Source organism: Salmo trutta, chromosome 23, assembly GCF_901001165.1.
Source record: "Salmo trutta chromosome 23, fSalTru1.1, whole genome shotgun sequence".
Classification (NCBI taxonomy): Eukaryota; Metazoa; Chordata; class Actinopteri; order Salmoniformes; family Salmonidae; genus Salmo; species Salmo trutta.
Genome location: NC_042979.1, coordinates 28211303 through 28265286, shown reverse-complemented (window position 1 = coordinate 28265286; position 53984 = coordinate 28211303). Strand labels below are relative to the sequence as shown.

Genomic DNA, 53984 nt, shown 5'->3' with positions numbered 1-53984 from the left:
TTTTTTTTCTCCTTCTCGGACTGGCCCCCCGTGGGAATCGAACCCACAACCCTGGCGTTGCAAACACCATGCTCTACCAACTGAGCAACAGGGATTCTATGTTCTCATAGAATAGATGTTTCGTCAGTTATTGGTATTCACAATCCCAGGTTTACATTTCTGGCTGCAGACTAGTAATTAGGATCTAAGATTTGCTCTTATTCTGTCGGGATCGATAGTCTCAGAGTTTAACCATTTCCACCCGTGTAGCCAATGCTCCACCTGGTATGGTTAGGAATTCAACATCCATTGCAACGTTAACTGACACTGAGGTTTTTGTGGTGTGAAGAGGATTTCGTCAGGAGGGGGTTTTATTCGTAACAAAAGAAAAGGTGGTTCTATGATGCCAGATCATGTCTGTGCTCACGGGGGCGTGGCCAATGACTTAGTTCAACTTTAAAGAGAATACAATTCTCTCACATTAAAGGTTTAACATCACATTACATCATTTCACAAATAGTTTCATCTTTACTCATTCATACACAATCAGAGATATAGTTATGTGTGTTTCCTGTCCTCTCTGAGGTCACCAAAGGAAACGCACTCGTCATACCCGTCACTTAAGTGTCCACGGACCATTCCCACAAGTGGACATTTTGTTTCAATTTCCCATTTTGGGGATTTAGGAGTTTGCCATGTGAAATCCTTTGTTCTCTCTGTGTCTCTGTTTCTGCATGGCAAGGGGGAGAGAAACTCCACCAGGAATTTAGGGCCTGAGATAACAGAACCTGGGTGTAGGAGAGCGTGAGAGAGAGGGGGGATGCCACAACCTATACCAAGAAAGGGCCACGTCATGGCACTATACAAGGGGTGTATAGACTTTCACTAGGCACTGTACAGTAGGTCATGTATGGCTTACTTGATAAAGAACAATACCCGTTGCCAGAAGTGAAGGGTCAGTGCGGGGCACTAAGAACTAAGTTAACAGTTTCAGAGAGCTCAGAGCTGGAACAAACATAAAATAGACATCTTTGACTGTCTAAATGTGGAGGATGGATCAGTAACACACTCTCCGATTTTGTTTTCTAGATAAAACCAACAAAATCTGCATTATATGAGGGGCAAGGAGGCAATATAACAAGCACATAATATGAAGTAGTCTGGGGTTGCATCTCAGTTTAAAATAGCTTCTCTCCATTGATGATGATGAAAACAAAATGTTAGGTGAAAGACACATAGTAGATTAAGACCAACCTGGTATTCCCTTTAACCTGTCCAGTTCTTTAAAAACATCAGTACAGCCAACTTTGATCTCCACATGAGAGCCCCCCTAAACGTAGCTGATCTGTGTGTTCCCTGAGTCTAAGGTGCAGGTACCAAGGTTGGGGTCAATTCCATTTTAATGCCAGACAATTCAGAAAGTAAACCAAATCAACCAATCCAATTCCACATTTTCCTAATCAGTACTTAATGAATTGACCCCAAACCTGGATGGTGTTACTCATCTTGAAGTACTTCAGAGCAGTGAACGAGACCCTCATCCTAATCATGCCCTCTGGCTGCGGCATCTCAGCGTGTTCTTTACTTGCTCCCTGAACTCCTCTGAGATGAAGTAGTAGATGAATGGGTCCACACAGCTGTTGAGGCTGGCCAGACACAGGGTGGTGATGTAGAAGCCGTAGTCATTGTGTGCTACTTGAGCCAGCAGGAGAGAGTAGGTCACCAGCATCATGATGTTACTGGGGGTGAAACAGACCAGGAAGATGATCAGTACAGTAATGATGAGCACCACAGCCTTGCGCCGATTCTTGGTGATGCTGGCGTTCGTCATTGAGTTCCTCAGGGACTTGAGCATCAGAACGTTAACCACCACGCACAACACGGTGGGAACTACAAATCCCAGGGTTCCCATGGTCAGGAAGAAGCCGGCGGCCATGCTATTCTGGCTTGGCCGAGTGACGTCGTGGCAGGTGATGATGTTGAGGTTGGTCACCTTGACTGTCTGGTCGTAGAGGTAGAGAGGAGTGGTCAGCAGCCAGACCCCCACCCAGACTGCGACCGAGACACCGATGGCTACATGGTTGTTCCTACAATCCTGGGAGAGGGGGTAAACGATGGCCCAGTAGCGCTGGACACTGATACAGGTGATGAAGAGGATGGAGCAGTACATGTTCCCATAGAAAAAGCCCACCAAGACTTTACACAGCCTCTCTCCATAGATCCAGTCATTACCGTTGAAGTGGTAGGCGATCTTCAGAGGCGTCCAGATGACAAAGAGCAGGTCAGACAGAGCCAAGTTGGCCATGTAGATGGCGGCAGGGTGCTTCTTCTTGGTCCTGAACAGGAAGACCCAGATGGCCATGGCGTTGGTGGGCAGCCCCACAGCAAACACCACTATGTAGACGATGGGGAAGAACACAGTGGTCAGATGACTGTCCAGAACCATGCAGGCCTCCAGGGAGACCTGCACCCCCGCCGCTGTCTCATCCCCCGTGAAGCCTCGGTCTTCAACGCCAGCATTACACCGCTCTGAGAAAAAAGAGAAACAAGATGAAAATAAATAGGGGTGTTTAAGGAATTCCAAAAATGGGGTTAGAATGTATGGCGTTTGAATACAATAGCCATTTGTGATTTATTGCATACTTAAATTATTACTTTTCTAATTGTTCTTATGCAGTGTTGTGAAGTACATTTTGGGGGGGGGTTATCTGTACTTTACTACTTTTATTTTTGACAACTTTTACTCCACTACGTTCCTAAAGAAAATATGTACTTTATACTCCCATTAATTTTCCCTGACACCAAAAAGTAGTCATTACATTATTTATGCTGAGGCAGGACAGCATCATGGTTCAATTCATTGGTTCAATCTAATACTTTGTCATTAGGGTTGCAAAGGGTCGGAAACTTTTCGAAAACTTTCCGGAATATTTCCCGGAAATTTTCCATTGTAAGTTAAGCCCTGGAATTTGGAGAATTTTGCTTAAAATTCATCAAAAAAAGTTAGCTTATAACAGTGAAACTTTTTTGCAGGATACACATAAGGCAATTCTAGGTCTTGTGGCATATTTTGGTTAAACTATCCCCAATTCAATGGAATTGCAACCCTTTGCACACACAGTGCACTCTTCCATCACACATACAGCTGATTCCAAGATCTTGCACACCAATGAGATGCTATTGAGCCCACGCTACTACATTGTCTGAGCCAAAGACGATATGCTTTCTGGGAAGTTTTGATTACAATACTGGGTGGGGTGAATATATTTTATATGACATAGATGATTTTCTGTTAACTAGTAAATAGTAGCCTACAGCAAAGTGTGTTTAAATAATTTCTAACTTCTTAACAACTTAAGCTAGTTAGTATTTGCTACCATGTGGGTTTTAGCTTGCTTGAGCCTGCTAACTGAGGAGTGTTAATTCACCTGTTTCCATACATGTTTCATTTTGTAAAAAGTCTTACAAATGAGTTGTTTAATCTAACTGCTTAACTATTTATCTGTACATGGAATTGTATTTGGGGTTTTTTTACTCTTTTTTCCTAATCTTTACAGGAATTCTATCTGATGTGTGAAGACATTTCACTGCAGCTAATGTGGAAGGAACATCTGTGTACATTTGCAAATACTGTGCCAAGTCATATGTGAAGAATGCAACAAAGATGCAGAATCATCTGGCCAAGTGCATAAAGTTCCCTCAGCGCTCACAACAAGCAACCTCTGACAAAAGTCCGTCTACTTTTATTTGAGGTGAAAATGATGAATCAAACACCTTATCAATAGCAACAGCTCATGGTCCTCCTGGAATCAGAAGTTTTTTGACTCAGCAAAGGAACGTAGTCAGAGAAATGCTGATGAATGTCTTGCTTGAGCTGTGTATGCAACTGGTTCACCTCTGATGCGCAAAGGCAATGTGTATTGGAAGAGAATTCTGAATGTTCTTCGCCCAGCAGACACCCCTCCAACCAATTAGCTGGATGTAGAGTTCAACAGAGTTCAAGTGAAGGTCAAGCAAATCATAGAGAAAGCAGACTGTATTGCAATCATCTCTGGTGACTGGTCGAATGTTCGTGGACAAGGGATAATTAACTAGATCATCTCAACCCGTATTCTACAAGAGCACAGACACAAGGAACAACAGACACACCGGTCTGTTGCAGATGAGCTGATGCAGTCATCAATAACCTTGGACCACAGAAGGTATTTGCACTGGTGACAGACAATGCTGCGAACATGAAGGCTTCTTGGTCTAAAGTGGAGGAGTCAAACCCTCACATCACACTCATTGTCTGTGCTGCTCATGCATTGAATCAGCTCCTCAAGGACATCATGGCACTGAAAACAATGGATACACTCTACAAGAGAGCCAAAGAAATGGCTAGGTATGTGAAGGGTCATCAAGTTATAGCAGCAATCTACCTCACCAAGCAAAGTGAGAAGAATAAGAGCACCACATTGATGCTGTCCAGCAACACCCATTGGGGTGGTGTTGTCATCATGATTGACAGTCTCCTGGAGGGGAAGGAGTCCCCATACCACAGTCTGCCAATATGGACAGCCCCATCAAGAGGATCCTCCTGGATGATGTATTTTGGGAAGCAGCCTGAAACTCCTGAAACCTATAGCAGTAGCCATTGCACGGTTTGAGGGAGACAATGTGGCAGGTAGCCTAGAGGTTAGGGCATTGGACTAGTAACCGAAAGGTTGCTAGATCGAATCCCCGAGCTGACAAGGTAAAAATCTGTTGTTCTGCCCCTGAACAAGGCAGTTAACCCATTGTTCCTAGGCCGTCATTGTAAATAAGAATTTGTTCTTAACTGACTTGCCTAGTTAAATAAAGATAAAATAAAAAATAAATATGCAATCCTGTCTAATGTTCAGACTGCTTGCAGATGTAAGAGAAGAAATCCGTTCTGCCCTGCCCACTTCACTGTTGCTCCAAGCAGAGGAAACTGCAGTTCTGAAATACATTAAAAAGTGTGAAGACTTCTGCCTGAAGCCCATACACGCCGCAGCGTACATGTTGGACCCCAAGTATGCTGGCAATAGCATCCTGTCTGGTGCAGAGATCAGCAAGGTGTATGGTGTCATCACTACCGTGTCTCATCACCTTGGTCTGGATGAGGGCAAGGTTCTTGCCAGTCTGGCGAAGTACAGTTCCAAGCAAGGGCTTTGGGATGGAGATGCAATATAGCAGTCGTGCCAACATATCTCATCAGCCACCTGGTGGAAGGGACTTTGTGGATCTGAGGCTCTTTCCCCTGTTGCCTCCATCATCCTCCAAATCCCACCAACATCAGCCGCCTCAGAGCGCAACTGGTCCTTGTTTGGGAACACACACACACCAAAGCACGCAACAGGCTGACCAATACAAGGGTTGAAAAATTGGTGGACAACCGGGCAAAACGAGCCATCCTCAACAAGGTTGGAAAGTGACAGTGAAGATGAGGCCTCAGACTCTGATGTTCAAGAGGTGGACATTAAGGAGGTCCAAGGAGAAGACATGGAAACCTGAGAGGAAGACAACCAAAGCTTTAGTTTCTAGACTATCATTTTACAGATGTATGTTGAAAACGTTTTTGGGAGATGCGATGGATCATTGTTAATCATTCAATATTCCCTTTCTTTTGTTGTTCAGTGAAATCATCCCATGTGAAGATTCAACTCATTTAATTAAAAGTTAAATTCGTAACTAAATCGTTTGTTTTTATATCTACTGGAAAAATTTAACCATTTGCAATTATGTCTACTTATGATAAGGTAAAAGGTTTATGTTTCTGTCTCCAGATGATATGGTAAATATATCCAATGCAAAAAAAATCTACATTTAAATGGTATTAATATTAATTTGCATATATTTCCATTAATTCCCATCAATTCCCATCAATTTCCACTTAAAGTTTCCATCTCTGAATATTCCACAAAATGTGCAACCCTAGTTGTCATCCCTACTCTCTCTGATCTGGCAGACTCACTTAACTCAAATACTGTGTTCGTAAATGATGTGTGAGTTCCAGTTGTGTTTTTATTGTGCTGTCTGGTTTGCTTAGTATAAGGAATTTGATAGGATTTGCTTTTACTTTGCACTTCAACTCAATTATGAACATTTTGTAAGTTTTCCACGACTGTACTTAAGTATATTTAGAACCATATACTTTTAGACTTTTACTCTAGTAGCATTTTACTTTGTGAATATTGGTAATTTTTTATTAAGGTATCCTAACTTTTACTCAAGTATGACAATTGAGAACGTTTACCACCACTGTTCTTATGCAAACTACAGTTGAAGTCGGAAGTTTACATATACCTTAGCCAAATACATTTAAACTCAGTTTCACAAATCCTGACATTTAGTCCTAGTAAAAAGTAATTGTCTTAGGTCAGTTAGGATCACCACTTTATTTTAAGAATGTGAAATGTCAGAATAATAGTAGAGAATTAAGGTTTTACTGCTAACCTACAAAGCATTACATGGGCTTGCTCCTACCTATCTTTCCGATTTGGTCCTGCCGTACATACCTACACGTACGCTACGGTCACAAGACGCAGGCCTCCTAATTGTCCCTAGAATTTCTAAGCAAACGGCTGGAGGTAGGGCTTTCTCCTATAGAGCTCCATTTTTATGGAATGGTCTGCCTACCCATGTGAGAGACGCAGACTCAGTCTCAACCTTTAAGTATTTACTGAAGACTCATGTCTTCAGTAGGTCCTATGATTAAGTGTAGTCTGGCCCAGGAGTGTGAAGGTGAACGGAAAGGCTGGAGCAACGAACCGCCCTTGCTGTCTCTGCCTTGCCGGTTCCCCTCTTTCCACTGGGATTCTCTGCCTCTAACCCTATTACAGGGGCTGAGTCACTGACTTACTGGTGTTCTTCCATGCCGTCCATGGGAGGGGTGCGTCACTTGAGTGGGTTGAGTCACTGACGTGGTCTTCCTGTCTGGGTTGGCGCCCCCCCCTTGGGTTGTGCCATGGCAGAGATTTTTGTGGGCTATACTCGGCCTTGTCTTCGGACGGTAAGTTGGTGGTTGTAGACATCCCTCTAGTGGTGTGGGGGCTGTGCTTTGGCAAAGTGGGTGGGGTTATATCCTGCCTGTTTGGCCCTGTCCCTCCTCATCATCATCGGATGGGGCCACAGTGTCTTCTGATCCCTCCTGTCTCAGCCTCCAGTATTTATGCTGCAGTAGTTTATGTGTCGGGGGGCTAGGGTCAGTCTGTTTCATCTGGAGTATTCTCTTGTCTTATCCGGTGTCCTGTGTGAATTTAAATATGCTCTCTCTAATTCTCTCTTTCTCTCGGAGGACCTGAGCCCTAGGACCATGCCTCGGGACTACCTGGCATGATGACTCCTTGCTGTCCCCAGTCCACCTGGCCATGCTGCTGCTCCAGTTTCAACTGTTCTGCCTGCGGCTACGGAACCCTGACCTGTTCACCGGACGTGCTTGTTGCACCCTCGACAACTACAACGATTATTATTATTTGACCATGCTGGTCATTTATGAACATTTTAACATCTTGACCATGTTCTGTTATAATATCCACCCGGCACAGCCAAAAGAGGACTGGCCACCCCTCATAGCCTGGTTCCTCTCTAGGTTTCTTCCTAGGTTTTTGGCCTTTCTAGGGAGTTTTTCCTAGGCAGTTTTTCCTAGCCACCGTGCCTCTTTCACATGCATTGCTTGCTGTTTGGGGTTTTAGGCTGGGTTTCTGTACAGCACTTTGAGATTTCAGCTGATATACGAAGGGCTATATAAATAAATTTGATTTGAATTATTTATTTCAGCTTTTATTTCATTCACCATATTCCCTGTGGGTCAGAAGTTTACATACACTCAATTAGTTTTTGGTAGCATTGCCTTTAAATTGTTTAACTTCTATGGGCTACGTGGGACGCTGCGGGACACAGCCAGTGAAATATCAGGGCGGCAAATTCAAAAACAACAAAATGTCATAATTCAACTTTCTCAAACATACAATTATTTTACACCATTTTAAAGATACACTTCTCCTTGATGTAACCACATTGTCCGATTTCAAAAAGGCTTTACAGCGAAAGCAAAACATTAGATTATGTTAGGAGAGTACATAGACAAAAATCATCACACAGCCATTTTCCAAGCAAGGACGTGTCAATAAAACCCAAAACACAGCTAAATGAAGCACTAACCTTTGACAATCTTCATCAGATGACACTCCTAGGACATTATGTTACACAATACATGTATGTTTTGTTCGATAAAGTTCATATTTATATCCAAAAACAGCATTTTACATTGGCGCGTGATGTTCAGAAAATGTATTCCCACCAAAACTTCCAGTGAATGTGCACATCAATTTACAAAAATACTCATCATAAACATTGACAAAATATATAACAATTATTTAAAGAATTATAGATAGACTACTCCTGGATGCAACCTGGATGCAACCGCTTTGTCAGATTTTAAAATAGCTTTACGGAGAAAGCACATTTTTCAATATTCTGAGTACATAGCTCAGCCATCACAGCGAGCTATACAGACACCCGTCAAGTTCGGGGCAACCTAAACTCAGAAATAGTATTAGAAATATTCTCTTACCTTTGCTGATCTTCGTCAGAATGCACTCCCAGGACTGCTACTTCCACAAGAAATGTTGTTTTTGTTCAAAATAATACATATTTATGTCCAAATACCTCCGTTTTGTTCATGCGTTCAGAGCACTATCCAAAGGCCAGAGACGAAAAGTCAAAATGTTACATTACCGTACTTAGAAGCATGTCAAACGCTGTTTAAAATCAATCTTTATGGTATTTTTAACGTAAAATTGAGATAATATTCCAACCGGACAATAGCGTATTCATTCAAGGAGAAAAAGAAGGAACGGCGTGCTCGCGGGACTGAGCATATCCAATCCCTTTGTTTCCAGGCAGTCCACTCAATAACTGAGCTCCTATTATCTGCCCAGTAACAGGAGAAGGCTGAAACAACTTTCTCAAGGCTTTTGACAGCCAATGGAAGCCTTAGGAAGTGTAACGTAACCCCACAGATACTCTAGTTTCGAAAGGGACAAGAACGAAGAACTACAATTCTCAGATCCTCCACTTCGTGGTTGACTTTGTCTCAGGTTTTTGCCTGCCATATGAGTTCTGTTATACTCACAGACACCATTCAAACAGTTTTAGAAACTTCAGAGTGTTTTCTATCCAAATCTACTAATAATATGCATATTCTAGTTTCTGGGCCAGAGTAGTAACCTGTTTAAATTGGGTACGTTTTTCATCCGGCCGTGAAAATACTGCCCCCTAGCCCAGACAGGTTAACTTGGGTCAAACGTTTTGGGTAGCCTTCCACAAGCTTCCCACATTAAGTTGGGTGAATTTTGGCACGTTCCTCCTGACAGAGCTGGTGTAACTCAGGCAGGTTTTTAGGCCTCCTTGCTCGCACACGCTTTTTCAGTTCTGCCCACAAATGTTCTATAGATTTGAGGTCAGGGCTTTGTGATGGCCCCTCCAATACCTTGACTTTGTTGTCCTTAAGCCATTTTGCTACAACTTTGGAAGTATGCTTGGGGTCATTGTCCATTTGGAAGACCCATTTGCGACCAAGCTTTAACTTCCTGACTGATGTCTTGAGATGTTGCTTCAATATATCCAAATAATTGTCCTTCCTCATGCCTCATGATGCCATGTATTTTGTGAAGTGCACCAGTCCCTCCTGCAGCAAAGCACCCCCCAACATGATGCTGCCACCCCCATGCTTCACGGTTGGGATGGTGTTCTTCGGCTTGCAAGCATCCCCCTTTTCCCTCAAAACATAACGATGGTCATTATGGAAAAACAATTATATTTTTGTTTCATCAGACCAGAAGACATTTCTCCAAAAAGTATGATCTTTGTCCCCAAACCGTAGTCTGGCTTTTTGGAGCAGTGGCTTCTTCCTTGATGAGCGGCCTTTCATGTTATGTCGATATAGGACTTGTTTTACTGTGAATATAGATACTTTTGTACCTGTTTCCTCCAGCATCTTCACAAGGTCCTTTGCTGTTGTTCTGGGATTGATTTGAACTTTTCGCACCAAAGTACGTTCATCTCTAGGAGAGAGAACACGTCTCCTTCCTGAGCGGTATGACAGCTGCGTGATCCCATGGTGTTTATACTTGCGTACTATTGTTTGTACAGATGAACGTGGTACCTTCAGGCGTTTGGAAATTGCGTCAAAGGATGAACCAGACTTGTGGAGGTCTACAATTTTCTTCCTGAGGTCTTGGCTGGATTCTTTTGATTTTCCCATGATGTCAAGCAAAGAGGCACTGAGTTTGAAGGTAGTCCTTGAAATACATCCACAGGTACACCTCCAATTGACTCAAATTATGTCAATTATTCTTTCAGAAGCTTCTAAAGTAGAGGTCGACCGATTAATCGGAAAGGCCGATTAATTAGGGACGATTTCAAATTTTCATAACAATTGGTAATCTGTATTTTTGGCCACCGATTTACCGTTTTTTTTTTTTGTTTTTTTTTACACCTTTATTTAACTAGGCAAGTCAGATTAAGATTGAACAAATTGAACATGTTTCATTATTTATTTGAGGCTAAATTGATTTTATTGATGTATTATATTAAGTTAAAATAAGTGTTCATTCAGTATTGTTGTAATTGTCATTAGAAAACAAAAATAGAAAATAATCGGCCGATTAATCGGCATCGTCTTTCCCGGCCCTCCAATAATTGGTATCGGCGGTGAAAAATCATAATCGGCCGACCTCTATTCTAAAGCCATGACATAAAGCCATTACATCATTTTCTGGAATTGTCCAAGCTGTTTAAAGGCACAGTCAACTTAGTGTATGTAAACTTCTGACCCACTGGAATTGTGATGCAGTGAATTATAAGTGAAATAATCTGTCTGTAAACAATTGTTGGAAAAATGACTTGTGTCCTAACCGACTTGCCAAAACTATAGTTTGTTAACAAGATTAACAAGAAATCTGTGGAGTGGTTGAAAAATGAGCTTTAATGACTCCAACCTAAGTGTATGTAAACTTCCGACTTCAACTGTATATCAAAAGTAAACACACTTTTTTTTATCAACTAATAAGACTCCAGAGGGGTATACTACAAAGCAGGTTCAAGGAGTTACACGGAACCCAAACCGGCTGCGTGCGTGCGCCATCGTCAATAAAGTTATTTTGTCCCCCCACACCAAACGTGATCACGACACGCAGGTTAAAATATCAAAACAAACTCTGAACTAATTATATTAATTTGGGGACAGGTCGAAAAGCATTAAACATTTATGGGAACTTTGCTAGTTAGCTTGCACTTGCTAGCTAATTTGTCCTATTTAGCTAGCTTTCGGTTGCAAGCTAATTTGTCCAGGGATATAAACATTGAGTTGTTATTTTACCTGAAATGCACAAGGTCCTCTACTCCGCCAATTAATCCACACATAAAACGGTCAACCGAATCGTTTCTAGTCATCTTTCTTCCTTCCAGGCCTTTTCTTCTCTTGACTTGATATTGCGATTGGCAACTTTCATAAATTAGGTGCATTACTGCCACCGACCTCGTTCGTCTTTCAGTCACCCACGTGGGTATAACCAATGAGGAGTTGGCACGTGGGTACCTGCTTCTATAAACCAATGAGGAGATGGGAGAGGCAGGACTTGCAGCACGTTCTGTGTCAGAAATATGATATATTTCATATATATATAATATATATGATTTCTATTTTAGCCCTTGGCAACGCAGACGCTCGTTGGCGCTCGCGAGCAGTGTGGGTGCAATAATTGAATAACATAGATTTCTAAATGTATTTTGCGACGCGAGCGGTGTGGTCAGCCTGTTAGCCTAAACTTTACATTTCTAGGAAGGATAAGCTTAAAATGGGCATGGTCTATTTAAGGCCATGCACCACAGGCTAAAATAAAATGTTTGCATCTACCTGTTGTTAGTATTTTGGTCCATTAATATTAATATTTTCAAATGTAAATAAACATTTCAAAAACTTCTAAAACGTATATTTATCATACTACTATCATCAACATTTTAATGAAGTTGAACCACTATAAAATGGACCTACATCAATAATTTCAAAGCTCACTACATTAAATTACACACAATTTAAACGCCCATTTCATAGTGTTACAAATACGACCATATTTAGTACCTTACTTTGAAGAGATGGTGATTGGGTCTAAATAGGTATTTCTTGTTTGGTAATCTAAATTCAGTGTACTTGTCTGTAGCTTCCATTTCCTGAAAGTCAGGCTCTTTCCACACCCCAACTAATTTTTCTCTACTTCAGAAGCATTTGCTTTAACCACATTTTGTGTGCTTAACCTTAGATATATTCTCCAGACTTGCCCATTGAGAAGAGTTGATATGTTGTCCATTTTCTATTCTAGATAACATTTTCTTAGAAATAAATGCGGCAAAAATTCATTTTATCTACGTCTTTAGTATTTTACAGACAGAACGATTAATAAAGTATTCATCCACAATCTGCTCTGCACAAGTCCTGGAGTGTCTTAACAAAATGAAACCAAATTATTTAGGCTGACTGATAAACGTTGATTGTGATATGATTAGGGGGAAACAATTACCTTTTGATGGTGTGGTCCCTGACCTTAACTCAGCAACCAAAAACGCATATTTAATTTTTGCTTTCTTTATGAATCAGACAAATAGTTATTTATGGTTGTTTACCAAATTTAGCTGGCTAACTCATTGCTCCTGCTTTTCAATATACCCTTCAGGCTGTCATTTCCCCTTAAAATCATCTCGATTTTGCGAAGAACAGCGTGTCATTGACATGTGGGATGGTGACATCATCGCTCATTGTCGTCTTTTGGTTTATAACCACACCAGACATAGCAAATACCATCACAACATAACAAGCAAGTGTATTTTACAGTATCTGTATTCATTTAGGAATCAGATAGAGGGGATCCGACTCAACAAGTTGTCCATCAAGGCATTAAAGAATATCACAATGTCGTTTATCTGATCGAAGAAAAAAAACAAATAATGAGAGAAATAGAGGGAAAAGGCTTTCTCTTACCATTTTTCTGAGACAGACATAGCTCGGCGCAGGCCAATAAAAACATAAGATTCAACCAATGCAACTTGAAATTCATGTTAACTTCCACAAAACTTTCCAACAATAATCTAGCTGCGATGTACAAAGAGTGTTGAATGCTGATTCAAGCGTTTGTGTATTCCTTTTGTCTGTGCAACTTTGAAGTCAACTGTAGCCAGCAGATCCGACGCGCTTGCTTATAGCTGCACTAGGGTCAGACAGGCTTCCTGTATAGATTAAGACCCAGCAGTGCCACCGCGAGATATGTCTCAGAAAATGTACATCAATCCAGGGATGACAAATGCGTTGCACGCTGAATTGTCCCTATATCCCAGTTTTTCTATATCTTAATCTACACAGTAAACCTGTCTGACCCTAGTGCATCTGTAAGCAAATTGGTCAATCTGCTGGTTACAGTCAACTGAAGAGGTAGGGTACCTCACACAACAGGTGGGAAGAAAAAAACCTGTGTGACGTCATAAATCACGTGACCATACATGCCTGTGTTGTTCAGGCTGACTGGCTTAGTGGATTTGTAGGCAGTGGCGCCGCCAACTGGTGGACATAGGGGGCCCCGGCCAACCCTGATACAATTGCTGGCCCCCCCCTCGCTAGTCGCAAATGCATAAATGCTTCTGAGTATGCGTAATATGCTTCTATCTGATATGTTACATTAGTACTATTCATTTAAATCAATGATGTAAATTTTTCATAATAGTTAATGTGAAAGAAAATAAATGTATAGCCAGCCAACCACTTTTGACCATCGTCACTGCGTGACACTCCGACCCCTTTCACCCCTCACCCGGCCTGCTGCTGCACAGTGCACTGCCAGATGACAGTCTGCCTCATGGTCAGCAGCAGCTGAGCTCAGCCTCGTGTCTCTGGTGGCATCATCGGAAGCTAGCCTAGCTGGCAGCTGCCTGCAGAGTTCAGATGAGACCACCAGACTGCTAACGGGTAAGTAAGTCATACAATACTACTTATAGTAAAAAGAAAAATGTATTTAGGAAACTGTTTGCTTTTGGACGGTGTCGAATTACCTAGCTAGCTAGCTAGCTTACGTTAGTTAGCTATCTAGCTAAGTTAGCTAGTTAAATTCGTTATTGGGGGGCTTAGTTAGCTAGCTTATGCCTTAAGGTTACTCTACAGCAGAGAGCGCTGGCTAACTATAGTTAGAGTTATCGTAGCTTTCTAGAAAGATTTTCAAACCACTTGATGAACTTAGGACTGCCAGAGCATCTAGCTAGCTGACGTTATGGGCTGGTATAGCGTTAGCTTACTAGCTACGATTAGTCGCTGTAACTATGTCAATTTGCAGACAATGAAGAGAAAGTCCAAGGATCTCTCTTCTTTCTTTAAGAAGAAAAGTAGTACAGGGGAGACGCAGCCGACAGGGGAACAGCAGTAGAGGGTTAACGTTAGTGAGGATGCAGTCGAAGATGATGATAACGTCATTGAGCAAGCCAATGAACAGGCAGAGGCAGCGAGAGAGCATGACAGAACAGAGGCAGAACATAACAGCGACGAACAAGCACAGGTAGCATCAGTGACAGAGCACAGTGAAGAACAACATACAGCAGCATGGCACGAAAGTGCGGAACGGGCAGCAACAACAGTCACAGAGGTTGACAACTAAGCGAGGCAGGACTCAGCTAGAGCTATTCAACCCATTCCTGGACCAACAGGTGAAGTTGACGGTGTGACAGTGCCCCTGATAATGAAATAGATGGCAAGAGAGTAACGTTATCTGAATAAATGTATGGTTATCTTGTTATGGATAGGGGGCAGTATTTTCACGGCCGGATAAAAAACGTACCCGATTTAATCTGATTATTACTCCTGCCCAGAAACTAGAATATGCATATAATTATTAGCTTTGGATAGAAAACACTCCAAAGTTTCTAAAACTGTTTGAATGGTGTCTGTGAGTATAACAGAACTCATTTGGCAGGCCAAAACCTGAGAAGATTCCAAACAGGAAGCGCCCTCTCTGACCATTTCTTGGCCTTCTTGATCATCTCTATCCAAAACAGGGGATCTCTGCTGTAACGTGACATTTTCTAACGCTCCCATAGGCTCTCAGAAGGCGCCAGAACGTTGAATGATGACTTTGCAGGCCATGGCTGAAAAACAGTAGCGCATTTGGTAAGTGGTCGATCTGAGAACAATGAGACTGGCGCACAGGTGCACGAGACGACTCCATGTTTTTATTTTCAGTCTTTGAACGAAAACAGGGTTTCCCGGTCGGAATATTATCGCTTTTCTACGAGAAAAATCGCATAAAAATTTATTTTAAACAGCGTTTGACATGCTTCGAAGTACGGTAATGGAATATTTTGATTTTTTTGTCACGAAACGCGCCGGGCGCGTCACCCTTCTTTACCCTTCGGATAGTGTCTTGAATGCACGAACAAAACGCCGCTATTTGGATATAACTATGGATTATTTGGAACCAAACCAACATTTGTTATTAAAGTAGAAGTCCTGGGAGTGCATTCTGACGAAGAACAGCAAAGGTAATCCAATTTTTGTTATAGTAAATCTGAGTTTGGTGAGTACCAAACTTGGTGGGTGTCAAAATAGCTAGCCATGATGGCCGGGCTATCTACTCAGAATATTGCAAAATGTGCTTTCACCGAAAAGCTATTTTAAAATCGGACACCGCGATTGCATAAAGGAGTTCTGTATCTATAATTCTTAAAATAATTGTTATGTTTTTTGTGAACGTTTATCGTGAGTAATTTAGTAAATTCACCGGAAGTGTTCGGTGGGAATGCTAGTTCTGAACGTCACATGCTAATGTAAAAAGCTGGTTTTTGATATAAATATGAACTTGATTGAACAAAACATGCATGTATTGTATAACATAATGTCCTAGGAGTGTCATCTGATGAAGATCATCAAAGGTTAGTGCTGCATTTAGCTGTGGTTTTGTTTTTTGTGACATTATATGCTAGCTTGAAAAATGGGTGTGTGATTATTTCTGGCTGGGTACTCTCCTGACATAATCTAATGTTTTGCTTTCGCTGTAAAGCCTTTTTGAAATCAGACAGTGTGGTTAGATAAAGGAGAGTCTTGTCTTTAAAATGGTGTAAAAGAGTCATATGTTTGAAAAATGGAAGTTTTCGGATTTTCGAGGAGTTTGTATTTCGCGCCACGCCTATCATTGGATATTGGAGCAGGTGTTCCGCTAGCGGAACGTCTAGATGTAAGAGGTTATAGCGTGTCTACATTGAGTTGAGTCATGACATAATCACATAAAGCCTTCTGATTCATGTTTATTGGTAGCTGCGTTTGAATAGTGAATAGAATTGTATATAGGCCGATATTACAAAGGTAATCGGTAATTGCTGTGGAGAGTTGTTAGTTACTCATGGTATTATTATTATTTTAAAATCTGAATCACTGATTTTGCCTCTTGTTTCATCCTAGATATATCCCAGTCATGAGCAGAGGGGCCCAAACAGCCACATCTGAAGTTTTTCCCTCTGACCCTTCAGGGGGATAGACGACGGGGCTTCACGAAAGAGTGGTAGAGTATGCATAAATGGCTGGAATACTCTCCGAGTAAAGACCCTGCTTACTGCTATGCCTGCCGGCACTTCAGTCTCACCTCCTCAGATGATTCAGTGTTTACATCTGAAGAGGGGTTCAGAAATTGGATAAAAGCAACTTACAAAGATGGGGGATTTGTAGGTCATGCCAAATCAGAATCACATACTAATGCTATGTTAGCATGGGCAGAATATGAAAAGTTGACTGCAAGCAAATGCTCTCTCTCAGCCTCCATAAGTTCCTCACAGCTATGCAAAACATTGCACAGAAAGCACAAAGAAACAGGTCAGAATAAAGGAAATTTCCTCTCCATTATGGAAGTGCTAGCCAAGCATGATCACACAGTCAAAAGAAAAATGACAAGTCAAAGAAATGCAACATACCTGGGGCATAGTACACAAAACAAAATAATTGATTGACTGGCTGAAATGGTCCACACCTCAATAATTAGTGAAGTTGCACAAAGTGAGGCTTTCAGCATTATGGTCAATGAGACCAAAGACATTAGCAAGAAGGAACAGATGTCCTCTGTAATTCGATACTATGGCAATGGGTCAATATGTAAACATTTCCTCACCTTTGAAGAAGCAGAGCGCCTGGATGCTGCAGCACTTCACAGAAGATTTGACAAATACTGCAGAAGTATGGCCTTGGCTACAGAAACCACCTAGTAGGGCAAGCATATGATGGTGCCTTTGTCATGAGTGGAAAGAACACAGGTGTGCAAGCACGCATTAAATCAGAGGCCTCATTAGCTTTTTATGTTCACTGCAATGCACATTGCTTAAATTTAGTATTAGTTGACCGTGTGAAATGCATCCCTGAAGCCTATTGTTTCTTTACTCTTTTGCAAAAACTGTATGCCTTTGTGTCAGGGTCATATGTGCACCAAAGGTGGCTAGAGATAGAGGGCGATGTTTCAAATCAAATCAAAGTTTATTTGTCACGTGCGCCGAATACAACTGGTGTAGACTTTACAGTGAAATGCTTACTTACAGGCTCTAACCAATAGTGCAAAAAAGGTATTAGGTGAATAATAGGTAGGTAAAGAAATAAAACAACAGTAAAAAGACAGGCTATATACAGTAGCAAGGCTATATACAGACACCGGTTAGTCAGGCTGATTGAGGTAGTATGTACATGTAGATATGGTTAAAGTGACTATGCATATATGATTAACAGAGAGTAGCAGTAGCGTAAAAGAGGGGTTGGCGGGTGGCGGGACACAATGCAGATAGCCCGGTTAGCCAATGTGCGGGAGCACTGGTTGATCGGCCCAATTGAGGTAGTATGTACATGAATGTATAGTTAAAGTGACTATGCATACATGATAAACAGAGAGTAGCAGCAGCGTGAAAAAGAGGGGTTGGGGGGCACACAATGCAAATAGTCCGGGTAGCCATTTGATTACCTGTTCAGGAGTCTTATGGGTTGGGGGTAAAAACTATTGAGAAGCCTTTTTGTCCTAGACTTGGCACTCCGGTACTGCTTGCCATGCAACTCTCTCAGGGGGCCCCGAGAGAGTTACAAAGACTGATAGAGACACGGTGGGCATGGAGGTACAATGCTTGCAAGACAGTGAGGGACAGACTGCCAGCCATCATACGTCTACTGAAAGAAATATCTGAAGAGAGAAATGGTGACAGAGCTGTAGAGGCAAGAGGTCTATTAGCCCAAATAGATCTCCAGTTTGTTGGCCTCCTTGTAACATTCACCAATGTTTTTGGTGAGATAAAACATCTGTCAGATTTTTACAGTCCCTACAACTCAATTTGGGAACGGCTGTTACCCTTGTTGATTCTCTTGTTGACACATTGAACAGTTATAGAGAGGGATCTCTCTTTAATGAGATTTGGGACAATACTGTGACCTTTGCCGAGCAATGCATCATCGGTGTTGCACCTCCAGGCCGTCCAGGGTGTCAGATCACACCAAGCTCTAAGCTTGAAGGGTATTACATTTCCACTCCAATAGTTCAAAGACAGGTCAACACAGGTCATTTCGGGCAGGTTCATTCATTCCAATTGGTGATGTGCTTCTCTCTGAGGTGAAGAGAAGATTTTCTAAAGAAAATGTTGTCATAATGCAAGGGATACAAGCCTTGAATCCCTACAGTCACACATTTTGTGAGGAAAAAAATGTAGTGTTTCCATTTGCCCCACAATACAACTGCAGCACTGAGGATCTAGAATATGAGATCCCTCAGCTTAAGCGAATTCTTGATAGTAAGCAAACTAGTGGCTTGGAAACACCAACCAGTTTAATAGAGCTCACAGTCTTCCTTGAGCCATGTAGGGAGGTGTTCCACAAGATCTTTAAACTTTCCTAAATTGCACTTGCGTTACCTGTGAGCACTGCAGCATGTGAGCAAAGATTTTCTGTGCTAAAGTTAATCCAGACTGTCTTAAGAAATACAATGAGTGATGAGCAATTGAGTAATTTGGGGTTGTTAAGTGTAGAGTCAAGAAGGGCTAGGGCCATAAATCTTGATGACTTTGTGGATTTGTTTGCCAAAAGACACAGCAACATGCGGATAAAGCTGTATTGAAAATAGTGTATCCTAATAAAGCAGGGATATGAATAGGTTGTGAGTAGGCTATAGTAAAATATACATTGTCCATGATGATGCTTTTTTTGTTTTGTTTTTCATTTTTGGACATTTAATATCTTTGTTTACAAAAAGACACATCAACAGCCGAATAAAGCTGTATAAAATAGTTGGAGGCCTCTGTGTGGTGTTTTTAAACTTGAGTAGGCTTGTTCCCAGTAAATGTTTTGTTCCTTACAATCAATGTACTCCTTCAAATTAAAGCTGTATATTTGTCTTTTTAAGGAAAAGGACAACTAGCCTATTTGAAGAACAATGAATCCCCTAACACATGTATATTCAGATACATAACACATTAAAACAGGATTGTTGTGGAACTCCAGATGTTAACTGTAGTGGTATTAGTCTATGCACATCAGATAATTAGTAACATTAACTGTAAAATAAGAAACCAAAGTATATCAGTATGCGATTCCTTAACTGTCATATTGACATAGTTTTCAACTAGCCTATATACTACAACAGCCTAATAGAATTCCTGAAATTCAGTTATGGCTTTTGGTTTTGGTGTGCCACCCCAAGATTTCAGTGGCCCCATCTGGCCACCCCTATGAAAAATGTCTAGTGGCGCCACTGGCTGTAGGTCTGGATGTTGCCCTCAGACACTGATCTAAGGTCAGTTTTGTATATTTCCACTAAGGCTTCAAGTTAGAATTTGGGGAAGATATAAGCTGATCCTAGAGCTGTGCCTATAGGGGCAACTACACTACCACTTGCAGAAAAACGGATGTGCAAGTGTGTCTCCTTGACAAGCACAGGCCTAAGGAAATGTACAGCTCAGCACTGCAGTAGAGTAGGCCTACCAGCATGTGTAGTGGGTAGGCTAGTAAATAGTGGGATAACCTTTTAGTGGAATAGAGTGTATCAAGAACATTTCCCCACAAACCACATTTCCATCCACAGTTTTTTTTACGTGTAAAGTCATACCATATAAAAACGTCACAACAGCTTTAACAGGACGTTTCTGTACATTTTCTAAATGCCCACAGATAATTCCTTTAATCGACATGTTGGAATCTTTTAGTGTAAGTAAAATGAATTATGCGAGATGGCAGTGGACAAGCCTTTATGCACAAATAATGATATAATAACCATCATATGGAAGTTAACTTGGAGTCACACGATGATATGGTGTGTGGTCCTCCCACTACGACTAGGGAAACCATGCAGTTTATTAGACTACAAGTGAAATAATTTATGATGAACTTTACAGAGTGGTGAAAGTCCACGGTAGCGAGATAAAGACAGTTTCAGGTTGGATAATCAACGTATATTCGCCTGTAGTTTTCCTTACGTCCACCAACAGCAGTTAGGGACTGTCAACATATTGACAAATCTAATTTTTCAAATTTCAATAGCTCTTTAACCATTACTCCTAAAACTTTGAAAACTGGTTGGAGCTAACCCGATGGCATACACACACATTGCACACATCTCGCACTATTTTAAATGATTTATTTACATTTTGAATTTCAATAGCTCTTTGGTCATATGACCTACTGACTTCAAACTAGGTTCAGAATGTAGACTCAGTGGGCCTACACATTGCACACCCTTAAGTTTGTCCATTTTCATCTCACACGTTTTACATGAATTTTTCAAACGTTGAGATTTCAATAGCTCCTTGGGAATGTGACCTACTGACTTCAAACAAGGTTCAGAATGTCCACTGACTACCCTTCTATATTGCACACCTTTTAGTTTGTCCATTTTCATCTCACATGATTTTACATTAATTTGTAAAACATTCTAATTTCAATAGCTCCTTGGTCATATGACATACTGACTTCAAAGAAGGTTCAGAATGTACACTCAGTGGGCCTACACACTGCACACCCTTAAGTTTGTCCATTTTCATCTCAAGATCTTACATGCATTTTTCAAACGTTCAAATTTCAATAGCTCCTTGGTCATGTGACCTACTGACTTCAAACAAGGTTCAGAGTGTCCACTGAGCATCAGTGTCCGCAGAGTGTCCACTGATGCTGCTACCACCATGCTTCACCATAGGGATGGTGCCAGGTTTCCTCCAGATGTGACGCTTGGCATTCAGGCCAAAGAGTTCAATTTTGGTTTCATCAGACCAGATAATCTTGTTTCTCATGGTCTGAGAGTTCTTTAGGTGCCTTTTGGCAAACTCCAAGCGGGCTGTCATGTGCTTTTTACTGAGGAGTGGATTCCCTCTGGCCACTCTACCATAAAGGCCTGATTGGTAGAGTACTGCAGAGATGGGAGAGCTTTCCCGAAGGACAACCATCTCCACAGAGGAACTCTGGAGCTTTGTCAGAGTGAGCATCAGGTTCTTGGTCACCTCACTGACCAAGGCTCTTCTCCCCCGATTACTCAGATTGGCCGGGGCGACCAGCTCTATGAAGTCTTCTTCCATTTAAGAATGATGGAGGCCACTGTGTTCTTCAGGGCCTTCAATGCTACAGAAATGTTTTGGTACCCTTCCCCATTTCTGTGCCTCGACACAATCCTACCTCAGAGCCCTACGGACAATTATTTCGACTTCATGGCTTGGTTTTTGTCTGACATAACCTGTCAACTGTGGGACCTTATACAGACAGGTGTTTTCCTTTCTAAATCATGTCCAATCAATTGCTTTTACCACAGGTGGATTCCAATCAAGTTGTAGAAACATCTCAAGGATGGTCATTGCACTTGAGCTCAATTTCGAGTCTCATTGCAAAGGGTCTGCATACTTATGTAAATAAGTTATTTGTTTTTTTATTTGTAATACATTTGAAAACATTTCTAAAAACCTGTTTTCACTTTGTCATTATGGGAAATTGTGTGTAGATTGATGAGGAAAACAATTTAATACATTTTAGAATAAGGCTGTAACGTAACAAAATGTGGAAAGGAAAGGGGTCTGAATACTTTCCGAACGCAATGTACAATAATCGCCAGACAACAACAAGACTTTGTTCCAGTCCACTTGTCCCAATGCTGAATTCCAGTATATTCTAGCAGAGGGAATAGTAACAACTTGACATAGTTTTCTTACATGTTATTACATTTATAGTTTAAAATGTCAATTCCTTCTAGCTGAATTGAGGCTACAAAATCCTCAACAGTTACACTTGGAGTATTGTTATATTCTCCTAAAAGAAGAACAGCACCTTTAGGGACAGCTCTAACAACTAAACTCAGCAAAAAAAAGAAATGTCCTCTCACTGTCAACTGTGTAAATATTTGTATGAACATAAGATTCAACAACAGACATAAACTGAACAAGTTCCACAGACATGTGACTAACAGAAATTGAATAATGTGTCCCTGAATAAAGGGGGGGGGGTCAAATCAAAAGTAACAGTCAGTATCTGGTGTGGCCACCAGCTGCATTAAATACTGGAGTGCATCTCCTCCTCATGGACTGCACCAGATTTGCCAGTTCTTGCTGTGAGATGTTACCCCACTCTTCCAGCAAGTTCCCGGACATTTCTGAGGGGAATGGCCCTAGCCCTCACCCTCCGATCCAACAGGTCCCAGATGTGCTCAATGGGATTGAGATCCGGGCTTTTTGCTGGCCATGGCAGAACACTGACATTTCTGTCTTGCAGGAAATCACGCACAGAATGAGCAGTATGGCTCGTGGCATTGTCATGCTGGAGGGTAATGTCAGGATGAGCCTGCAGGAAGGGTACCACATGAGGGAGGAGGATGTCTTCCCTGTAACGTACAACGTTGAGAGTGCCTGCAACCCTCCACCTCCAAATCGATCCCGCTCCAGAGTACAGGCCTCGGTGTAACGCTCATTCCTTTGACGATAAACGCAAATCCGACCATCACCCCTGGTGAGACAAAACTGCGACTTGTCAGTGAAGAGCACTTTTTGCCAGTCCTGTCTGGTCCAGCGACGATAGGTTTGTGCCCATAGGCGACGTTGTTGCCGGTGATGTCCGGTGAGGAACTGCCTTACAACAGGCCTACAAGCCCTCAGTCCAGCCTCTCTCAGCCTATTGTGGACAGTCTGAGCACTGATGGAGGGATTGTGCGTTCCTGGTGTAACTCGGGCAGTTGTTGTTGCCATCCTGTACCTGTCCCGCAGGTGTGATGTTCAGATGTACCGATCCTGTGCAGGTGTTGTTACACGTGGTCTGCCACTGCGCGGACGATCAGCTGTCCGTCCTGTCTCCCTGTAGCGCTGTCTTAGGCGTCTCGCAGTACGGACATTGCAATTTATTGGCCACATCTGCAGTCCTCATGCCTCCTTGCAGCATGCCTAAGGCACGTTCACGCAGATGAGCAGGGACCTTGGGCATCTTTCTTTTGGTGTTTTTCAGTCAGTAGAGAGGCCTCTTTAGTGTCCTAAGTTTTCATAACTGTGACCTTAATTGCCTACTGTCTGTATGCTGTTAGTGTCTTTACGACCGTTCCACAGGTACATGTTCATTAATTGTTTATGTTTCATTGAACAAGCAAGGGAAACAGTGTTTAAACCCTTTACAATGAAGATCTGTGAAGTTATTTGGATTTTTACGAATTATCTTTGAAAGACAGGCTCCTCAAAAATGGATGTTTCTTTTTTTCTGAGTTTATTTGAAACTCAGGAGTGAATGTAACATCATGTGTTGTCATGAATTCTGAAGAATCATATAGTCCATCATTATTCAATAATTATTAATCCCAGATAATGCTGTTGTCAAACCAGTTCTGAAAAAACAAGGACTTGTTTTTGTATTTTATGTCTTTATTATTCCAGATTGTATATCTATATGGGGAAAAGTTATGTTTGTACATAAGGTTCCAAGTTAGAAGTACTTGATTATGAAAGTTAGCAAGCTTAATAGGTCCCTTACCCACATCAAAGTTGTATTTGATTAAGAACCATCAATCTGTTGGAATATTAAATTAGGGATTATATTTCAAGTGCAATGCTTATTTCTTAAATAGTTTTGTATCCATTTGATTTTAAAGATTATATTATAGGTTTTAAAATCCAGAGCATTTAGCTCTCCCTCACCTTGGGTGCTACATTTGACCACTTTTCTTTAAAAAAAATGGTTTATTCCTCCATATGAAGTTAAATAATTTAGTATCAGCCATTTTAGTTACTGACAGAGGAACATCCAAATCACATCTGGCATACAAACTGGTAGCTTGAGAGAGTGGTGTGTGTTGCATCAGGTTCAGGTGCTTTTCTCTTGCTCTGATTGTCTTTGTTCAGGTGGAACAGAGGAATGAAATGAAGCAGAATGGTGGTGATGGGGGGATGGGACGTGGAAGACAGAAAGTAACATCTGACCTATTGTCTTAAAATCATAATGGAAATAAATCTAAATGGAAAAAGATCATCTAAATGAAAAGGTTTTGATGTAGAATTAATTTGGTCAACTACCTGAAATTATGAGACACAAAATTGATGAATGCATGGATAAACATGTATTATTCAATATTTCGGCGATTCACAATGCCTCTGCATCCATTATTTATATTTCTTCCATTCATTTTAAAGAAACTAGATGGTAACTTTACAAGTAAAGTTGTGGGGTTTGCTAAAGCTCTTTTTTAAAAGTATTTTAGTGGTAATGGAAGTGGTAATTTACTATTCAAAGAAAAGCAGTTACATTTAGTAAAATAATTGGTCTCATTACTCTGATATAGTAGTCCATCAACCGTATTACTTGTTCAGTGTAAATTAGGTTTGATTTTAGTTGAATGATGATGTAATGATTAGAGTTGTAGGTTTTTATTTGGGGAGATAAATATGGTGGATCTAGTGATGACAGCTCTCAAAATATTTTTTTGTGGTCAGTATATGTGGTCAGTAATTGTGTGGTTGAGGTCAGTAGTTGTGTGATTGTGGTCAGTTGGTTAGGTCAGTAGTTGTGCTTGTGGTCAGTAGTTGTAGTCAGTAGCCGTGGTTATTAATGGTCAGTAGGTGTGGTCAGTTGTGGCCAGTAGTTGTGTGGTTGTGGTCAGTTGTGGCCAGTAGTTGTGTGGTTGTGGTCAGTTGTGGCCAGTAGTTGTGTGGTTGTGGTCAGTTGGTTAGGTCAGTGGTTGTGATCAGTACTTGTATAGTTGTGGTCAGTAGGTTAGGTCAGTAGTTGTGTTCAGTATTTGTGTGCTTGTGGTCAGTAGTTGTAGTCAGTAGCCATGGTTATTAATGGTCAGTAGGTGTGGTAAGTTGTGGTCAGTAGTTGTAGTCAGTAGTTGTGTGGTTGTGGTCAGTTCTGGCCAGTAGTTGTGTAGTTGTGGTCAGTAGTTGTGTGGCTCAGTAGTTGTGGTCAGCAGTTGTGATTGTGGTCAGGTCAGTAGTTGTGGTCAGTACTTGTATAGTTGTGGTCAGTAGGTTAGGTCAGTAGTTGTGTGGTTGTGGTCAGTTCTGGCCAGTAGTTGTGTAGTTGTGGTCAGTAGTTGTATGATTGTAGTCAGTGGTTGTGGTCAGGGGTTGTGGTCAGGGTCTGTAGTTGTTGTGGTCAGTAATTGTTGTGTGGTTGTGGTCAGTAGTTGTGTGGCTCAGTAGTTGTGGTCAGCAGTTGTGATTGTGGTCAGGTCAGTAGTTGTGGTCAGTACTTGTATAGTTGTGGTCAGTAGGTTAGGTCAGTAGTTGTGTGGTTGTGGTCAGTAGGCTAGGTCAGTAGTTGTGTAGTTGTGTTCAGTATTTGTGTGCTTGTGGTCAGTAGTTGTAGTCAGTAGCTGTGGTTATTAATGGTCAGTAGGTGTGGTAAGTTGTGGTCAGTAGTTGTGGCCAGTAGTTGTGTGGTTGTGGTCAGTAGTTGTATGATTGTGGTCAGGGGTTGTGTTGATGTGGTCATTAGTTGTATGATTGTGGTCAGTAGTTGTGTTGATGTGGTCAGTAGTTGTGTTGATGTGGTCAGTAGTTGTGTTGATGTGGTCAGTAGTTGTGTTGATGTGGTCAGTAGTTGTATGATTGTGGTCGGGGGTTGTGGTCAGGGTCTGTAGTTGTGTTGTTGTGGTCAGTAATTTTTGTCAGTAGTTTTGTGGTCAGCAGTTGTGTTGTTGTCAGTAGTTGTGGTCAATGTCTAAACTACAGTTGAGTGTGAAAAGTGAAAGAAGTGCGAGGAGAAGCGGTCTGATTAAATATGAAGCGAGTGAACAGACACAGCTTCGCTCTACCCAATCAGAGCAGCAGGATCAACATACAGCCCACCCTTTTCTTTAGACAGGCAAACTAGCAAGTTGAGTTATTTAGAGCATGCTCTTAAGACGAAGCTAATGAGTGTTATAAATCTAATCTTTATCAATCTAGGTCGTCCAGACCAGGAAATTATTTGAAATCTTAGCGCTAGCTGTTCGTCTGAAACAGATCCACAAATCATGGGAATTTGTCACCCTATGAAGAGTTGTCTCCCTCCAGTTAAGGTGTTGCTAAACAAAGGGTGGCTACTTTGAAGAATCTAAAATATATTTTGATTTGTTTAACACTTTTTTGGTTACTGCATGATTCCATGTGTTACCTCCAAGCGTTTATTCAAGTTGGATAATCTTTGGATGCCGACAGCAGTTGCACCATTGGAAGACATAGCTTGGACTGTAGCCTATAAAAGCCTATTCCTGCTCTTTTCCCGCGATCCTTCAAACACATTTGGTGTGTCGTCATAGTGGTCTCTGACTTGTGGTCAGACTCGTTCAGGTGGCACAAACTTAAACTTGCTCCTTTTTTCAATGCTGATTTGAATGTCATTGACAAAACAGAGAAGTGTCAAAGATTTGTTTTCGTTTTCTTGTAATCCCTTACATGTAACGGAATACATGGAATCCGTTACCCCCCAACCCTGGGTGTTGGTACTCAGCTCTGGTGAGCTCCTGCCCAAATCAAGCACTGCTTCTTATCCCTTGTGCAAATGGCCTACAGCTGTGGCTGTGGCTGTCCCAGACTCATTTGTGCTGAGGGCCCGGAATATTTTATACAATATTGAAAATTCGCTAGCACAAGCTATGTGCTGGACCCATGTTAGGGAAGTGCTCAAAATTTCCGTTTCATAAAAAGTTACGGGAAAAGTTATTGCAGTTACTAAAACAGAAAACTTTTCATCTGAATAATATATTTTTGTTCTGCATACAGATATGATGTTTTGTCTACATTGTTGCAAAGTGGTCAAAGTAGCTGATTTGTGTCAAAAGTTGCATTTACAGTAAGTAGGATGCCGGAAGTGATATCACAATACGTCCTTTTAGAATCTTAAGGAAATGCAATGAAAGTGAATGAAGATGGACATAAAGGACAAAGTTTAATAGTTTACAAAAGTATAAAAGATATCAAAAAGTTGTACACAAACACTATTCCAGACCAATCTGTATGTTTTAAAGTTTGAATGATGTTTCTAGCTTAAACGGTTTAGGAGTAGTAGCGTTGAGAAGAAGTAGTATAACGAAGATATAGAATTGGACATTAATAATAAGTCAGAAGTATGTTGATTTAAAGTTGGGACTCTTGCTTAGCAAGCCCTATTAATTAAACCACAAACAATACAAGATCACAAACAATTAGATTTATTTATTTGAAACATTTACCATACATTTTTTTGTAATGTTCTGTAACTTTATGGCACAAATACCTTTTTAAAGATTTTTTTATTTTTATTATGTTATCCTCCAGAACAAATAAGTCCCATTTAGTAAATGCAATACTTGTTGGTACTAAATAGGTATGTAGCGCCACCTGCTGTATGTAATGCAACATGCAGGACTGTGACAAAGTGCTGTAAATGTACTTGACTTGAAGTATGTATAATTCACACCAATAGGGGGCATCACAGCACTACTTACTCTACATTAGCACCCCTAATTTGAGAAATCAAAAAGCTCTTCCATTTCTGATTCCATGGATTATACATTCATCAAATTGACATTTCAGTAATAATGAGTATGAGCTAAAAAGTTATTGTAGTGATAATATATTGTGCATGGTGTTTCTATACAACATTGACAATGTGCATAGGCTATACATTTCACATTGCTGAGTAAATGTCTCTACATATAAACAATGGTGACAAAATAAACAAAACAATAATTCTACACTACAGGCATAGAAGTGACCTCACTCAGCTTCCGTAGAAAAGCATTTCCTTGTATTGTTCACTGTGAGCGTTTAAGAAATGGTACAATACATGATTGAACAAAGAGTATTTTGTTATTAGGTAAATCCACTTGAATTCAATAACTTTTTGATTTGAATGAAAACTTCCATACATATTTTCTCAGTGCTCAGAAAATAACTTTTTGGAACTGAATGCCAAAACATTAAAGATATAAAGGTGCTCAAAGTTGACTGTTTTGCAAACCCCACCATACAATGAGACATCCATATCTTTATCACTGGAAAAGATAAACAGTTGAGATGTATATCATTTAAAAGCTTACAAACAGGGTTGTCAAACAATTTTTTAATACAATGTAATTTTTTTACCTTAAACGTAAATTCTAAAAGATTGTGAACTCCATTTTTTTCAATTTTTGCTTAGAACCTAAATTTACATCTGAGGTTTTTGTGTTGTGCGCGCCATCGGTTGAGACGCAACATGCTCTTGAATACCGGGTGAGTGTCGTGTTTTGGCGATAAATGTACTAATATGGGAATCAGATGGAAATTTTAATTTGCAAATGTTACCACTAAAATGGTTGGAGGTCCACACATTTAAGAATGCTGACTTGATTGGGAATATCTGTTGTTTTAAATTGTACTGTCATTCCTCCATAGGAAATCTATTGAAATATAGATAATAGAATAGACATCTGTGGTAGTAATTAGAAGTTCAAATTTCAATGGTGTACCAGTAAAATGGCATTGGTCTGAAGGGATACAGTAGGTCCCTTCTATGAATTCTACTTCAATTATTTGAAAATGACACCCACCGTGTATTCAAGAACATGCACGAATATGAAAAATATCAGAGTTTGAGTTTAGATAATTGACATTAAAGGTTAAGAAATTACCATTTTTGTTTTGGCATTCAGGTCCAAAAAGTAACTTTCTGATCACTTCTTCCATTGGCAAACAAATATGGAAAGTTTTGTTTAAATTAAAAGTGATGCTGTCAAAAAGGGATTGAATTGAAATGGATTGACCCTTTTCACAGACCATCAAACTTAATAGAAATGGCTTTGGAGACTTTAAACCTGCTTCAATAAACCAACTTCAACGGAAATATATTTAAGATAAAGATTTAAGATGTAATAGAAAAAAAAGAAAATGATCCATTGCAGTTTATTTTTCTCTTACCCTAAATGTATCTTCTTGGTAGTTGGGTGCAGGTCAGAAACAGCTTTGGTCCATGTCAATCAGACCAGCAGCTTCTTGCATGGTCTGAAACAAGGGAAATGTACAATATACATACACAGTGTACAAAACAGTAGAAACACCTGCTCTTTCCATGTCATAGACTTAACAGGTGAATATAGGTGAAAGCTACAGTATGATCCCTTATTGATGTCACCTGTTAAATCCACTTAAATCAGTGTAGTTGAAGTGGAGGAGACAGGTTAAAGAAGGAGTTTTAAGCCTTGAGACAATTGAGACATGGATTGTGTATGTGTGCCATTCAGAGGGTGAATCGGCAAGACAAAGGATTTGAGTGCCTTTGAACGGGTTATGGTAGTACGTGCCAGGCACACTGGTTTGTGTGTCAAGAACTGTAACGCTGCTGGGGTTTTCACACTCAACAACAGAAAGGGAACCATTGCTAAATGCCACTCGGCTGACAAAGCCAAATCATTTTTGTTTTATGTAATTCTATTGAAAAATAAAACATTACACACAATCTGTTATAGACAAATGTAATATGTACAATATTTACATTTTATTTATCAGATGAGCTTCACGAGCATACACATAGGTGATAGAAATATCATACATTCATGGTTTACAATGCTTAGTGAAAGTCTACACATCCCTTGAACAGTTTTCAAAAGGTTCTGCCTTAGAATTCTAAAAAAAATGGGATTATATTCTAGTTTTTTTCCCTACCGATTTACACAACCTGCTCCACATTTTCAACGTATAGGAAATGTAAAAAAAAATGTAATATGAAGATGTCTTGATTGTGCAGGTCTTCACAGCTGAAAATAATTTTAAGATTCTACCAACCCTCTGTATTTTCAAGTAATGTGGTGGCAACATCATGTTATGGGTATGCTTGTCACCGGCAGATACTGAGGAGTCTGTCAAGATCAAAAGAAAAATGAAAGGAGCAAAGCCCAGGTAAATACAGTGCATTCGGAAAGTATTTAGACCTCTTCCCTTTTTCCACATTTGGTTATCTAAAATTGATTCAATAAAAAAATCCTCAATCTACACACAATACCCCATAATGACAAAGCAATAAAATGTTTTAAAATTTATTAAAAAAACAAACAGACCTTTTGCTATGAGACTTAAAATTGAGCTCAAGTACATTCTGTTTCCATTGATCATCTTTGAGATGTTTCTACAACTTGTTTGGAGTCCACCTGTGGTAAATTCAATTGATTAGACAGGATTTGGAAAGTTACACACCTGTCTATATAAAAAAGGTCCCACAGTTGACAGTACATGTCAGAGCAAAAATCAAGCCATGAGGTCGAAAAAAATGGTCCATAGAGCTCTGAGACAGGATTGTGTCGAGGCACAGAAATGGGGAAGGGTACCAAAAAAATGTCTGCAGCATTGAAGGTCCCCAAGAACACAGTGGCCTCCATCATTCTTAAATGGAAGAAGTTTGGAACTAACAAGACCTTTTACTAGAGCTGGCCGCCCGGCCAAACTGAGCAGTCGGTGGAAAAGGGCCTTGGTCAGGGAGGTGATCAAGAACCCGATGGTCACTCTGACAAAGCTCCAGAGTTCCTCTGTGGAGATGGGAGAACCTTCTAGAATTCAATTGCAGCACTCCACCAATCAGGCCTTTATGGTAGAGTGGCCAGACGGAAGCCACTCCTCAGTAAAAGGCACATGATAGCCCGCTTGGAGTTTGCCAAAAGGCCCCTAAAGGACTCACAGACCAAGAGAAACAACATTCTCTGGTCTGATGAAACCAAGATTAAACTCTTTGGCCTCAATGCCAAGCATCACGTCTGGAGGAAAACTGGCATCATCCCTACGGTGAAGCGTGGTGGCTGCACCATGCTGTGGGAGACTAGTCAGTATCGAGGGAAAGATGAACGGAGCAAAGTACAGAGCGATCCTTGATGAAAACCTGCTCCAGAGCACTCAGGACCTCAGACTGGGGCGATGGTTCACCTTCCAACAGGACAACAACCCTAAGCACACAGCCAAAACAATGCAGGAGTGGCTTCGGGACAAGTCTCTGAATGTCCTTGAATGGACGCTCCCCATCAAACCTGACAGAGCTTGAGAGGATCTGCAGAGAAGAATGGGAGAAACTGCCAAAATACAGGTGTACCAAGCTTGTAGCGTCATACCCAAAAAGATTTCAACAAAGTACTGAGTAAAGGGTCTAAATTCTTATGTAAATTTGATATACATCTTTTTTTTGTTGCAAAAAATTTCTAAAAACCTGTTTTTGCTTTGTCATGATGGGGTATTGTGTGTAGATTGATGAGGTGGAAAAAACGATTTAATAAATTTTAGAATAAGGCTGTAACATAACAAAATGTGGAAAAAGTCAAGGGGTCTAAATACTTTCCGAATGCACTATGTAGAGGAAAATCTGCCTCAGTCTTCTGAATACCTAACCCTGGGATAGGTTTGTTTTCAGTGGGACAATTACAGAAATCTGAATAACAAGACACACCAGAATGGCATTCCAAGAGGTATTGAGTGTTTCAGAGGGGTTCTGCTTCCATCCTGACTTAAATCTGCTTGAAAATCAAAGACTGTTTGCCTTCATCAATGATTCCCAACCAAATGCACTGAGTTTGAGCAATTGACAAAAACAAGGGATATAATGTTACGCTAAGAGTAGGTAGAACATTATTCAAAATAACTTTCAGCTGTAATTGCTGCCAAAGGTGCTTCCATTAAGTGTTAACTATGGGGTGTGAATACAAACAAGACATCTTGTTTACTTTTTTCAAACATTTTCTATACTTGTTCTTCCACTTTGAAAATGTCAAGCAGGTGGTGTAGAAAATGCCATAACTGTGCAAGGGGTGTGCAGACTTTCACTAGGTACTGTAGGTGAATGGCTCACTTAAAGTGAAGGGTCAGTGCAGGGAACTGAGAACTAAGTTGACAGTTTCGGAGAGCTCCGCGCTGGAACAAACTTAATGGACGTCGGATTGTCTAAACGTGGAGGATGGATCAGTAACGCAGAATAAAAACAATTTGCCTCATCACTCTTACTAACTTTTCCCTCTACATAAAACCCCAAAAATCTCCATGTAAATATCATGTATGAGAGAAGACAAGCCAATATAACCAGCACATAATATGAAGTAGCCTGGGGTTGCATCTCAGTTTAAAATTGCACCTTTTCCATTAATAATGATGAAACAAGTCAGGCGAAAGCAACATGGCAGATGGTCACCAGCTATTCCCTTTCACCCGTCCAGTTCTTTAAAAACGTCAGTACAGCCAACTTCCACATGAGAGCCCTCCTTAACGTAGCTGCTCTGTGTGTTCCCTGAGTCTGATGTGGAGGTGGTTTTTTTCTTGGAGTACTTAAGAGCGCTGAACGAGACACTCATCCTCGCCACTGTCCTCTCACTGCGGCACCTCAGCGTGTTCTTCACGTGCTCCCTGAACTCCTCTGAGATGAAGTAGTAGATGAATGGATCCACACAGCTGTTGAGGCTGGCCAGACACAGGGTGGTGATGTAGAAGCCGTAGCCATCGTTCACTACTCCGGCCAGCAGGAGGGAGTAGTGCACCAGCAGCATGATGTTACTGGGGGTGAAACAGACCAGGAACATGACCAGCACAGTAATGATGAGCACCACAGCCTTGCGCCGATTCTTGGTGACGCTGGCGTCCGTCATTGAGTTCCTCAGGGACTTGAGCATCAGAACGTAGGCCACCACGCACACTACAGTGGGAACGACAAATCCCAGGGTTCCCATGGTCAGGAAGTAGCCGACGGCCATGCTATTCTGGCTGGGCCGGATGACGTCGTGGCAGGTGGTGATGTTGAGGTTGGTCACCTTGACTGTCTGGTCGTAGAGGTAGAGAGGGGTGGTCAGCAGCCAGATGCCCACCCAGACTGCGACCGAGACACCGATGGCTACATGGTTGTTCCTACAATCCTGGGAGAGGGGGTAAACGATGGCCCAGTAGCGCTGGACACTGATACAGGTGATGAAGAGGATGGAGCAGTACATGTTCCCATAGAAAAAGCCCACCAGGACTTTACACAGCCTCTCTCCATAGATCCAGTCATTACCGTTGAAGTGGTAGGCGATCTTCAGAGGCGTCCAGATGACAAAGAGCAGGTCAGACAGAGCCAAGTTGGCCATGTAGATGGCGGCAGGGTGCTTCTTCTTGGTCCTGAACAGGAAGACCCAGATGGCCATGGTGTTGGTGGGCAGCCCCACAGCAAACACCACTATGTAGACAATGGGGAGGAACACAGTGGTCAGATGACTGTCCAGAACCATGAGGGCCGTCAGGGAGACCCCCACCCCCTCCATTGTCTCGTTCCCTGAGAATCCTCGGTCGTCAACGACAGCATTAAATCGCTCTGAGAAAGAGGCGAGAAACAAGGGGATTATAAACAGGGCTGTTTAAGGAACTTCCAACAATGAGGTTAGAATGTATGCCATTTGAATACAATAGACATTTGTGACTTATTTACTTCGCTGTCAGGTAGATGCCTCAATTATTACTTTTTTATTGTTCATATGTAAACTATATCAAAAGTAAACATTTATTTGAAATCAACTAATAAGACACCAGAGGGGTAAACAAAAAGTAGGAACAAGGAGAAGCTTAATGGGCAATGTCTACTTAACTCAACAACCAAAAACACATACTGTATTTAAGTGTAGCTTTCTTTATGAACCAGAAAAAGTTATTTCTGGTTATCAAAGTTAGCTGGCTAACTCATTGATCCTGCTTTGTAGTATACCCCTTAAAGTGGTCATTTTCAGTAAAAAATCTCAATAGTGTATATGATGGTGTTCCTGCATGTGGGTATTCCTCCATCTGAGTTTTTCGGGGGCGATTGACACGATCAACCAGTGTCCTAGCTAGCTAGCTACCGGTGTCACTCCCAGTCTGCTTTGTGCCGGAGTCTTCCTAGCTAGCTAGCTCAGAGTCCTTCGCTCCCGCCTGCCGAACATCTACCCTCGCCGTTGTTAACAGAACTGCGGGAAAGCAGTGCCCGACAGGCAGGGGTGAAGGACACTGTCTACCGGTGTGCTAGCTAGCGATCTCTCCCGCCTGCTGTGTACCGAGTCCTAGCTTACTAACTAGCTAGCTAGCCCCCAGGTTCCTAAACACCTGCTCTCACCCTTGTTAACAGAACTGCTGGAAAACAGTGCCTGACAGCCTGGGGCAGAGGACAGAATCTACCATTGTCCTAGCTAGCTAGAAACTGTTGTTGCCTCCGCCTCTTCTTCTGTGGGGTTTATTGGACGTTGGCGTCCAACGATATGGTGCATTATTGCTACCTACTGTACTGGAGCGACCCCGCTATCACTGTGTACCAGAGTCCTAGCTTAAAAATGGACCAGTAGAAGTATCCTATATATATAAAAAGGTATGGACACCCCTTCAAATTAGTGGATTCGGCCATTTCAGCCACACCAGTTGCTGACAGGTGTAGAAAATCAAGCACACAGCCATGCAATCTCCATAGACAAACATTTCCAGCAGAATGGCCTTACTGCAGAGCTCAGTGACGTTCAATCTGGTACGGTCATAGGATGCCACCTTTCCAACAAGTCAATTTGTCAAATTTCTGGCCTGTTAGAGCTGCCCCGGTCAACTCTATGTGCTGTTATTGTGAAGTGGATACGTCTAGGACCAACAACAGCTCATCTGCGAAGTGGTAGGGCACACAAGCTCACAGAATGGGGCTGCTGAGTCACGAAGCGCATAGCGCAAAAATCATCTGTCCTCGGTTGCAACACTCACTACCGAGTTCCAAACTGCCTCTGGAAGCAACGTCAGCACAATAACTGTTTGTCGGGAGCTTCATGAGGTGGGTTTCCATGGCCGAGCAGCCGCACACAAGCCTAAGATAGCCATGTGCAATGCCAAGCGTCGGCTGGAGTGTCGTAAAGCACGCCACCATTGGACTGGAGCAGTTGCAATGCGTTCTCTGGCGTGATGAATCACGCTTTACCATCTGGCAGTCCGAAAGACGAATCTGGATTTGGCGGGTGCCAGGAGAACGCTACCTGCCCCCAATGCATATTGCCAACGAATATTCGGTCTGGGGCTGTTTTTCATGGTTTGGGCTAGGCCCCTTAGTTCCAGTGAAGAGAAATCGTAACGCTACAGCATTCAATGACATTCTAGACCATTCAATGCTTCCAACATTCAAGTTTGTGGAAGGCGCATTCCTGTTTCAGTATGACATTGCCTCCGTGCACAAAGCAAGGTCCATAGAAATGGTTTGTCGAGATCGGTGTGGAAGAACTTGACTGCCCCGCACAGAGCCCTGACCTCAACCCCCATCGAACACCTTTGGGATGAATTTGGGACGCCGACTGTGAGCCAGGCCTAATCGCCCATCAGTGCCCGACCTCACTAATGCTTGTGGCTGAATGGAAGCAAATCCCCAGAGCAATGTTCCAACATCGAGTGGAAAGCCTTCCCAGATGAGTTCAGGGGGACCAACTCCATATTAATGCCATGATTTGGGAATAAGATGTTCGATGAGCAGGTGTCCACATACTTTTGGTGATGTAGTGTATAAAGAGGGATTCGCCCAGGAACGCCCCGAATTGCAGCTGCAATTGCGCCCTATCAAAAACCTCGACTGAGAAAATGTGTGTCTGTGGCCGTGTTCGAGCATCAAAACCGTGATGTATCATGGGTAAAATGTGACTGACTAACTGATCTACAACTAATAAATGAGTCGTTATTGATGATGTCTGTCTGGTTAGACTGTAAACTCTCCATCCAGACTCACATTAATCATCTCCAATCCAAAATTACATCTAGAATCGGCTTCCTATTTCACAACAAAGCATCCTTTACTCATGCTGCCAAACATACCCTCGTAAAACTGACTATCCTTCCGATCTTTGACTTCGGCGATGTAATTTACAAAATAGCTTCCAACACTCTACTCAGCAAATTGGATGCAGTCCATCACAGTGCCACCTGTTTTGATACCAAAGCCCCATATACTACCCACCACTGCGACCTGTATGCTCTCGTTGACTGGCCCTCGCTTCATATTCATCGCCAAATCCACTGGCTCCAGGTCATCTATAAGTCTTTGCTAGGTAAAGCTCCGCCTCATCTCAGCTCACTGGTCACCATAGCAACACCCACCTGTAGCACGCGCTCCACAGGTATATTTCACTGGTCACCCCCAAAGCCAATTCCTCTTTGGCCGCCTTTCCTTCCAGTTCTCTGCTGCCAATGACTGGAACGAATTGCAAAAATCACTGAAGCTGGAGACTTATATCTCCCTCACTAACTTTAAGCATCAGCTGTCACAGCAGCTTACAGATCACTGCACCTGTACATAGCCCATCTGTAAATATCCCACCCAACTACCTCATCCCTATATTGTTATTTATTTTTTGCTCCATTGTACCCCAGTATCTCTACTTGCACATTCATCTTCTGCACATCTATCAGTCCGGTGTTTAATTGCTAAATTGTAATTATTTCACCACTACGGCCTATTTATTGCCTTACCTCCCTAATCTTACTTCATTTGCACACACTGTATATAGACTTTTCTATTGTGTTATTGACTGTACGTTTGTTCATTCCATGTTTCACTCTGTGTTGTTTGTGTCACACTGCTTTGCTTTATTTGGCCAGAACAGAATGAGAACTTGTTCTCAACTGGCCTACCTGGTTAAATAAAGGTGGAAAATAAATGCAAGGTCATTTGTAGATAAGTCAGTAAGCAGTCGCCTGCACTGTCGCTGCAATGTTGAACAAGCCCATTGCCATGTGGGATGATGACATCACTCATTGAAGTCTTGAGGGTTATAACCACACCGACATTGGAAATATCATCACATCTAGGGGTATTTCACAAACTCTGCATTCAAAGGAATCAGATCGAGGGAATCCGACAAAATAAATTGTCCAAGGCAATAAAGAATATCATAACGTGTATCTGATTGGGGAAAAAACAAATAATGAGAGAAATAGAGTGAAAAGGCTTTCTCTTACCAATTTTCTGAGACAGACAGAGATCGACGCAGACCAATAAAAATATAAGTTTCAACCAATGTGGCTGAAAACTCATGTTAACTTCCACAAAACTTTCCAACGTTGATCTATCTGCGATGTATGAAGAGTGTTGAATGCTGATACACGGGTTTGTGTATTCCTTTTGTCTGTGCGACGTTGAAGTAAACGGAAAAGGTAGGGTACCACACCCCTGCCTTACATAACAGGTGGGAAGAAAAAACCTGCGTAATGTTATGACACGTAACCATGCACACCTGTGTTGTTCAGGCTGACTGCCTGAGCAGATGTAGTATGTCCAGAGGTTGCCCTCAGACACTGATCTAAGGTCAGTTTTATATTTTTCCACCTAGGCTTGAAGTTGGAATTTGAGGACGGTATAAACTAATCCTAGAGCTGTGCCTATAGGGGCACCTTCAATACCACCTGCAAAAAAACGGATGTGCAAATGTGCCTCTTTTACAAGCATAGCCCTAAGGAAATGTACAGCTCAGCACTGCAGTAGAGTAGGCCTACCAGCATGTGTAGTGGGTAGGCTAGTAAATAGTGGGATAACCTTTCAGTGGAAAGAGGAGTGTATCAAGAACATTCCTCAAAGTTAAAGAATATGATTCCCTGTCTGCTGATGTCTCCTGCCCTCTTCTCTGTCGTTATGTTCCCAGTTGCAACACAGAGCAAAGGTTTATGAGAGTAACGAGAAAGTGGTGTGTCTTGCATCAGGTCCAGTGTACTCAGAGCAGGCTCAGTGGAAGTTACAACAGTTTGATCTTTTTGTTTGACTTAGTCACTAGCATCTCTGTTTGGTCCATAAAACAGAGCAGATGGCTAGTTGCTTGAGGACTCTCGGGTGCTTTTCTCTTGCTCTGTTTTTCTTTGTACTGGTGAAACGGAGGAATGGAATGGAGAGGAAGGGTGGTGATGGGAAGAAAGGACAGAGGGGACAGGAAGTAACAATGTTACTTGATCTATTGTCTTCAAATCATAATGGATATAAATGGTCTAAATGAAAAGGCTTTAATGTGGAATTCATTTTGTCAACTACCTTAAATTATGATGAGACAAAATTGGTGAGTCACTGCCAGTGTGTGTGTGTGCATAAACATGTATTACTCAATATTTCAGCTATTCACAATGCCTCAGTGTCCATTATTTATATTCCTTAAATTAATTTCAAAGAAATTAAACCACAAACAAAATATACATCATCACACACAAAAAAAATCAGATAGCTTTATTTGAAACATTTACCATAGTTTTTTGTAATGTTCTTTAACAGTATGGCACAAATACCTTCTTTAAGACCATTTCTTATTTTTTTCATTTAACGTTATCCTCCAGACCAAATATAAATCCCACGGAATACTTGTTGGTACTAAATAGATATGTAGCGCCACCTGCTGTATGTAATGCAGCATGCAGGACTGTGACAAAGTGCTGTAAATGTACTTGACTAGAAGTATGTATAATTCACACCAATAGCGGGTATCACAGCACTTCTTACTCTCCAAGTAGTACCGCAATACACTATATTTCGATCGTTGAGTGCGCAAGAGTGTCTGTACGCAGCGTAGTACCTGCTCTGACGCGTTTTGCTCGACTTGTCTGGGTATTTCAGTAGTCAAACAGCTCTTCCAATTCTGAATGCATAGATTATACATTCACACAAATGGAACATTTAGTAATAATGAGTGTGAGCTAAAGTTATTGGAGTGATAATATACACACAGTGGTCAGTTTATTAACCTGTTAGGGCTAGGGGGCAGTATTTACACGGCCGGATAAAAAACGTACCCGATTTAATCTGGTTACTACTCCTGCCCAGTAACTAGAATATGCATATAATTATTGGCTTTGGATAGAAAACACCCTAAAGTTTCTAAAACTGTTTGAATGGTGTCTGTGAGTATAACAGAACTCATATGGCAGGCAAAAACCTGAGAAGATTTCATGCAGGAAGTGGCCTGTCTGACAAGGTGTTGTTGTTCTTGCCTCTGTTTATTGAAGACTAAGGATCTTAGCTGTAACGTGACACTTCCTACGGCTCCCATAGGCTCTCAGAGCCCGGGAAAAAGCTGAACGATATCGAGGCAGCCCCAGGCTGAAACACATTATCGCCTTTGACAAGTGGCCGATCAGAGGACAAAGGGCTTAGGCGCGTACCCGAGTCGACCCCATGCTGTATTTTCTTTCGTCTGTTTACCTAATTGCAGATTCCCGGTCGGAATATTATTGCTTTTTTACGAGAAAAATTGCATAAAAATTGATTTTAAACAGCGGTTGACATGCTTCGAAGTACGGTAATGAAATATTTAGAAATCTTTTGTCACGAAATGCGCCGTGCGCGTGACCCTTATTTACCATTCGGATAGTGTCTTGAACGCACGAACAAAACGCCGCTGTTGGAACATAACTATGGATTATTTGGGACCAAACCAACATTTGTTATTGAAGTAGAAGTCCTGGGAGTGCATTCTGACGAAGAACAGGAAAGGTAATCAAACTTTTCTAATAGTAAATCGGAGTTTGGTGAAGGCTAAACTTGCTGGGTGTCTAAATAGCTAGCCCTGTGATGCCGGGCTATCTACTTAGAATATTGCAAAATGTGCTTTCACCGAAAAGCTATTTTAAAATCGGACATATCGAGTGCATAGAGGAGTTCTGTATCTATAATTCTTAAAATAATTGTTATGCTTTTTGTGAACGTTTATCGTGAGTAATTTAGTAAATTGTTAGTAAATTCGCCTGAGGTTTGCGGGGGTATGCTAGTTCTGAACGTCACATGCTAATGTAAAAAGCTGGTTTTTGATATAAATATAAACTTGATTGAACAAAACATGCATGTATTGTATAACATAATGTCCTAGGTGTGTCATCAGATGAAGATCATCAAAGGTTAGTGCTGCATTTAACTGTCTTCTGGGTTTTTGTGACATTTGTGACATAATCTAATGTTTTGCTTTCGTTGTAAAGCCTTTTTGAAATCGGACAGTGTGGTTAGATTAACGAGAGTCTTGTCTTTAAAATGCTGTAAAATAGTCATATGTTTGAGAAATTGAAGTAATAGCATTTCTAAGGTATTTGAATATCGCGCCACAGGATTCAACTGGCTGTTACGTAGGTGGGACGATTTGGTGCCACCTGCCCTAGAGAGGTTAAGGTACACCACCTCATTCACGAAAAGGCTTCGCTCCTACAGACGCCTGTATCACTGGGTGTATTGATACACCATCCAAAGTGTAATTAATAACTTCACCATGCTCAAAGGGATATTCAATGTCTGCTTTTATTATGTTTACCCATCTACCAACAGGTGCCCTTCTTTGCAAGGTATTGGAAAACCCCCCTGGTCTTTGTGGTTGAATCTGTGATTGAAATTCACTGCTTGACTGAGGGGCCTTACAGAAGATATGTGTGGGGTACAGAGACTCATTCAAAATTCATGTTAAACACTAGTATTGCACACAGTGAGTTCCATGCAACTTGTAATGTGACTTGTTAAGCACATTTTTAGGCTTGCCATAACAAAATAATTGAATACTTATTGAATTAAAAATGAAAAGCTGAAATGTCTTGAGTCGTTTGTAAAAGTTTCTAAAAACATTGCAGCAGACGACCACACCGGGTTCCACTCCTACCAGCTAAAAACAAGAAGAAGCGGCTTCAGTGGGCACACGATCACCAACACTGGACAATTGAGGAGAGGAAAAACTTTGCCTGGTCCAACGAATCCGGTTCCTGTTGCATCATGCTGATGGCAGAGTCAGGATTTAGCGTAAGCAGCATAAGTACATAGCCCCATCCTGCCTGGTGTCAATGGTACAGGCTGGCAGCGGTGGTGTAATGGTGTGCGGAATGTTTTCCTGGCAGACATTAGGTCCCTTTATACAAATTGTGCAACCTTTCCATGCCCCAAAAAAATCAGGCTGTTCTGGAGGCTTAGAGGGGTCCGACCTGGTACAAGATGGGTGTACCTATGGTACAAGATGGGTGTACCTATGGTACAAGATGGGTGTATTTCTTTACAACATTGACAACATAGTGCATAGGCTATACATCTCACAATGCTGAGTAAATATCTCTACGGCCAGCAGGCATAGAAGTGACCTCACTCAGCTTACATCGAAAGCATTTCCTTGTATTGTTCACAGTGAGCGTTTAAGAAATGTTACAATACATGATTGAACAAAGACTCCTTTGTTATTCCCTTATCGCAGACCATCAAACTTAAAAGAAACCGTTTTGGGGAATTTAAACCTGCTTCAATAATACCAACTTCAACTTCCATGGGAAATATATTTAAGATAAAGATTACATTTTTTATTATCCATTACATTTTCACAAACTTACATTTTCCTTTTCTCTTACCCAAAATATATCTTCTTGGTACTGTAGTTGCATACAGGTCAGAAACAACTTTGGCCCATGCAATCAGAAAAGCAGCTTCTTGCACTGTCTGAAACAACGGAAATGTATATCTCTTCTTCATATTTAGAGTTATATTATTTAGAGTCATAGCTAACCCAGACCTATGGATGAATGTCTGACTGAATTCATCATACAAGTCAAATCCATTCTTTCTCCTCAGAAAAAGCCTAGCTTTGGTCCATGTCTATCTGTCAGACCAGAAGCATCTTGCACTGTCTGAAACAGTCTAAATACAGCATATACTAAATATATATTCTTAATTTTAGTCAGTGAAAAAGAAACAGCTCTCTGTGTCTCCATCCATCAGACCAGGAGTTTCTTGTACTGGCTGCTGAGGCTGGCCTGGAAGGTGTCCACCTTAGTAATCCTAGTGCTGGTCCTCGTGCTTATTCTGGTCCTGGTGCTGGTCCTGGAGGAACCAGAGGACGAGGCCAGACTCTTCCTTCCCTCGGCAGATGCCTGGCATCCCAGCGCCCCCTCCAGCTGTCTCTGGCACTGGGACGAGCCAAAATAGTAGACCAAGGGGTCCAGGCAGCAGCTGATGCTCCCCAAACATAGTGACACCAGGTAGGCCACGTGGGTAGCGTCTGGCTCCCCACCCACCAGCCCAGCGATCTGGAGGTAGTGAGCGAGGAGAATGGAGTTGGTGGGTGTGAAACAGACCACGAACACCACAAGCACAGTAACCGCCATCACCACAGCCCGTGCCTTCTGCCTCGAACGGCCTAGATCAGATCAAATTACAATAGAAAATATTATTATCCTCTAATGAGATGTATTTTTTAAACAGACCTGCTGCATCAAGATTAAGAAACAGATTAGCCAAATGAAGTACATTATGTCTGGTTTCCCTGGTTTGTATTTACCTACAACACCGCACGGAGCCTTGTTGAGCACCTGCACCACCCGGGAGTAACAGGTCACCATTATGAACAGCGGCAGGAAGTAGAGGGTGCAGGAGAGCATAGGAAAGAAGAAGACGTATTGCTCCTCTAACAGCTCCAGGTCCTGGATGTCATGGCAGGTGGTGATATCCAGTGGGTTGTAGTAGACTGTCTGCTGTGAGAGGACAAGAGGCAGCGAGCCACCCACAGCCAGGATCCACATGGCGCTACAGGCTAAGGCTGCGTTACGGGGGCTCCTCCAGGCCAGGGAGTTGATGGGGTAAGCCACTGCCAGCAGGCGGTCCACGCTGACACAGGTCATGAGGAGGATGGAGCAGTACATGTTGCAGTAGAAGGCCGCAGTGACCAGGCGGCACAACCCCTCGCTGAAGCCCCAGTCATTGCCATTGTAGTGGTAGACGATCTTGAAGGGCAGCAGCAGGGCGAACAGCAGGTCGGCGGCTGCCAGGTTCAGCATGTAGATCACTGCCGGCTTCATGGGCCGGATCCGTTGGGCAAAGGTCACCATGGCAACAATGTTAAGAGGCACGCTGATGAGGAAGACGATGGTGTAAAGCGTTGGGATGAAAATGGTAGAGAGGTGGCCTGTGAGGAAGTTGTTGGCCACAACAGAGATGGTATAAGACCAGACTTCTGTAGCATTCTTGGCAGAGCCCAGTTCCAACGGTCTCAGTCTGGACCCATTTATAAACCCAACTCTCTCTCCCGGTCCGGACACATTGTTAAGTCCAACTCCAGTCCCATTACTGTCTATGTCTGTGTAGTAGTCCAATAGGTCTAGATCTATTGGCTCGTCTGTGACCGCGGACCCTTCTGTGACTAACCTCCTGGCGAAGGTCCTCACGATGGAGCTGCCTGTGGAGAAAAACAATACAGAGACCCAAGTCAGTCACACATGGGAATAGGTGTGTGGAGCACTGCAGTCTACATTATAACAGTCATAGAGCTCAGTGTTATGGAGGACCTGAAACAGACTGTTTGAAATTCCTATAGGATCCCTTTGAAAATGAGATGACTATAATGTGTGTCCTGAAAATGAGAGGTGCTATATGGGTATTGGAATAACTTTCTTTAAAATCTACTTTTCGTTGTTGATAAAATGCTGGTTCTGTCAATAACATGGTGTTCAACAAGACCACTTCTAAAATCCTATCGCAATACATTTCAACCTGTTTTGTTGCATCATAAAAAGGAGTTATTTCGGACAAGAAAAGCAAAGGATAAAATGTAGGCCTATAATAAAACTTCATAAATATCCCTCATAACTTATACTTAAAAATATAAACGCAACATGCAACAATTTCTAAGATTTTACTGAGTTACAATTCATATAAGGACAATTGTCAATTTAAATAAATTCATTAGGGCTTAATCTATGGATTTCACATTACTGGGCAGGGGTGCAGCCACACTCCCTCAAAATGTGTGTTGTGTGACGAAACTGGACATTTTGGCGTGACTTTTTATTGTCCCCAGCACAAGGTGCACCTGTGTAATGATCATGCTAGTGTTAGCGGTGGTGCGCGCTAATAGCGTTTCAATCGGGTGACGTCACTTGCTCTGAGACTTGAGGTAGTTGTTCCCCTTGAGCGATGGGTAACGATGCTTCGTAGGTGTCAGTTGTTGTTGTGTGCAGAGGGTCCCTGGTTCAAGCCCTGGTTGGGGCGAGGAGAGGGACAGAAGCTATACTGTTTAATCAGCTTCTTGATATGACACACCTGTTAGGTGGATGGAATATCTTGGCAAACGATACATGCTCACTAAAAGGGATGTAAACGCTTTTTTTGTGTATGGAACATTTATGGGATTTTTATTTCAGCTCATGAAACATGGGACCAATACCTTACATGTTGCGTTTATATTTTTGTTCAGTGTAGTATTTTATACTTTGGAATATGGAACTGTCTGTAAATGTTTCATGAATACTAGACTTAATACTTTATGTTGCGACGGTTATAAGTCACCGTACCACACCGACCCGCTTATATCCTAGAATGAAACTTTTCCAAATAATAGTCTATGGCTATAAGTCAGGTAGGGCCTAAAAGTGTAGGCTACACATTCTTTGTATGAAATACATTTTATCACGGATCAGGTCAACTCTACTCACCGTTAAAAACGCCAGAAGCCGCATGCACGCCTGCCAGGAATAGAAACGCTTTAAAAAACATTCTCGCCGAACTGTAATGAAGTCCAGTAAAGATGAAAAGGTTCACTAATGTAGCCTAAAGCGTTTATTCTAGATCTGAACACGTATTATCATCAATCTGTATGTATGTATGTTTGGTCTCCTTCTCTGTTGCTGCATAGAGAACTAACTGTCGCTTTCAGGCAGTTTACGCCTCCCCAGTCCATCCGTGACGCAGAATATGGAAATTGTCCAGCGTGGCGTGCGTTCCTATCTTCTGATGTCATCACTTGGTTCAACGACTGGACTAACTTTCACATGGGTCGACAGTTAACGTTTAATGGAATTACTGAATGGAGATCAATGCTGTTTTCTTGTTAGGACAACTGTTAAATAGAAATGTCACTTTTTTTACACTGGCGGTCCCAGTTAGTGCCTACTTTTTATTTGTATTATTATCATTAGAAGGAATGTTCGATATGAACACAGCCAGGTGCAGTACACAGTACACCTATATTCCTAGATTCTGACGAGGAGAATCATATTTTTCAACAATTTCATTAAACTAAAACGCTTTTGAGATCATATGAATATTGAAGAATGCTGTTTGTCAGTTTGATATGTTTTGTTTAGTAAGGTTGTGCTTGCTGATGATAATATAAAGATGTATTTCCTCTATTTTGTGCAGATCTGACGTTGATAATGGTCAGCATCAGGAGTTTCCAGGAAATGCCCAATTGTGATCTTCAATGGACAGGAAGTCATTTGGCGAGGAATTACTTTCTGTAAAAGCAGACTACTAATGGCCTCAAGACAACAGTTGCAGCAGTCTCCTGTGGTACTGCAGAGCACATTTCTAACAATGATTAAATCAGTGGTCCAACGCTGTGGGACAACACATTATTGTATAATGTACTTGATAATGTAATTTTTAAATCAAAATGTCTGGGTTTAGTGTGATTCTTGTAAGAGCCAATTTATGCTTAATCCGAAAATGTGGTCGAGGCGCCATTGAGTTCCATAGCGCATCGCCGTGCACCTCAAATGTTGTAACAATAGGGAGGGCTCTATATACTGTAGCTATATACTGTAGATTCACAACCTCACTTCCTTGACAACTTCCTTTGCATCAATTTCGCGCTGCTCCGCAAAGCGCAAGAAGTATGAATACCCTGACATCTGCAGATGCCGTAAATGCTGCACAGACAATGCAGACAGCAGATTGACCATGTAGCCCTTTAAGAGGAATGCATTTGATGTTGACCTCGCTCAAGCATTTAAAAACCCCTCTGTTTTCCTGTCTATTTCCAGAGGCTGGTTTTCCTTGGGAAAGTAAACTGACCTTGCTGTTTCGAACTAGCCCCATCCCAATGTTCTGTCTGCCTGTCAAGGTTCAGAACAAAGTATTCAGCTTAAAGAATCCTCCAACAATCATGATGAACATTGTTTCTAGATGATTAAATTAGTGTAAAACTAAAACTAAGTTTGGATTTTCTGCAGTCACCTTCTGTGATTAATGCTTACAGTTTTTCCCAATTGTTAACACACTAAATTGGAACTTGAAGCGCAATCACTGAAACCTGAAACTCATGTACCAAATCCCTAAACCAAATCTGCAAAATTGCAAGCACAATTCCTGCTTTACACTCAGTTCTCAATTTTCAATTGAGCTGACAAGGTAAAAATCTGTTGTTCTTCCCCTGAACAAGGCAGTCAACTCACTGTTTCCCGGTAGGCGGTCATTGTAAAGAAGAATTTGTTCTTAACTGACTTGCCTAGTTAAATAAAAAAATAAACAAAAGTTCTCTACGTTAGGCACAAATTTAAAATCTATTTAATACCTTCGGAAAGCAACGCCAATCACAATGCCAAACTCTGTGTACCAATTGGCAACACCCACTCCTCACAGGTGTAAACACTAGTTGCTGAATTGTTCACTTAGAAATCAGAGCTTTAGCACTATAAAAGGCCACAGATGAGCTCCTCTGTTTTGGAGGAAAATGGAAGTCAATGATGAAGCAAGAGCTAGAGGTGAAGAAGTGAGAGGACGAGGAAGAGGAAGAGGAAGGACAGTCAGTCAGTCAGTCAGTCAGTCAGTCAGTCAGTCAGTCAGTCAGTCGTCTCAGATGAGATCAGGGCCACATTGGTTGACCATGTGCTCAACCATAGATTGAGTATGAGGGAGGCTGGGCAGAGAGTTCAGCCCAACCTGAGCTGCTACACGGTTGCATCTATCATCCGTACATTTAGAAATGACAACTGGTAAGTTACCTTCCATCCACACTATGCTCTTTATGTATGTAAACTGTAGTATACTGCAACCGAATCTGGATGGAACAAGTCTACAGGCTGCCATTTGAGAGAAACTCAGTGTTAAAGAACAGCGCTATGAATATTTGTAAGTACTATACTGTGAATTTACTATCATATCAGCACTGCATAGACACATTACAGTAATGTAATCCAGTGTATTGTGCCTCACCATATTGACTGCTCTAGGTATGTCACATATTATCTTGTTGTCTGTTTCAGAGAGTCTTGGAGCTGGATGCCGTTGCAATTCAGCACGTTTATATTTACATTGATGCTGGCTTCAACCTAGTCAAAAGAAGGGGATGGAACATTATTGGCCATTGTGAATGTTCCTGGACAGTGTTGAGGGAATATCACCATGTGCGCAGCTGTTAGCCAGCAAGGCGTACTCCATCACCATGCCAACCTTGGTCCCTACAACACCCCCTTCTCATCACATTCCTGGACACACTACATGGCATCCTCATTTCAGCTGAGCAGATGGGTGGACCAGAGCAGCTCAGGTATGTTGTCATCTGGGACAACGTGAGTTTCCACCAGGCTGCTCTGGTCCGCAACTGGTTCATCGACCACCCACAATTTATTGTTCTATACCTCCCACCATATTCCTCATTCCTAAACCCAATTGAAGTTTTTTTCGGCATGGCAACGGAAGGTGCATGACCGCCATCCCCTCGCACGCATGCCTCTTCTCCAGGCAATGGAGGAGGCATGTGGTGAAGTTGATGTGGGGGCTTTCGGCGGCTGGATCCGTCACTCCAGAAGATTCTTTCCCCGCTGTTTAGCCAGGGAGAACATCGCTTGTGATGTAGATGAGGTGCTGTGGCCAGACCAAAATAGGAGGCAGGATGCAGCCTAATGTATTTTGTTCTTACATTTTGCATGTGTTTTTGTCTTTTTGTGTTTAGAGTTTTGAAAGATGAGCCACTTTTTTTGTACAGAAAACCCTTTATCTTACTGAATGTTTTTCCTGGATTTCTGCTGTTGAGTATGGAAAGTGTTACATACAAAACAAGTATTCAAAAATACTGCATTTTAATGACAATGTTTTTGTTACTGTATTGCATTTGTGTATATTTTAGTAGGTATACATTACTGTAACAATCTTTTACAAACCGGCTCCAGTGTAACACTGAAAAGGCATAAACCTACTGATGGGATATTCACAGTAGTGTTTTGTGTTGCGCACATACGTGTGTTGTTGGTTGGTAGACAGATCTATTCATATGATGCATGTGTGTCATTTTGATTAAGAAAAAAAACCATTTTGGAAAGAGAATGGTTTTGAATGAAGTGTTTTCTTTTGTTAGAGCTTTGTAGAGTTTTGTGAAACTGGGCCAAAGATTCAGCAAACGTGTAAACAATTGTGGAAAACTGTAATACTCCTTAGATTAGCTTCTTAGCAACTATGACTAAACAGCTATCTGACTGACCTGCAGCACACCTTGCACCGGATATGACCTAAGACTCCTTGTAGGTCAACAGATGCCTCCACTCTCTCCATGGGTCAGACTCCACTCTATCCAGCCCATCTGATCCAGTCTGACAGAAGACTTCATTGATTATATCAGAGTGAATCAGCGACTAAGTTACTTGAGTGGTTTAGTGACACTATTATTTTGCCGCTGGTTAGTGGTTAATCTGTTTGGAGAAGTGTAATTGGCTCTGGTAGGGTGTGATAAGGCTCTATTCCAATATTTACACTACTAGCATACCACTTAGTTAGGATGGAGCAATGCATTGGTATGCTAGTGCATTGGAATGTAGACTTTGATTGCGAAGTACAACAACTCTCTCTCGCCTTCCTTATTATTTCTCTCAGGAAAGTTGTGTAACAGTCTGACCATGAAGGCTTGGGTCCACTGAAGTGTCTGGGGACAATCCTTCATCTGGACCTTACTATGCTGTTAATACAAAGCGGCCTGAGTTCCTCTGACTGTGACAAAGTCATGTTCATGTTATTGTCGCTGTACATTTTGTCACGTTGCGCCAATTCGAATCTGGTATTAGGATATAAACAAACCATGCAACTTAGTTTTGCAATGATTATTTAATTCATAAATAGAATGATAGTACAAATGGAAAATATGATGTTCGTATATATATACGGTCTCGCTGTGACACCACGCAGGGCAGACAGAGAAGAGAGCGTCACATCCTATTGTTCTCTCTTATATACTCTGAGAGATAGTTCCCGCTCAATGCTGGCCTGTCAGAGGGAGGAGGAGCGTGGTTTAAACTTGCTCATCCTAACGTCGGCGTGCAGGCTGATCCCAGCCTCGTGACGCACTTCCTGTCTCCGGGTGTAGTTCTTCTTGTCTTCAGCAGTTGATTTATCCGTAGTTTATATACTTAATATTGTAGCATAGCTTCCCCGGTATATTATATAAGTTATGCAAACAAATAGCCAGTTCAACCCTAACAATTCCCCAAGGTGATGGAGTGGAGTTGGTCAAAGCCTCTCGGGCTACTTCAGTCTGCGATTTGGGAAGATTTAATAAATTATTTCTTAGCACGTTACTTATGGTCATCTGTGGCATACCATTCTCACACAAGGCAATAAAATAATCAAGTCCTGTATGCAATGAAGTAACTGTCCTACTGTGGGATAAATAATGGTTTTCCATTACAGAACCAGCTGTTTACTGTGAGATGTTTAGTTTACACTAATATTTTCACAGTTATCTTGTATCTCTTGAAGAATTGGGGAATCCCCCCGCCCGCCACCCGCCCCGCCTGTGTTCTGCATCAACTCACACTGTGATGGGAAACATGTGGAGGGTCTCTGATGAGATAAGGGCTACAATTATTGACCATGTTGTAAACCATGGTCTCTCTGAGAGATGTCGGTTTAAGGGTACAACCAAATCTGCAGCGTTCAACAGTTGCATCAATTGTACGAATTTTCCGGCAAAACAACAGGTGAGATGTGCATCCTTCAATTATAATTGAACTACATATTACAGTACAATACAGTATGTTCACATTTTTACATGTACTGACATTTTGAAATATATTGACTGTTTTGTGTTTTTCAGTAGGATCCAAAAGGTTGCCTCCCACAGGAGGGAGAGGCAGAATATTATCAGATATGCAGGAAATTGGCATTGTTGACATGGTAATTGGCATCAATGCAATAAAACTGAGAGAAATTCGGGACAGAGTGCTGGCAGACAATATCCCCATGTTGGGAGTGTGAATACGGTCAGCACAACGACAATTGCCAGAGTCCTAGAGAAACATAATAAGGATGAAGCAGTTGTACACTGTACCCTTTGAGAGAAACGGTGAACATGTGAAAGAACTCCGATATCAATATGTCCAGGTAAGATGCCTGTTCAATAACCAAACAGGGCACATATACAGCTATGCATAATGTAAAGTACTGTAAAACTGTGGATTTACTGTATTTTAGAGAGTAATGGAGATGGAAGCCAGGCAAACTGCACATACATTCGTGGCCAAAAGTTTTGAGAATGACACAAATATTAATTTTCACAAAGTCTGCTGCCTCAGATTGTATGATGGCAATTTGCATATACTCCAGAATGTTATGAAGAGTGATCAGATGAATTGCAATTAATTGCAAAGTCCCTCTTTACCATGCAAATGAACTGAATCCCCCCAAAAACATTTCCACTGCATTTCAGCCCTGCCACAAAAGGACCAGCTGACATCATGTCAGTGATTCTCTCGTTAACACAGGTGTGAGTGTTGACGAGAACAAGGCTGGAGATCACTCTGTTATGCTGATTGAGTTCAAATAACAGACTGGAAGCTTCAAAAGGAGGGTGGTGCTTGGAATCATTGTTCTTCCTCTGTCAACCATGGTTACCTGCAAGGAAACACGTGCCGTCATCATTGCTTTGCACAAAAAGGGCTTCATAGGCAAGGATATTGCTACCAGTAAGATTGCACCTAAATCAACCATTTATCAGATCATCAAGACCTTCAAGGAAAGCAGTTCAATTGTTGTGAAGAAGGCTTCAGGGCGCCCAAGAAAGTCCAGCAAGCGCCAGGACCGTCTCCTAAAGTTGATTCAGCTGCGAGATCGGGGCACCACCAGTGCAGAGCTTGCTCAGGAATGGCAGCAGGCAGGTGTGAGTGCATCTGCACCCACAGTGAGGTGAAGCCTTTTGGAGGATGGCCTGGTGTCAAGAATGGCAGCAAAGAAGCCACTTCTCTCCAGGAAAAACATCAGGGACAGACTGATATTCTGCAAAAGGTACAGGGATTAGACTGCTGAGGACTGGGGTAAAGCAATTTTCTCTGATGAATCCCCTTTCCGATTGTTTGGGTCATCCGGAAAAAAGCTTGTCCGGAGAAGACAAGGTGAGCGCTACCATCAGTCCTGTGTCATGCCAACAGTACAGCATCCTGAGACCATTCATGTGTGGGGTTGCTTCTCAGCCAAGGGAGTGGGCTCGCTCCCAATTTTGCCTAAGAACACAGCCATGAATAAAGAATGGTACCAACACATCCTCCGAGAGCAACTTCTCCCAACCATCCAGGAACAGTTTGGTGACAAACAATGCCTTTTCCAGCATGATGGAGCACCTTGCTATAAGGCAAAAGTGATAACTAAGTGGCTCGGGGAACAAAACATCGATATTTTGGGTCCATGGCCAGGAAACTCCCCAGACCTTAATCCCATTGAGAACTTGTGGTCAATCCTCAAGAGGCGGGTGGACAAACAAAAACCCACAAATTCTGACAAACTCCAAGCATTGATTATGCAAGAATGGGCTGCCATCAGTCAGGATGTGGCCCAGAAGTTAACTGACAGCATGCCAGGGCGGATTGCAGAGGTCTTGAAAAGAAGGGTCAACACTGCAAATATTGACTCTTTGCATCAACTTCATGTAATTGTCAATAAAAGCCTTTGGACACTTATGAAATGCTTGTAATTATACTTCAATATTCCATAGTAACATCTGACAAAAATATCTAAAGACAATGAAGCAGCAAACTTTGTGGAAATTAATATTTGTGTCATTCTCAAAACTTTTGGCCACGACTGTACATTCATCTTTGTGGATGAAGCTGGATTCAACTTGGCAAAAACACGCTGCAGGGGCAGAAATGTGATTGGACAGAGAGCAACCGTGGATGTCCCAGGCCAGAGAGGAGTGAATATCACAAAGTGTGCAGCACTGTCCAATAATGGTTTGCTGTTACACAAACCACTCATTGGCCCCTGCAACACAGAGAGGCTCATTTATTTTCTGGATAACCTGCATAATCAACTTGTGCCAGCAGAGGAGAGAGGGGCAAGAAACTCCCCTACCTTCGTTGTTGTGTGGGATTTTGTGGCATTCCACCACTCTGCTGCAGTCGGACTGGTTTGCTGCACATCCCAGGATGTCAGTACTATTCCTGCCTCCATACTCCCCCTTCCTAAACCCCATAGAGGAGTTTCTCTGTGTGGAGGTGGAAGGTTTATGACCACCATCCACATGACCAGATGTCCTTACTGGAGGCCATGAATGCGGGGTGTGGAGACACTTCTCCTGAAGACTGCCAGGGTGTGGAGACACTTCTCCTGAAGACTGCCAGGGTGTGGAGACACTTCTCCTGAAGACTGCCAGGGTTGGATTAGACATTCCAGAAGATACTTTCCAAGATGCATCGCCAGAGAAGACATAAGACATGATATTGATGAGAACTAGAACCCTAACAGTACTGTACAGTATGAGTGTTATACTATACATGTTGATGAGAACTACAACCCTCACAGTACTGTACAGTATGAGTGATTATACTAGACATGTTGATGAGAACTAGAACCCTCACAGTACTGTACAGTATGAGTGATTATACTGTACATGTTGATGAGAACTAGAACCCTCACAGTACTGTACAGTATGAGTGATTATACTATACATGTTGATGAGAACTAGAACCCTCACAGTACTGTACAGTATGAGTGATTATACTATACATGTTGATGAGAACTAGAACCCTCACAGTACTGTACAGTATGAGTGAATATACTATACATGTTGATGAGAACTAGAACCCTCACAGTACTGTACAGTATGAGTGATTATACTAGACATGTTGATGAGAACCCTCACAGTACTGTACAGTATGAGTGATTATACTATACATGTTGATGAGAACTAGAACCCTCACAGTACTGTACAGTATGAGTGATTATACTATACATGTTGATGAGAACTAGAACCCTCACAGTACTGTACAGTATGAGTGATTATACTATACATGTTGATGAGAACTAGAACCCTCACAGTACTGTACAGTATGAGTGATTATACTATACATGTTGATGAGAACTAGAACCCTCACAGTACTGTACAGTATGAGTGATTATACTAGACATGTTGATGAGAACTAGAACCCTCACAGTACTGTACAGTATGAGTGATTATACTAGACATGTTGATGAGAACTAGAACCCTCACAGTACTGTACAGTATGAGTGATTATACTATACATGTTGATGAGAACTAGAACCCTCACAGTACTGTACAGTATGAGTGATTATACTATACATGTTGATGAGAACTAGAACCCTCACAGTACTGTACAGTATGAGTGATTATACTATACATGTTAATGAGAACTAGAACCCTCACAGTACTGTACAGTATGAGTGATTATACTGTACATGTTGATGAGAACTAGAACCCTCACAGTACTGTACAGTATGAGTGATTATACTAGACATGTTGATGAGAACTAGAACCCTCACGGTACTGTACAGTATGAGTGATTATACTATACATGTTGATGAGAACTAGAACCCTCACAGTACT

The 53984-nt window shown here is 41.7% G+C and overlaps 2 protein-coding genes, 1 long non-coding RNA gene and 1 pseudogene across 4 annotated transcripts; 1 reads left to right on the top strand and 3 right to left on the bottom strand.

The window, feature by feature from the left end:
- Positions 1-312: 312 nt before the first annotated feature.
- LOC115159725 (proteinase-activated receptor 2-like) lies at positions 313-13654 on the bottom strand (annotated as a pseudogene).
- An 18501-nt stretch (positions 13655-32155) lies between these two features.
- Positions 32156-37657, bottom strand: LOC115160231 (proteinase-activated receptor 2-like). The gene is made up of 2 exons (XM_029710619.1): positions 37417-37657; positions 32156-33787 (listed from the first exon to the last, which is right to left on the bottom strand). Exons 1-2 carry the CDS (start codon positions 37490-37492, stop codon positions 32652-32654), a joined length of 1212 nt encoding a protein of 403 aa, XP_029566479.1. The 5' UTR covers positions 37493-37657; the 3' UTR covers positions 32156-32651.
- Positions 37658-41725: 4068 nt separating this feature from the next.
- On the bottom strand, positions 41726-45100 carry LOC115159723 (proteinase-activated receptor 1). Its single transcript, XM_029709731.1, has 3 exons — positions 44875-45100; positions 42726-43619; positions 41726-42584 (listed from the first exon to the last, which is right to left on the bottom strand). The coding sequence occupies exons 1-3, from the start codon at positions 44933-44935 to the stop codon at positions 42163-42165; spliced, it is 1377 nt and encodes a 458-aa protein (XP_029565591.1). The 5' UTR covers positions 44936-45100; the 3' UTR covers positions 41726-42162.
- A 42-nt stretch (positions 45101-45142) lies between these two features.
- LOC115159724 (uncharacterized) lies at positions 45143-47679 on the top strand. 2 transcript variants are annotated; one of them, XR_003868945.1, is made up of 4 exons: positions 45143-45385; positions 45581-45730; positions 47204-47290; positions 47425-47679. It is a non-coding gene; the product is annotated as an uncharacterized LOC115159724 (long non-coding RNA). The 2 variants fall into 2 exon arrangements; XR_003868944.1 differs by lacking the exons at positions 47204-47290; positions 47425-47679 and having other exon boundaries at positions 45581-45834.
- The last annotated feature ends 6305 nt before the right edge of the window (positions 47680-53984 follow it).

Bases quoted from the DNA above. Each gene is read 5' to 3' on its own strand.
- LOC115160231 (XM_029710619.1), bottom strand. From the start codon at position 37,492: ATGAGTTTTCAGCCACATTGGTTGAAACTTATATTTTTATTGGTCTGC. The intron at 33,788-37,416 runs GTAAGAGAAAGC...CCTCTTTCTCAG, and splicing joins CTGTCTGTCTCAGAAAATTG to AGCGATTTAATGCTGTCGTT.
- LOC115159723 (XM_029709731.1), bottom strand. From the start codon at position 44,935: ATGTTTTTTAAAGCGTTTCTATTCCTGGCAGGCGTGCATGCGGCTTCT. The intron at 43,620-44,874 runs GTGAGTAGAGTT...TTTTCTCCACAG, and splicing joins GGCTTCTGGCGTTTTTAACG to GCAGCTCCATCGTGAGGACC. The intron at 42,585-42,725 runs GTAAATACAAAC...GATCTGATCTAG, and splicing joins GGCTCCGTGCGGTGTTGTAG to GCCGTTCGAGGCAGAAGGCA.